The sequence below is a fragment of the Rutidosis leptorrhynchoides genome, chromosome 8 (genome assembly GCF_046630445.1).
Source record: "Rutidosis leptorrhynchoides isolate AG116_Rl617_1_P2 chromosome 8, CSIRO_AGI_Rlap_v1, whole genome shotgun sequence".
Classification (NCBI taxonomy): domain Eukaryota; kingdom Viridiplantae; phylum Streptophyta; class Magnoliopsida; order Asterales; family Asteraceae; genus Rutidosis; species Rutidosis leptorrhynchoides.
Genome location: NC_092340.1, coordinates 66,182,983 through 66,255,071, shown reverse-complemented (window position 1 = coordinate 66,255,071; position 72,089 = coordinate 66,182,983). Strand labels below are relative to the sequence as shown.

The following is a 72,089-nucleotide window of genomic DNA, read 5'->3' as shown; positions in this document are numbered from 1 at the left end:
ACAATCAAAATCCGAATTATAACCGAAATGTTCCATACAACAATCAACAAGGTCCTAGCAATCAACAAGTATCCAATAATACTTACAATCAGCAAAGACCTATTTTTCAAAATAAACCACCACCAACCGATGATAAAAAGCCAAATTTAGAAGACATGATGTCGAAGCTAGTTGAATCTCAAACTCAATTTTTCACATCTCAGAAACAAACCAATGAACAAAATGCTCAAGCCTTTAGAAATCAACAAGCTTCTATTCAAAATCTAGAACAAGAAGTAAGCAACCTAGCAAGGTTGATAGGTAAAAGAAAACCGGGAAGTCTACCTAGCGACACAAATGCTAACCCCCGGAATAAAATAGCTAAAGCCATTACCACAAGAAGTGGTATTACACTTAAACCACCTGAAATACCTGTAATTTCTGATGACTCTATTCCTACTCCACAAGAACCACAATCTGAGCAAGAAAAGGAAAAAGAACCGGTAGTTAACAAGGTTAATGAAGATAACACAGTTAAGGTTAAACCTTATGTTAAACCATACCAACCACCACTTCCTTACCTAAGTAAAATGAGAAAAGAAAGACTTGAAGCCGAGCAATCCAAATTCTTGGATATGTTTAAACAGATAAATGTAAATCTTCCTTTCATTGATGTGATTTTAGGAATGCCAAGATATGCTAAATTCTTGAAAGATCTAATCACAAATAGAAAGAAAATGGAAGAACTCTCGGCTGTTACTATGAATGCTAATTGTTCTGCAGTGCTGTTGAATAAGATACCAGAAAAATTATCAGATCCAGGAAGTTTCACAATTCCATGTTTTCTGGGTAGTCTTAGTTCAATAGAAGCATTGGCAGACTTAGGTGCTAGTATAAATTTAATGCCGTATTCACTATACGCTAAACTAGACCTTGGAGAATTGAAACCAACACGAATAAGCATACAACTAGCCGATCGATCAGTAAAATATCCTAGAGGGATAATGGAGAACATGCTAGTTAAAGTTGGTACTTTAGTATTTCCAGTAGATTTTGTTATTCTGGACATGGAAGAAGATTCTCGAGTTCCTCTTATATTAGGAAGACCATTTTTCAACAAGGCTATAGCAATAATATATATGTTTGGTAAGAAACTGACCCTAAGTATAGAGGACGAGAGTGTTACCTTTTCTGTTGATGAGCCATGCAACAACCGCAATCTGCAGATGATACATGTTATTATATTCAAACCATAGATTCACATGCAGAATTATTAGAAGAATTTCCAGAATTATAAGGAACAGGAGAATATTCTTTAGGAGAAGGAACTGAACCAATTAATGAAGCTGAAATGTTAGCTACACTCATGGCTAATGGATATGAACCAACAACAGAAGAAATTCAAATGCTAAAAGAAGAAGACAGATATCGATACAAGTCATCGATAGAAGAACCACCGATATTAGAGTTAAAGCCACTTTCAACCCATTTGGAATACGCTTATTTACATGGTGAATCTGAATTACCTGTAATCGTCTTCTCTTATGAAAAATGAAAAATCTCAACTCATTTCTGTGTTAAAAGCTCATAAACCAGCTATTGCATGGAAGATTCATGACATTAAAGGCATAAGTCCTTCGTATTGCACACATAAAATCCTTATGGAAGAAGGTCATAAAACGTATGTGCAACGCCAACGAAGACTAAATCCTAATATGCAAGATGTTGTTAAGAAAGAAATTATTAAACTGCTTGATGCAGGTTTAATTTATCCAATCTCTGATAGTCCATGGGTAAGCCCAGTTCAATGCGTACCTAAGAAGGGTGACATGACTGTCATCACAAATGAAAAAAATGAGCTTATTCCTACTAGGACTGTAACAGGATGGCGTGTGTGTATTGATTATAGAAAATTAAATGATGCCACCAGAAAAGATCACTTTCCCTTACCTTTTATTGATCAAATGTTGGAAAGATTAGCCGGAAACAGTTACTATTGTTTTCTTGATGGTTTTTCCGGATATTTTCAAATTCCAATAGCACCCGAAGATCAAGAGAAAACCACGTTCACGTGCCCTTATGGTACTTTTGCTTACAAACGCATGCCATTTGGACTATGCGACGCCCCTGCAACCTTACAAAGGTGCATGATGGCAATTTTTCACGACATGATAGAAGAATGCATGGAAGTTTTCATGGATGACTTTTCAGTCTTCGGTGATACTTTTGAATCATGTCTAGTTAATCTTGAACGAATGCTTATTAGATGCGAGTAATCAAATCTAGTACTTAATTGGGAGAAATTTCATTTCATGGTTAAAGAAGGCATCGTTCTTGGTCATAAAATTTCAAAGGAAGGAATTGAAGTGGATAGAGCTAAAGTAGATGTAATTGCTAAACTTCCACATCCCACCAATGTTAGAGGAGTTAGGAGTTTTCTAGGGCATGCCGGTTTTTACCGACGTTTCATAAAAGATTTTTCTAAAATTGCCACTCCTATGAATAAACTCCTAGAAAAGGATGCTCCATTCATCTTTTCGGATGAATGCATCAAATCTTTTAATATTCTTAAAGAAAAACTTACTAATGCGCCGATCATGATAACTCCAAATTGGAATCTACCATTTGAACTTATGAGCGATGCAAGTGATTTTGCAATGGTTGCCGTTTTAGGACAAAGGATTGAAAAACGATTTCAACCTATTTATTACGCTAGTAAGACGTTACAAGGAGCATAAACGAATTACACAACTACTAAAAAAGAACTCCTTGCTATTGTCTTTGCTTTTGACAAATTTCGTTCATATCTCATTCTAGCTAAAACGGTGGTCTATACCGACCATTCTGCTCTTAGATACCTATTTTCGAAACAAGATGCCAAACCACGATTAATTCGTTAGATCTTACTCTTACAAGAGTTCGATATTGAGATTCTAGACAAAAAGGGAGCAGAAAATCTCGCAGCTGATCATCTTTCTCGTCTTGAAAATCCTGAATTAGAAGTTCTAAATGAATCGGCCATACAAGATAACTTTCCTGATGAATATCTATTGAAGATAGATTATAATGAAATTTCATGGTTTGCAGACTATGAAAACTACTTAGTATGTGGATTCCTTGAAAAAGGGTTGTCGTACCAAAAACGAAAGAAATTCTTTAGTGATATAAAACACTATTTCTGGGAAGATCCACATTTGTTTAAAAGTTGTCCCGATGGAATAATACGCCGATGTGTATTCGGAGATGAAGCCAGTCAAATCTTAAACCATTGTTACACAGGACCAACAGGAGGGCATTATGGGCCTCAACTTACAGCAAGAAAAGTTTACGATGCTGGATTCTATTGGCCTACAATTTTCAAAGACGCACACCTTCTTTGTAAATCCTGTGATGCATGTCAAAGGGCCGAAAAAATAAGTCAACGTGATAAAATGCCAAAAAATGTCATTCAAGTATGTGAAGTATTTGACGTTTGGGGTATTGACTTTATGGGTCCATTTCCAAAATCTCATAATAATCTCTATATTCTCGTTGCCATTGATTATGTATCTAAATTGGCGGAAGCACAAGCTCTCCCAACTAACGTTGCACGAGTTGTAGTCAACTTCTTAAAACGTCATTTTTCTAGGTTCGGAACACCGAAAGCTTTAATAAGTGATCGGGGTACTCATTTTTGTAATAATCAACTTGAGAAAGTTCTCAAAAGATATGGAGTAACTCATAAAATCTCAACCGCTTATCATCCACAAACAAGTGGACAAGTTGAAAATACCAACCAAACTTTAAAACGTATTCTAGAGTAAACCGTAGGATCAAATCCGAAGGAATGGTCCATGAAATTGGAGGATGCACTCTGGGCTTTTAGAACAGCCTACAAAACTCCAATTGGAACCACACCTTTTAAACTCGTTTACGAAAAAGCATGTCACCTTCCAGTAGAAATTGAGCACAAAGCATTTTGGGCTTTGAAGACATGTAATCTTGATTTACATGAAGCTGGACGTCTACGGTTAAGTCAACTAAACGAATTAGAAGAACTAAGACATGAAGCATATGAAAATTCGTTAATCTATAAGGAAAGAACGAAGAAATGGCATGATAAAAGAATCAGAAGTTCAAAAGAATTTAAAGAAGGAGACAAAGTTCTTCTTTTCAATTCACGATTCAAACTATTTCCTGGAAAATTGAAATCAAGATGGTCTGGACCATTCATAGTCAAAAGAGTTTTCCCATACGGAACAGTTGAATTAATAAATTCAAATGGGATTGAATTTAAAGTTAATGGTCACAGAGTTAAACATTACATAGATAATCCAATGGAAGTTGAAGATGAAGTTAATCACAATTTCGACACCACGGCTAACTAAGTATGGGAAGATTTGAATCTTTTTAGGGTAATATGTATTTATGTTAGAGTTAGATATTCTGTTTTCATGTAGTTTCCGAGAATGGAATCCGAATGGTCTTTCCCTAGCAGACCCTAAAGAACTAGTCTTCTCCCTCCATTCTGAATTTTTATTTCTTTTAGGTTTTACGAGATGAAGAATTCCTTTGATCTGAACCATGGTCTAATGCTACACGCTATGATTACTAAACGTAATAATTACACACTTCCGAGTGAACTGGTATCATTCATAAGAAAAATAATGGACGAAGTGAGAAAAGAACTCGGGAAAGATCATCATAAGACACATTTTGGTAAAGGAAAATCAAAATCTGCAACAAAAAGAAGAGCACGACACCTTGAAAGATGTCATAAATGCGGAAAATGGTCACACGAAGGTAAATGTTCAAACAATCAAACATATTCAAATACCGAATTTGTTACTCTATGCAGAGAAAGACCGTTCATATGTTTAGAAGAAAAGTTATTGAAGAATCGAGGTTACGCTTATGTAGCTATGGAAAACCAAATCACACGACTCTCCTATGAGTTGACTAAAGCAGGTCTCTGAGAATTCTTTCTCACAAGTAAGTATGTACAGTTTTATTTTTATTTTTATTTATTGCTTTTAACCTTTTGATAATAAACGCTGAATCGTTCGCTATAAAGTATTAAATTGATATTCAATAAAATTAGGTATGCGAAACCGAAATTATTGATATCATACAAAAATTTATTACATCACTGCGAAATTTACCGTTTATTCTTAAAGTATAAATATCTTTAATCAATCAATCCAAAGTACTTCAGAAATTCGTCAGGAGTAAAACTAGGTAATATAGACTAAATTACTTTACCCAAAAGAGGGACGTATATTTTTGATAATATTTGATTGATTAAAGTGGGATAAAAGACCAAAAAGATTTTTAATTTTAATTTTTACCTTGTTTTTAAAATTAATATATAAATATTAAATTATTAATGTAAATTTTTAAAATCAATATATTTAAGTTTTTAAATATTTTAAAAATTAATATTTTTAATATAAGTTTGTAAAAAAAATATATAAATATTAATGATATTAATATAAATTTTTAATTTTATGCATTTTAAATTTAAGTTTGGTGTGAATTTCAAAACAAAAATTTACTTTATTTCATTAAGTTAAAAATATGATTTCTAAAATTCGTCGTGAGTTGAAGACTAGGTCGTTGAACCAAAATTGCTTTACCCAAGGGAGGGACGAGAAATTTTATTATCATTATTTTTAATCTTATTTATTTAAAGTATGTCAAAAACATTTAAAAACCCAAAAATCTTTGCTTTTAAAACAAATGCTTTAAAATAACAAATTTTAAAATTTTGTTGAGGGACGGACTAGGTAAACGTACCGAAACAACCTCGTCCTAAATAAAAAGGAAAACAAAATTTTAAATTTAATTAATTATTTTATTATTAAAAATTTTATAAAAAAAAGTAAAATAAAAATCCTACCTCGTGGAACTTAAAAGGGACCCACATCCGCACTCGCGGAGAAATCAAAATCTAGATGGGGTTAACTGGTCGAACAGACCAGTCCCCAACACACCACACCTAATTTTCTGCGAAAAACACACACAAAAGGCTCTCAAATTTGAAATTTTTCAACATCAAATTTTTTGCTAAAATCATGTTGAGAAGGATCCTACCAAGAAGTTACTCAAGGAGATCGGTAATTTCTACATCTAAATACTCTTTAATTCGGATTTTTAGTGTTCTTGAATAAATTTATACCTAATTTGATTTTGATGATTTCTAGTTTAATTATGCTTAAATTGTTTGTGTATTATGCTTGTATAACCTAGATTGATGATATTTAACATGATTAGAAGCCTTAAACTTTAAATTTTGAGTAATCTAGGGTTTGTGTTCTTGAGCAAAATTGGGGCTTTTTGATATAAACAGGTTATGGCCGAATTTTGTTGTTAGTTTATACTAAATTGAGTAGTGTAACATGTTTAGGTTGCTAAATGATCAAAACTTTGATCCTAAACATGATTTTTAAGTATTAAAGTGGACTTTTTGAGTCAAAAATGCATGAACTCGATTTAATTGATATGAATGCCATTTGGAACTTGTTTAATTGCTAGTAATGATTATTTTGACATGTTATTTGAGATAAAAGCTAAAGAACATTGTATACATTTTCATATATGTTTATTTGTAAAAGTGTAGAATTGTTAATATTGTGAAAATGCGTATAAAGTTTAATATGGATTAAACATGTCATTATGATTGTTTTGATTTATGATTTTGCTAACACTAATGCATATTTGGATGCACAAAAATTGTGTTTAATGTGTTTTGCAGACTGAAAGGGGTGAACCTTCATCCGCATCTCAGGCTCACAATGCTCCTCCTGAGAATGCAGAAGAACGGGAGATTAACAACCAATATAGACAAAATCTACCGCATCAATTCATTTCATATTCAAATATAGAATTGGCAGATTTACACCCTAATTTAAGGTTTGACAGACATTGGATAGATTATCCAAAATATCAGAGGAACTTGCACACCCTTCAGTCTAATGTTGTTGAAATACCCAGAGTAATAGATTGGGAACCGTTAAAAATAGTGGAATTGGCCGATGCAATCAGAGAATTACTTACACAAAGGTATGGTAACTCTACTTTTAATGATTGGGAACGTTTGTTTAATATACGTAGGCGTGTATATAGAGAATGGTGTGTGGAATTATTATGTAGTGTTGAAATAAATGATCGGGTAGCTACCTTAACCGATTGGAGTTTTATTAGATTTTTATTAGGAGGTGTGATGTGTCATATGTCTCTACTAGACATGGCTTAGGCTTTGTGTATATATACGCCTGAGGAACTAGCATCTACTGATTGTCAAAGGTTGATAGTTAATGGTAGGAGGGTTGATGAAAATTTTGATATGAATGGAATATGGAGTAGAATGACTAGACATAACCGATTTCGTGGGGGGAATACTCTTATACTGATATTGATAGAGCTGAGCTAAGAGTAATCCATAGGTTCTTAGCAAACTCGATTACACAGCGAGGTAGGAACAAAAAGAAGGTAAATGAGAATGATTTATTTTATCTCATGTGTATTCGAGACCCACATAGCGCTGTGAGTATACCTTATTGTGTGGGTTATTATTTATCGGCTATGGTTAGGAGTATACGGCCAAATAGTATAATAGGAGGTGGTATCTTTGTTACTTTAATTGCTGAGTATCTCGGTGTCGATAGAAGTCAGGGGGATTAATAATTGCAGCACCAGAACCCCGTGATACAATTGGTTTGAAAGTATATCTTGGTGCTAAGGTTTTAAAGAAACGACATAACACTGCAGCACCATATGATGGCCATCATCCACAGGTCGAAAGAGATCAGCAGTAAGGTAATGCGGGAGGGGGGAATCAGATGACAGAAATGCAAATTTTTATGACTCAACATGAGTATGAAATGGCTAGACAATGAGCATTTCAAGATTGGCAGTATCATCAAAACCAAATCATAAGTCATTGTGCACACATAAATGCAAACTACATTCCTACTCCAATGCCCGTATTTCCTCCCTGGACTATACAGACCCGACCACCGTACCCTACATATGACCCAGCTCAAGCATTCTATAGCACATACGGCTATGAATGGAATTCCTACTGGCACCAACCTCATCAACCCTAATTTTATTTTTTGCCTATTTTTATTTATTTGGTAACTTGTAATTTTATACTTTTAATATTTCTTTTGATACTATAATAGTTTTTATAATTTTCTAACTTTTATTATTAGATTTTTAATAATTTTTGAATGTGGGGTGATATACCCAACTTCAAAAATATGTATGTAGTTTATCTCATGTACAAAATAGGGTAAAACATCGCACTTTCAAAGACTAGCATTAAGTTCAGCAAAAGCTATTAATTTTGACGACAAAATGAAAAACAAGTGTGATGTAACAACGGACGGAATGAACAAATGATGTGCACCATTTATCATTCAACACAAACAACAATATGTTTGGAAACTTTGGTAAAATTTAATCATTTTTCTACGCTAATCAACCTCAATAATTTAAATTGTTATTGATTTCTTGCAAATGAGGGCATTGCAAGATCTTAAGTGTGGGAAGGGGTTAAATTCTTTCGGATTTTTAAAATTTTAATTTAAACACTTGGTTACAATAAAAAAATACTAGTAACGCAGTAGTTGTATTAGAATCTAGTGCTCTCTGATAATAAAGAACAGCCCTAGTCTTATATACTGACTACCCAATTCTAGTAAAAATTTTCAAAATTTTCAACTAAATGAACTCAAAATCATGTTTATACATATTTATGAACGATAAAACTAGGTGTTAACACCGAAATTATTGTTACCTCAGAAAGGACATAAATTGAGAAACGACCCAAAACGCTTGAATTCATTTAAAATGGAATAGAGGAGAATAAAAAGGCAAAGAAAGGAAAATAAAAGCCAAGTGTGGGAAAAATTTACCAAGTTATTTAGAATATATGTCACATATTTTTGTACACATAATTGAAGATACTTTTGTTTTGGACGATATTAATCAGTTTTACCCAGTTTATTGTAATATAAATGAAATTTAAAAGGAAGTAAAGTCTTCCGAGAAAAAAAAACGCACTTCTTGATTTAGGTCAGGAAGTTGTCGTCCAGACCAGTTGTAGAGTCTACGAAAAACCTTGAAAAGTTTTCTCAAAAATCAGCTGAAAATCCACGGACCTCAGCATCAAACAGGGTCGCCAAGTGGTCAGACTTATCCTAACCATGAGAGGATCTGTCTCATACAATAGGGGGGCACCGTGCAAATTAGCTTATAAGACTAATGAATCAGATCCCCAGAAAGGTTAATCTCCTTAAAGATCAAAAATCAGCTTTTAAGACTGATATTACTCAATCCTTGAGATTGACCTTAAAGATTGAGAATTCAAACTCATGAAATTCAATGATATCTAAACTCGAGCTTGAACGAGAAAATATTTTGATCAAATTACAAACCGATTTGTTTTCTGAAAACCCATTTTTAATACGTTCATTACCGTTGAACGTAAAATCCTAGGAGTTCACCTGGAATTCATTAGGTCACCTGAACCAAATCAGATGTCAACCGTAAGAACGGTGGTTGCATAACATGGTCGAAGACAAGACCTTGTGCCAAACCGAAAAACTATAGGGTGATCTTTACTATTGCTCCTACAAAGGATAGTAATTGCATCCGACACGATATAGACCATAATCAAAAGCATGTCACAGGACATTGCCTTAACAGTTGCTTGTTCAACGCTATCCTTTACAACAGGACGGTAGTTTACCAAAAGGTAATATACGGAGCAAGTATACTGGACGTGTTGCTTTCCTAATACAAGGTTAGCAAGTGGGTGACACAAAACCATAAGTTTTAAGCTAAAATTTTAAAATCTGAAACCCATAAAACCCACAAACGATTTGTAAACACCGGTGAAGGGTTATTCCGGAAAACTTATCTAGGGTAAAAGCTAGATTGAATTTTCAAAAGATCAAATATTTTCATAAAGATCCAATTTCCTTAAAGGATCTAAATTTTTATAAGTCATGTGGGACTGTAAACCACATCGTTACCATCATTGTTTATACCACCGTATTAAAATCACTGTTGTACAAAGTGTGAGAATAAAAAAAAGTGATTCGAGTGAAGTGTGATTTAATTTCAAGTTCTATATTGCTTGAGGACAAGCAACGCTCAAGTGTGGGAATATTTGATAATGCTAAAAATGAACATATATTTCATAGCATTATCCCTCAAGAAAGACAAGCTTTTAGTTGCAATTGTTCTATTTACAAGTGATATTCGTTTAAATAATAAAAGGTGACAAAGACAAAAGACAGATTCGATGAATTGAAGACGTAAATGACCAAAAAGCTAAAAAGTACAAAGTATAATCCAAGTGGTTCAAATTATTGATGAGAAACGTCTAAAAATTACAAGAGTACAAGTCGTGAAACACAAAGTACAAGATATTAAATTGTACGAAAAGGCGTTCGAAAATCCGGAACCGAGACATGAACCAACTTTCAGTGTGCGACGCAACGGACCAAAAATTACGAGTCAACTATGCACAAGAATATAATATAATATATAATTAATTATATATATTATTATGTATTATAATTATACGTAGCCCTCGTTTTGAATTTGATCTATGAGCTGGATTCCAGACCCCCGCACTCACGGAGCTTTGATGAAGAAAACCTCCGCACTCGCGGAGCTTTGATGAAGAAAACCTCTGCACTCGCGGAGCTCAACAGTGAAACGTGGGCATATAAAAGGCCGCGCATTCTGATCGATTCATTACACCTTTTCTTTCTTTTCTATATACGTAAAAATATATATATAATTTTAATTTTAATTTTAATTTAAGTTTAATAATAATAAGGTTATAGTGGCGAATGTTGTAAGTGTGTAAGTCGAAATTCTGTCCATGTAGCGCTACGTTATTAATACTCATTGTAATTTATGTTCAACCTTTTTAAATTAATGTCTCGTAGCTAAGTTATTATTATGCTTATTTAAATCGAAGTAATCATGATGTTGGACTAAATATTAAAGACGGGGTTATTGGGCTTTGTACCATAATTGGGGTTTGGACAAAAGACCGACATTTGTGGAAATTGGACTATGGACTATTAATGGGCTTTATATTTATTTAACTGAATGATAGTTCGTTAATTTAATATAGAGATTTACAATTTGACGTATCTATAAATAACCAGATACACTCGATCGGACACGATGGGCGGGATATTTATAAATACTAATAATCGTTCATTTAACCAGACACGGGAATGGATTAATAGTCAATCAATGGACTCATTAAAACATGGGTGAATTATGTACAAGGACACTTGACGTAATTATTAACAAAGTATTAATACCTTGTTACAGTTTAAGTCCCCAATTAGTTGGAATATTTGACTTTGGATATAAGGATAATTTGACGAGGACACTCGCACTTTATATTTATGCCTGATGGACTGTTATGGACAAAAACCAGATGGACATATCGAATAATCCAGGACAAAGGACAATTAACCCATAGTAATAAATTAAAATCAACACGTCAAACATCATGATTACGGAAGTTTAAATAAGCATAATTCCTTTATTTTATATCTTATTGCATTTTCAATTATCGTACTTTTTAATTATCGTAATTTTATTTATCGTCATTTTATTTAACGCACTTTAATTTATCACACTTTTATTATCGTCATTCTCTTTACGCCTTAAATTAAGTTTTTTTTATATTTTACATTAGGTTTTAATTGTGAGTTAAGACATAAAATCGACAAACCGGTCATTAAACGGTAAAACCCCCTTTTTATAATAATAATAATACTACTTATATATATATATATATATATATATATATATATATATATATATATATATATATATATATATATATATATATATATGTATGTATATCTTCAAATATAGTTTAAAAATATAGCGTTAAACTTGGCTAGCTCCCTGTGGAACGAACCGGACTTACTAAAAACTACACTACTGTACGATTAGGTACACTGCCTATAAGTGTTGTAGCAAGGTTTAGGTATATCCACTCTATAAATAAATAAATAACTTGTGTAAAATTGTATCGTATTTAATAGTATTTCGCAATAAAAATATAACTATTTCGTATACACCTCGCATAACATCATATTCTCAGTTCCAAAAATATATATTGCAAAAGCATTTAAAAAGTGAGTAATGAAACTCACAATACTGTATTTTGTAGTAAAAAAACATATGACGACATTGAACATGTGTAGGGTTGGCCTCGGATTCACAAACCTATATCAGTTATATATATATTAACACATATAATTGAAGTCGAATAAATTTATGTATTATTATTAATATAACTGTTATTTTAGTAATTCATGTGTTTCATTATTAACTCAAATATATTTATTTTATATACTTTAAATAAATACTTATAAAAATATTGGTATAGTTTTATTAAATATATTTAATGTACAAAATCTTTGTTTGTTGTAATTTAATGATAATAATAATAATGATAATGATAATTTTATATACATAAATTAATAATTTTAACAATAATGATACTACTAATAATGTTCTTAATGATAATACTAATACTAATGTCAATAATAATAATAATAATAATAAAAATTTTAAAAATCATGTTAATACCTATACCTATAATAATAATAATAATAATACTAATAATAACTATAATAATAATAATAATAATAATAATAATAATAATACCTAATAGTGATACTAGTAATAATAATAATGATAATACTATTAATTATACTAATAATTATGTTACTAATATTAATGATAATAATAATTAACTTAATAATAACAACAGTTAATAATAATAATAATAATAACAATAAAATTAATATTAATAATAATAAATATAATAAGAATGGCTTCCTCATAAAATAGGCCTAAAAAATGATAATGACCCTGCACGTGCTCGAACTCAAGACCTCCCGCACACTCGCAAACCTCCTTAACCATTCTGCCGCTTGTGTTCTTCTTTTTTTATACCCCGTATTAAATGATTATAACCTATTTCTAATCGTTTCCTTTTTAACAAAACCCATTTACTTCCTAAACGGCCCTAAAACTTCAAGTCCATTTCCATTTACATGGTCCAATATCTGTCTGATTCAACAGGGTGCCTATGACCCATTATCAAAGTGTTCAATTAGAACTGTAAACATGAAAGAAAAAGAAAAACGGTATGTTTGATGATTTCAGGGATCCTATACTCCATTGCAGTAACAGGTTCGTTGATTACATGGTTTCGATTTATCATCATCCCACCTTATTATCGGATCAACATCATCAAACATTATATTTCATCATCATCGTCTCGTTCATCATTACAACATAAACATGACACCATCATTAAAACATTATCACCTTTATTCCGTCATCATTAACTCTAATCATAGTCGGCCAAATGAAAGATAACAACTCAGTTCGTAACATTTAAATGGAAGGGTAGTTGTCGAATAAATTCAAGGATTAAAATATTAACAAGTGAGGAAAACATCTAGGGTCCATTCGGGTAAAAAAAAAAACATCACCATTCACTGATCATTATACGATTACCATTATCATCTATTATCATCATTAACCTGTAACTTCTTCCTTGGTCGAATCCAAATAGAAAACAGAAGTAATACCCTGAAGCAGTACAGGGACAGTGGTGTTTGGGTTTGGTTTATGGGTCAACAGGTTAGTGGAACAGAAGCCTCGATCAGCAGCCCAACAGATTGGATCATGGCCCATGTTGTAAACAAAAGCTCAACAAAGTTGATACTTTATGATTTGAATCGGTAAAAGAATATATAACTGGAACCCACTCATTCCTTGGATACCCATCTATTGTTATAATATGTTACACCTTTTTGAAAAGCAAAAAGGAGAAAGCACCACAGCCACGTTGATCTATATTGTCCATTCTTTAGTATCCATATTCATTATTATCTTAGTTATCATAGGAACCAAAAAAAAATCAATATTGTTGTAGCATTAGCAGAGGTTGAGTGAAACAGAAATTTCGGGTAGCAGTGGCAGTAACAAAAAAGAAACATGAAGAAGAATAAATACAACAAGAGGTAGTTTGCGTTGGTATTGATTGTTGTCGAGCAAAGGAAAAAATATATATATATAAAATCACAAAGGTGGCAGTTATGGTGAAGTGGTGGTGATATGATGAATTGATGGTAATGGTGACGGGTTTGAAAGATGCTTGAAAGATAGAAACAAGAGAAAAGAATAGGGTTGTAATGGTGAAGACGATCAAGAAAACGTTAGTGTTGCATTGGTGATTTTGGTCGAGAGTTTTCAAAGAATGAAAGGTGGTAGTTGTTCGTGATGTTTAATTAGACTTGGAAGCAGAAACAGTGAAATAGTAGTAAAAACATAACCATGGTGTTTGAGTCTCGGTTGCAAAGATAGAAAAACACAAGGTGGTTTAATGGTTTGGCGACGTTTGATCGAAACAAATGTATGACAGATGAATATCGTGGTGATGACTTTAGATGGTTGGAGATGGTGATTATCATGGTGGTCGTGTAAAGTCGGGTTGTTGTAGTGCTCGATGGTTAGCACAGGAAAAACAAAGATGGTTGTTTCAACGGTGAGGGTATTAAGGTGGTGATGCAGAAGATGGTATGAATGTTATATATCATTGAAGGAGTTGACAACAATATTCGAGTCAAGGAGAAACAAACAAAAAGAAGAAAAGCAGATAGGGATTGGAAACGGATTCGTACACTTATTTGATATTGATTTCCCCATATTTTGTTTTGTATCTGTGAATGGATATCGACGTTTTTCACTTGAGCAGACAAGAAGGACGAGTAAAATAAAATATCAGGAAAATTGATGTCGATGCCTAACTGAATTCAATTCTTTCTTTGATTAATATCTAAAAATCTTTGTATCTTTCTGAACTATTATATCAGATTTTGATTCTAGCAGATTTTGTTGTGTATCAGTGATTCAATTTGATTCCTAACCAATTCAGAGACAGAAAACAAAAGTCCATACAGTTTGATGGTACCTGAAACTTATTCGTACATATTTTTCTTTTTCTTTTCTATTTTTATAAATTATAAATAATAAAAATGTATTAGTAATAATAATACTAATTAATAATAATTATTTTAATAATAATAATCATATTATTATTTATAAGCTAATAAATATGCATTAAAAAATACTAATAATAATATAATGATATTACTAATAACAATAATAATAATTTCAATAAGTTTACTAATAATTAATTATAATGAAAATGATAATAATAATAATAATAATAATAATATTACTAATAATAATACTATTTATAATAATATTAATACTACTATTGATATTAATATTAGTAGTAATAATGAAAGTAATATTTGTTATAACATTTATATTTTAATTTGCATTTTATATTATTCGTTATTTAATATTTAATAATTATATAATATATTATATAATAACATTTATTAAATATTTAATATCTGTACTTTATATATATATATATATATATATATACACGCAAATGTTCGTGAATCGTCGAGAGTAGTCAAAGGTTAAATGAATGCCAGAAAATAATTCAAAAATTTTGAGACTCCACATTATAGACTTTGCTTATCGTGTCGATTTCATATTAAGATTATGTTTAAATTTGATCGGAAATTTCCGGGTTGTCACAGTACCTACCCGTTAAAGAAATTTCATCCCAAAATTTGATTGGTATGGTCATGGCTGACAATACGTATGTTTTCATGACTCATATGAGCTGATAAATAGAGTTTTATTACCATTGAGTAATATGAATAAAATAATTGGATTACTCGAAGAGTATGAGTGAAGTTATCGTAAAAGAGTGAAATGGGTAAAGTAAAGTTTCATCATATCTGTTGACGTAGACAGGGTTGATTTCTGAAATTCATGGGATTTAAAAATAATCTTCGAATCTATATAAGATTTGATTCTTCGGTAAATCAAAAAATTAGGATCTCTCTAATTAAATGCGGAGATCTGCCTTGATTTCTTTATCAGATATTTCACTATAAATTAACTTCTTCAGTTCCATTACTTTTACCATTCCTATACTCAATTCCTAAATTTAAAAGATTGTGAAAATGCTTAATCCAGTTCTGATCCTTGTCCTTATCCTTACTATCGCAACAATCATTCTCCTTTTCCAACTTCCACCAGAGGAATCTGTTTACTTCTACTTCGCCCTTGGGGTTATAGTATTTTTAATTCTCTCGTGTCTTTATGTTGCGATAAACATTGATCTACACGGTTTGTAATTTATGTGTTGTTATCGGGCTTTATATTCTCCCTTATATTTCAGAGTTTCATAATTTTGTTTTCTCTTCTCGACTTTAAGTCAAGTGAATAATGGTCCAGAATTTGTAGGTATGGTGTTTCGAGTGAACATGGCTAATGTTCTAAGAGAGAGATGGTAATAGCACGATCTTGATTGGTTAAATTACCAGAATTCAAGAGAAAAATAGAACTATCAATAAATTATATTCTTGATATGTTTATATATCAGATAGAATGTAAGAGTCGTGTAACATGACACGTGATGATGTTATGATCTGTGAATCACCACGTTCCATTAGAAACTCAGCATGCCTTACTGTAATATAATCACGTTGATCAAGTGTCATTATATTATACTAACTCATGCTTCAGTTCCCAACACTACTTCAATAACATTCATAATTTAAACTCGAAGGTTTCAGAATTTAGAAACTAAAATAGTTTCCTTTATGATGTAACACAGATAACGTGAAGCGATAAATAATATTGGACAAGAATATTTATGAAGATATCTTCAGAAATATCGAAGATATTTATGATGATATTTTGGAATTTCTAAGATCAAAGGTTGATGAAGAAAGATTTTCCACAAGATTTAACATGACTTCGGAGCAAGATATTTGCTGAAGATTTCATTGGATCCAGAATTACCTGGATTCGTTGAATATAGAGTTTGGTCCTTGTATTTGTCCTCGGTCTCCTTCAGGGTTAGCTCAATCCGTTTTTCAGTACTAAATCTTTCTATCAAGCGTTCCCAACCTTTCATTCTTTATTATTACACTTTTGGCCATTTAGACCATCTACAATTTTGATGTTTCCTCTGCATTTAATGCTACCGTATCTGAATCATCGGTTATCAATCCGAGGTGGTTTCAAGAGAATTGTGTTTTTAGATGATTAAACGCTGATGGTAATATGGTGGAATATAAAAGGTTCTCTGGTAACAATAAAAGTGCACGCGTATATATCAAGGTTATAATAAGGTTGTTTCGAATGAAAAGTCGAAGTTGACTTGCTGGAGCTGTGACAAAACTGGCTAATTTGAAAAAGAATTGAAATGTTATTTTCGATAATAACAATGCCAAAGGAGCTAGAACATATACGTGTTAAACGTTTACTCAGGTTCTGAATGTATTCAGGTGCATAACTATATGTATCAATCTTTTCTCCCGTAGATGAAGTGCGGTTGGTTCATCCTCTCGATTGAGGTGTTTTCAAGAATCATGAAAGGTTTGAACGCAGATTGTAATCGTCAATATATAAATGAGGTTTAAGAGGAAATCAAGTGGCAAACTTGAAGAATTGTTTAGTTTCATATGTTATAATCAATATTTTAATTCATTTTAATTGTCCAATCTTGGTATTCCACAGTTAGCAGTCCACAGTTACTAACTCAATAATTCATATATAGTTTATAATATTCAAATTAATTAATACGTATCGTGACCCGTGTACATGTCTCAGACTCGATCACAACTCAAAGTATATATATTATTGTAGAATCAACCTCAACCCTGTATAGCTAACTCAAGCATTACTGCATATAGAGTGTCTATGGTTATTCCAAATAATATATATAGATGCGTCGATATGATATGTCAAAACCTTGTATACGTGTCCCGATATTTAAAGTTCGTAAAATAAATAACAGAAATTAAATGACGATAAATAAAATTGCGAGAATATAAATTGAGATAATTAAAATAAAATGTAATCAGTTAGCTAGGAACAGTTAGCGTGGATTCTTAACAAAATTTCTCATAGTTAATTTGTTTGTTTCTAACAAATTTTATTTTTGTACAATGTTTTCTTCATTATGCCACTTGTTGGATTCTGATAGGTCAAAATCCAAATATGAAATTGAATGAAAATGGTTATTCTGCGGTGAACGGATTCGTATCTCTGTAGATGTAAGTAGGATAGTAAATGAATGTTGAATTAGATTTGAAGAATGTACAGTGTAACTTATTAATGTGAAATCTAAATATTTCTCGGGTATTACCTACCCGTTAAAATATTCTCATCATTACCAGTTTGTACAATAGAGTTTTCAATTACAATCTTTATGAAAATATACTTTCATATATATTTTCTTCAGATGTAATCATGGATTTAATGAGTTAATATAATATTAATCTCATTTGATTTACCGTTAGAACTAGAATACATAATCTCTAAAATATTAGAGATTACATAGTCGCCATGTCGAACGAAGATAATATAGATAGAACGATACGTAGAACTATGATTATGCTCATGGTACAGAATGAGATGTTGAGACATGGATTGTTAATGGTACTGGTGCTGTTACTGATGGTACTGTTGGCGCCGGTGGTGTTGCTGAATCTGGTACGTTTTGCACCATATTTTCTAAGGCTACAATTCGGGCGCGAAGCTCGTTAACTTATTACTCCGGAATGATTGTCGGTAGGAATGAGCGATTGAATAAGGTTTGGGATTATGGATAGAATATAATCGTGAAAGCTACCCTAGAAATGAGGCTGAAAATGGTGTTTCGGATAGGTTCGCCAGTAAGTGCTTCAGGTTCTTCGCCAAAAGGGAAATTCGATGGGCGGAAAGGATCACCTTCTTCTTATCTCCAATGATTAAGTAGATCATGAACCCATCTCCAATTCATCCAGAATTGAAGATGACTAATCGGGTGATCTATTCCAGTTACATTGCTTTCGGAGCTCAGTTGGGTCTCCATATCGGAATAGCTGTCGGAATCCGAGGAATTCGAACTGGTTGAGGGATCCATCTCATACGATCAGATGGAGAATTTTTGATATGAATTAGATTATAAGATGTAGATTAGTATCCTGCAATACATAATGTACATATGCATATATATTACTAAAATCCCATAAGTTACGGAGGAATCTACGGAAGCTGTCAGGCAAAATCTACAGTAGCAGATACGCTAAGATATGAATTATCAGATACGCTAAGATATGAATTTTGTCTATACACTATTCATGCAGTCATTACAGTAAAACGTATCTAGACTAAGAATGATAAGTAGGTAATTTCCGACAAGAAATGATAAGCAAAACTTTTGACATGCAGACACGGTCGAAGTCCAGACTCACTAATGCATCTAAACAACTATCCATTAGACACACTAACGCAAGACCTGGTTCGCTAAAACCACCGCTCTGATACTAACTAAAAGGACCCGTCCTAATCCATCTGGACGAATACATTACATGTGGTTACATCGCGAGGTACTTGACCTCTATATGATACATTTTACAAACATTGCATTCATTTTTAAAAGACAAACTTTCATTACATCGAAAGTTGATGGCATGCATACCATTTCATAATATATCCAACTATAATTGACTTAGTAATAATCTTGATGAACTCGACGACTCGAATGCAACGTCTTTTGAAATATGTCATGAATGACTCCAAGTAATATCTCTAATATGAACAAATGCACAGCGGAAGATTTCTTTCATACCTGAGAATAAACATGCTTTAAAGTGTCAACCAAAAGGTTGGTGAGTTCATTAGTTTACATAATCGATCATTTTCATCATTTTAATAGACCACAAGATTTTCATTTTCATTTCTCATAAATATACGTCCCATGCATTGAGACAAAAATTATTCATATGGATTGAACACCTGGTAATCGACATTAACAAGATGCATATAAGAATATCCCCTATCATTCTGGGAAATCCTTCGGACATGATAAAACAACATCGAAGAACTAAAGCATCCGGTACTTTGGATGGGGTTCGTTAGGCCCAATAGATCTATCTTTAGGATTCGCGTCAATTAGGCGTGCACTAATTCTCAAAATTAGTGATGTTCCCTAATTCTTAGGCTACCAAGCAAAAAGGGGCATATTCGGCTTCGATCATTCAACCATATAATGTAGTTTCGATTACTTGTGTCTATTTCATAAAACATTTATAAAAGCGCATGTATTCTCAGTTCCAAAAATATATATTGCAAAAGCATTTAAAAATGGAGTAATGAAACTCACAATACTGTATTTTGTAGTAAAAATACATATGACGACATTGAACATGTGTAGGGTTGGCCTCGGATTCACGAACCTATATCAGTTATATATATATTAACACATATAATTGAAGTCGAATAAATTTATGTATTATTATTAATATAACTGTTATTTTAGTAATTCATGTGTTTCATTATTAACTCAAATATATTTATTTTATATACTTTAAATAAATACTTATAAAAATATTGGTATAGTTTTATTAAATATATTTTATGTACAAAATCTTTGTTTGTTGTAATTTAATGATGATAATAATAATAATAATGATAATGATAATTTTATATACATAAATTAATAATTTTAACAATAATGATACTACTAATAATGTTCTTAATGATAATACTAATACTAATGTCGATAATAATAATAATAATAATAAAAATTTTAAAAATCATGTTAATACCTATACCTATAATAATAATAATAATAATAATAATAATAATACTAATAATAACTATAATAATAATAATAATAATACCTAATAGTGATACTAGTAATAATAATAATGATAATACTATTAATTATACTAATATAATTATATTACTAATATTAATGATAATAATAATTAACTTAATAATAACAACAGTTAATAATAAAAATAAAAATAAAATTAATATTAATAATAATAAATATAATAAGAATGGCTACCTCATAAAATAGGCCTAAAAATGATAATGACCCTGCACGGGCTCGAACTCAAGACCTCCCGCACACTCGCAAACCTCCTTAACCATTCTGCCGCTTGTGTTCTTCTTTTTTATACCCCGTATTAAATGATTATAACCTATTTCTAATTGTTTCCTTTTTAACAAAACCCATTTACTTCCTAAACGGCCCTAAAACTTCAAGTCCATTTCCATTTACATGGTCCAATATCTGTCTGATTCAACAAGGCTGGTATAACAAAAAGGAGAAATCTCCTAAATGGCCCTAAAACTTCAAGTCCATTTCCCGATACTTGGTACTAATACACACTAAGTAGAATTACTTTGATACTCAAGTCCATTTCCATTTACATGGTTTTGGTTTATCATCATCCCACCTTATTATCGGATCAACATCATCAAACATTGTATTTCATCATCATCGTCTCGTTCATCATTACAACATAAACATGACACCATCATTAAAACATTATCTCCTTTATTCCGTCATCATTAACTCTAATCATAGCCGGCCAAAGGAAAGATAACAACTAATTTCGTAACATTTAAATGGAAGGGTAGTTGTCGAATAAATTCAAGGATTAAAATATTAACAAGTGAGGAAAACATCTGGGGTCCATTCGGGTAAAAAAAAAATCACCATTCACTGATCATTAAACGATTACCATTATCATCTATTATCATCATTAACCTGTAACTTCTTCCTTGCTCGAATCCGAATAGAAAACAGAAGTAATACCCTGAAGCAATACAGGGACGGTGGTGTTTGGGTTTGGGTTGGGGGTCAACAGGTTAGTGGAACAGAAGCCTCGATCAGCAGCCTAACAGATTGGATCATGGCCCATGTTGTAAACAAAAGCTCAACAAAGTTGATACTTTATGATTTTATTCGGTAAAAGAATATATAACTGGAACCCACTCGTTTCTTGGATACCCATCTATTGTTATAATATGTTACACCTTTTTGAAAAGCAAAAAAGAGAAAGCACCACAGCCACGTTGATCTATATTGTCCATTATTTAGTATACATATTCATTATTATCTTAGTTATCATAGGAACCAAAAAAAAATCAATATTGCTATAGCATTAGCGGAGGTTGAGTGAAACAGAAATTTCGGGTAGCAGTGGCAGTAACAAAAAAGAAACACAAAGAAGAATAAATTCAACAAGAGGTAGTTTGCGTTGGTATTGATTGTTGTCGAGCAAAGGAAATATATATATATATATATATATATATATATATATATATATATATATATATATATATATATATATATATATAATCACAAAGGTGGCGGTTATGGTGAAGTGGTGGTGATATGATGAATCGATGGTAATGGTGACGAGTTTGCAAGATGCTTGAAAGATAGAAACAAGAGAAAAGAAGAGGGTTGTAATGGTGAAGACGATCAAGAAAACGTTAGTGTTGCATTGGTGATTTTGGTCGAGAGTTTTCAAAGAATGAAAGGTGGTAGTTGTTTGTGATGTTTAATTAGACTTGGAAGTAGAAACAATGAAGTAGTAGTAAAAACATAACTGTGGTGTTTGAGTCTCGGTTGCAAAGATAGAAAAACACAAGGTGGTTTAGTGGTTTGGCGATGTTTGATCGAAACAAATGTATGACAGATGAATATCGTGGTGATGACTTTAGATGGTTGGAGATGGTGATTATCATGGTGGCCGTGTAAAGTCGGGTTGTTGTAGTGCTCGTGTAATGTCCCGTTCTTATTGATTAAAAACGTTCCATATTAATTGATTTCGTTGCGAGGTTTTGACCTCTATATGAGACGTTTTTTAAAGACTGCATTCATTTTAAAACAAACCATAACCTTTATTTCATAAATAAAGGTTTAAAAAGCTTTACGTAGATTATCAAATAATGATAATCTAAAATATCCTGTTTACACACGACCATTACATAATGGTTTACAATACAAATATGTTACATCGAAATCAGTTTCTTGAATGCAGTTTTTACACAATATCATACAAACATGGACTCCAAATCTTGTCCTTATTTTAGTATGCAACAGCGGAAGCTCTTAGTATTCACCTGAGAATAAACATGCTTTAAACATCAACAAAAATGTTGGTGAGTTATAGGTTTAACCTATATATATCAAATCGTAACAATAGACCACAAGATTTCATATTTCAATACACATCCCATACTTAGAGATAAAAATCATTCATATGGTGAACACCTGGTAACCGACATTAACAAGATGCATATATAAGAATATCCCCATCATTCCGGGACACCCTTCGGATATGATATAAATTTCGAAGTACTAAAGCATCCGGTACTTTGGATGGGGTTTGTTAGGCCCAATAGATCTATGTTTAGGATTCGCGTCAATTAGGGTGTCTGTTCCCTAATTCTTAGATTACCAGACTTCATAAAAAGGGGCATATTCGATTTCAATAATTCAACCATAGAATGTAGTTTCACGTACTTGTGTCTATTTTGTAAATCATTTAAAAAACCTGCATGTATTCTCATCCCAAAAATATTAGATTTTAAAAGTGGGACTATAACTCACTTTCACAGATTTTTACTTCGTCGGGAAGTAAGACTTGGCCACTGGTTGATTCACGAACCTATAACAATATATACATATATATCAAAGTATGTTCAAAATATATTTACAACACTTTTAATATATTTTGATGTTTTAAGTTTATTAAGTCAGCTGTCCTCGTTAGTAACCTACAACTAGTTGTCCACAGTTAGATGTACAGAAATAAATTGATAAATATTATCTTGAATCAATCCATGACCCAGTGTATACGTATCTCAGTATTGATCACAACTTAAACTATATATATTTTGGAATCAACCTCAACCCTGTATAGCTAACTCCAACATTCACATATAGAGTGTCTATGGTTGTTCTGAAATATATATAGATGTGTCGACATGATAGGTTGAAACATTGTATATGTGTCTATGGTATCTCAAGATTACATAATATACAATACAAGTTGATTAAGTTATGGTTGGAATAGATTTGTTACCAATTTTCACGTAGCTAAAATGAGAAAAATTATCCAATCTTGTTTTACCCATAACTTCTTCATTTTAAATCCGTTTTGAGTGAATCAAATTGCTATGGTTTCATATTGAACTCTATTTTATGAATCTAAACAGAAAAATTATAGGTTTATAGTCGGAAAAATAAGTTACAAGTCGTTTTTGTAAAGGTAGTCATTTCAGTCGAAAGAACGACGTCTAGATGACCATTTTAGAAAACATACTTCCACTTTGAGTTTAACCATAATTTTTGGATATAGTTTCATGTTCATAATAAAAATCATTTTCTCAGAATAACAAATTTTAAATCAAATTTTATCATAGTTTTTAATTAACTAACCCAAAACAGCCCGCGGTGTTACTACGACGGCGTAAATCCGGTTTTACGGTGTTTTTCGTGTTTCCAGGTTTTAAATCATTAAGTTAGCATATCATATAGATATAGAACATGTGTTTAGTTGATTTTAAAAGTCAAGTTAGAAGGATTAACTTTTATTTGCGAACAAGTTTAGAATTAACTAAACTATGTTCTAGTGATTACAAGTTTAAACCTTCGAATAAGATAGCTTTATATGTATGAATCGAATGAAGTTATGAACATCATTACTACCTCAAGTTCCTTGGATAAACCTACTGGAAATGAGAAAAATAGATCTAGCTTCAAAGGATCCTTGGATGGCTTGAAAGTTCTTGAAGCAGAATCATGACACGAAAACAATTTCAAGTAAGATTTCCACTCGAAATAAGATTGTTATAGTTATAGAAATTGAATTAAAGTTTGAATATGATTATTACCTTGTATTAAAAAGATAACCTACTGTAAGTAACAAATGTTTCTTGATCTTGGATGATTACTTGGAATGGATTTAGAAAACTTGGAATTAAACTTGCAATCTTGGAAGTATTCTTGATTTTATGAAACTCGAACTTTTGGAATTTATGAAGAACACTTAGAACTTGAAGATAGAACTTGAGAGAGATCAATTAGATGAAGAAAATTGAAGAATGAAAGTGTTTGTAGGTGTTTTTGTTCATTGGTGTATGGATTAGATATAAAGGATATGTAATTTTGTTTTCATGTAAATAAATCATGAATGATTACTCATATTTTTGTAATTTTATGAGATATTTCATGCTAGTTGCCAAATGATGGTTTCCACATGTGTTAGGTGACTCACATGGGCTTCTAAGAGCTGATCATTGGAGTGTATATACCAATAGTACATATATCTAAAAGCTGTGTATTGTACGAGTACGAATACGGGTGCATACGAGTAGAATTGTTGATGAAACTGAACGAGGATGTAATTGTAAGCATTTTTGTTAAGTATAAGTATTTTGATAAGTGTCTTGAAGTATTTCAAAAGTGTATGAATAAATATTAAAACACTACATGTATCTACATTTTAACTGAGTCGTTAAGTCATCGTTAGTCGTTACATGTAAATGTTGTTTTGAAACCTTTAAGTTAACGATCTTGTTGAATGTTGTTAACCCATTGTTTATTATAACAAATGAGATGTTAAATTGTTATATTATCATGATATTATGATATATAATATATCTTAGTATGATGTATATACAGTTAAATGTCATTACAACGATAATCGTTACATATATGTCTCGTTTCGAAATCATTAAGTTAGTAGTCTTATTTTTTACATATGTATTTCATTGTTAATACACTTAATAATATATTTAATTATCATTTAAAATAATTAACCAAGTGTATCAATATCTTAATATGATTCATATGTACCTAGTAAGACGTTGTTATAACGATAATCGTTATATATATCGTTTTCGAGTTTCTTAAATTAATAGTCTCATTTTTATGTATATAACTCATTGTTAAAATACCTAATGAGATACATACTTATAATAAAATCATGTTAACTATATATATAACCATATATATGTCATCGTATAGTTTTTACAAGTTTTAACATTCGTGAATCACCGGTCAACTTGGGTGGTCAATTGTCTATATGAAACCTATTTTAATTAATCAAGTCTTAACAAGTTTGATTGCTTAACATGTTGGAAACACTTAATCATGTAAATAACAATTTCATTTAATATATATATAAACATGGAAAAGTTCGGGTCACTACAGTACCTACCCGTTAAATAAATTTCGTCCCGAAATTTTAAGCAGTTGGAGGTGTTGACGTATCTTGTAACAACCCGACATCGTTTTACCAAAAACACGCCTTAAAAAAAAAATTGTCAGACAGCGTATCTGGACGGCGTCCCATAATCTGGACGGCGTCCAGAGATAAAGACCAGGACGGCGTCCCATGATTCTGGACGGCGTCCAAATGAACTAAAGTGGACTGATCAGTTTTTTATTTACACGCGAGCGAAAAACTCGCTCCCCGACACTTTTCAACGAAACCATTTTCACAATATGACATATTAAGTAAAACTAAGATATTGCCACCATAAAAACAATTTTTACAACCCCGGGCTCACAATGACCCGTTTTACAAATAAAGTAGCAGTTTCGACCCATTTATCTCTTTAGACGGATTAGAACTCTACAACCCAACCCGATACCAAGAGCATAATCCCGGGGACTACCAAAACCCCCATCCACGTCCAATTATCCAAAAGCTACCCCATCAAGCCCAACCGCTCCTGCACGTCTAGTCTAACAACTAGCTAGCATCAATAACACAATACCTGTAAAAAGGTAAACAACGAGAGGGGTAAGCCGAGGCTTAGTGAATGCAATAATTATACACATACATATATAATATACCTACTTGCAAACACTTACTCACATACCGCATACATGCTAGCAACACAATTAGCTTATCATCACAATTACAAGCTATAACCTCCAATAATCAAGCTAGCATAACAAAAGCATATATAATATGAACATATATAATATGCTTACGCTACAACACAAATAACCATGGTTAACCAATAGTACAAGGGAACGGCGCTCGCGAAAACGCCATCGGTGTTCACAACATCCGTTAGGGCACTTAACACCTCGCACCACTAACCCCTAGGGTGGCACCTTAACGCCTCGGCACATCACCCCGAGTGGCATCTTAACACCTCGATGCAACACTCACTATGTTACGGAGTGGTGTCTTAACACCTCGACACTACACTCCTAGGTGGCATCTTAACACCTCGATGCTACACCCTAGTGGCATCTTAACACCTCGATGCTACACTCTTCACGTGAAACATGGTGTCTTAGCACCTCGACACTACACATTTCACGCTACAACAAATAGATACATTATATACCTACACATATAATTATTCCACTCACCTCGAATTGCCCGCACAAGTTATAAACGTAAATCGCCTCCAAAAGCAACCGAGCAAACCTTTTACCTATAATACGCATATAGATATACAAACAATCAACATACATTCTCTACGAGAGAATTCGACTTCAACACCCTTAACCAAGGGTTTACACCTATCACCACAAACCGCCCATTTAGACACATAAAGTGGACTTCACCAATTACCACTACGGGTGGTAATTCCGACCCATCCAACAAGTACAATTTAACCAAAATTATATTTAACACCATTTAAACCAATCTAGGTCTTAACCAAAATTGCTTATCATCCAATTAATCCAAAATTAAAGTCATTACCAAATTTGACCCATCTAAGTCAACCCATTTTGACATAAGTCCCAAAAACATCTTTAATCACTAACGGCTGGTGACTAACTTTTCAAAATACCATTTAACACTTGAATCAAACATTTATATACTTGGTTCATCAAATCTTGACCCATAACTTAGTTTGACACCGAATCAAGCTCACTTGACCCAAAATACCCATTCGACCCATTTTGACCTAGATTAGGGTTTACACCCAAAAATCAAGTCAATACAAGTGTTCTAAGGTTTAACTAACACATGCAAGGTCCAAACTAACAATTCCATCAATTGAAACCCTAAGTCACCAATTCGAGTTTACATACATGAATCTTCCCCAAAAACCCCCAAACTTCACAATAAATGGGTTATAACTCTAACTAGCACAAACTTTAACTCAAACAATAATCTTAACAAAGAAATTCGGATTTAGAGCTTACCAACACTACCACCACGTAGCAGTGAACGAGGTGAACAACTTTAACTCTTGAGACCCGACCGGAATCACACTTCTTCTTCTCCAAATCCCCAACTCTCTCTTGCTAGAACCTCTCTCTCTCACTAGGGTTTGATGAGAGTGTTTGAGATGGTGAAATGGAGATAAGAATGAGAGTGAATCAGTTTTAATGGCTCAAAATCGACCCCCAAGTGAAAAGACTCAAATACCCTCTTTTAATTTGAGTAAAATAGAGTTGCTGGCCCGTCAGGCCTCCTGGACGGCGTCCAAAAAGCTTGGACGGCATCCTAACCTTAATTGTTGGACGGCATCCCAAAAAGCTTGGACGGCGTCCTAACCTTCATTGTTGGACGGCGTCCCAAAGTCTGGACGGAGTCCCAATGAACTGAGTCTGAAACTGAACTTGTTTTGGTCGTAACTTTCAAACCATAACTCCGTTTTCGACGAATCAAATATCGTTGGAAACGTAATGAGATTTACTATCCAATGGTAAGGTTTTAGAACATTAACTCTAATTTTATTTGGGATCCAAATATAAGCTTACATGCCTCGTATTTCGAATGTCGTTCGAAATAACTCGTAACTGAAAAACGGGTGTTACATATCTTCTGGAAATAAATGCGGGTATTTCTTCTTCATCTGATCTTTTCGTTCCCAGGTGAACTCGGGTCCTCTACGAGTATTCCATCGAACCTTAACAATTGGTATCTTGTTTTTCTTAAGTCTTTTAACCTCACGATCCATTATTTTGACGGGTTCTTCAATAAATTGAAGTTTTTCGTTGATTTGGATTTCATCTAACGGAATAGTGAGATCTTCTTTAGCAAAACATTTCTTCAAATTCGAGACGTGGAAAGTGTTATGTACAGCCGCGAGTTGTTGAGGTAACTCAAGTCGGTAAGCTACGGGTCCGACACGATCAATAATCTTGAATGGTCCAATATACCTTGGATTTAATTTCCCTCGTTTACTAAATCGAACAACGCCTTTCCAAGGTGCAACTTTAAGCATGACCATCTCTCCAATTTCAAATTCTATATCTTTTCTTTTAATGTCAGCGTAGCTCTTTTGTCGACTTTGGGCGGTTTTCAACCGTTGTTGAATTTGGATGATCTTCTCGGTAGTTTCTTGTATTATCTCCGGACCCGTAATCTGTCTATCCCCCACTTCACTCCAACAAATCGGAGACCTGCACTTTCTACCATAAAGTGCTTCAAACGGCGCCATCTCAATGCATGAGTGGTAGCTGTTGTTGTAGGAAAATTCTGCTAACGGTAGATGTCGATCCCAACTGTTTCCGAAATCAATAACACATGCTCGTAGCATGTCTTCAAGTGTTTGTATTGTCCTTTCACTCTGCCCATCAGTTTGTGGATGATAGGCAGTACTCATGTCTAGACGAGTTCCTAATGCTTGCTGTAATGTCTGCCAGAATCTTGAAATAAATCTGCCATCCCTATCAGAGATAATAGAGATTGGTATTCCATGTCTGGAGACGACTTCCTTCAAATACAGTCGTGCTAACTTCTCCATCTTGTCATCTTCTCTTATTGGCAGGAAGTGTGCTGATTTGGTGAGACGATCAACTATTACCCAAATAGTATCAAAACCACTTGCAGTCCTTGGCAATTTAGTGATGAAATCCATGGTAATGTTTTCCCATTTCTATTCAGGGATTTCGGGTTGTTGAAGTAGACCTGATGGTTTTTGATGCTCAGCTTTGACCTTAGAACACGTGAAACATTCTCCTACGTATTTAGCAACATCGGCTTTCATACCCAGCCACCAAAAATGTTTCTTAAGATCCTTGTACATCTTCCCCGTTCCAGGATGTATTGAGTATCTGGTTTTATGAGCTTCTCTAAGTACCATTTCTCTCATATCTCCAAATTTTGGTACCCAAATCCTTTCAGCCCTATACTTGGTTTCGTCTTCCCGAATATTAAGATGCTTCTCCGATCCTTTGGGTATTTCATCCTTTAAATTTCTCTCTTTTAAAACTCCTTGTTGCGCCTCCTTTATTTGAGTAGTAAGGTTATTGTGAATCATTATATTCATAGATTTTACTCGAATGGGTTCTCTGTCCTTCCTTCTCAAGGCGTCGGCTACCACATTTGCCTTCCCCGGGTGGTAACGAATCTCAAAGTCGTAATCATTCAACAATTCAATCCACCTACGCTGCCTCATATTCAGTTGTTTCTGATTAAATATATGTTGAAGACTTTTGTGGTCGGTATATATAATACTTTTGACCCCATATAAGTAGTTCCTCCAAGTCTTTAATGCAAAAACAACCGCGCCTAATTCCAAATCATGCGTCGTATAATTTTGCTCGTGAATCTTCAATTGTCTAGACGCATAAGCAATCACCTTCGTTCGTTGCATTAATACACAACCGAGACCTTACTTTGATGCATCACAATAAATCACAAAATCATCATTCCCTTCAGGCAATGACAATATAGGTGCCGTAGTTAGCTTTTTCTTCAATAACTGAAACGCTTTCTCTTGTTCATCCTTCCATTCAAATTTCTTCCCTTTATGCGTTAATGCAGTCAAGGGATTTGCTATTCAGGAAAAGTCTTGGATGAACCTTCTGTAGTAACCAGCTAGTCCTAAAAACTGGCGTATGTGTTTCGGAGTTTTCGGGGTTTTCCACTTTTCAACAGTTTCTTTCTTTGCCGGATCCACCTTAATACCTTTTTTGTTCACTATGTGACCGAGAAATTGAACTTCTTCCAACCAAAATGCACACTTTGAAAATTTAGCGTACAATTCTTCCTTCCTCAATACTTCTAACACCTTTCTCAAATGTTCACCGTGTTCTTGGTCATTCTTTGAGTAAATAAGTATGTCATCAATGAAAACCATGACAAACTTGTCAAGGTATGGTCCACACACTCGGTTCATAAGGTCCATGAACACAGCTGGTGCATTAGTTAAACCAAACGGCATGACCATAAACTCGTAATGACCGTAACGTGTTCTGAAAGCAGTCTTTGGAATATCATCTTCTTTCACCCGCATTTGATGATACCCGGAACATAAGTCAATCTTTGAATAAACAGATGAGCCTTGTAGTTGATTAAATAAGTCATCGATTCTCGGTATGGGTAGCGGTTCTTGATGGTAAGTTTGTTCAACTCTCGGTAGTCGATACACAACCTGAATGTACCATCTTTCTTCTTGACAAACAAAACAGGAGCTCCCCACGGTGATGTGCTTGGTCGAATGAAACCACGCTCTAAAAGTTCTTGTAATTGGCTTTGCAGTTCTTTCATCTCTCTGGGTGCGAGTCTGTAAGGAGCACGAGCTATTGGTGCAGCTCCTGGTACAAGATCTATTTGAAATTCAACGGATCGATGTGGGGGTAATCCCGGTAATTCTTTCGGAAATACATCGGAAAATTCTTTTGCGACGGGAACATCATTGATGCTCTTTTCTTCAGTTTGTACTTTCTCGACGTGTGCTAGAACAGCATAGCAACCTTTTCTTATTAGTTTTTGTGCCTTCAAATTACTAATAAGATGTAGCTTTGTGTTGCACTTTTCTCCGTACACCATTAAGGGTTTTCTTTTTTCTCGTATAATGCGAATTGCATTTTTGTAACAAACGATCTCTGCTTTCACTTCTTTCAACCAGTCCATACCGATTATCACATCAAAACTACCTAACTCTACTGGTATCAAGTCAATCTTAAATGTTTCGCTAACCAGTTTAATTTCTCGATTCCGACATATATTATCTGCTAAAATTAATTTACCATTTGCTAATTCGAGTAAAAATTTACTATCCAACGGCGTCAATGAACAACTTAATTTAGCACAAAAATCTCTGCTCATATAGCTTCTATCCGCACCCGAATCAAATAAAACGTAAGCAGATTTATTGTCAATAAGAAACATACCCGTAACAAGCTCCGGGTCTTCCTGTGACTCTGCCGCATTAATATTGAAAACTCTTCCGCGGCCTTGTCCATTCGTGTTCTCCTGGTTCGGGCAATTTCTAATAATGTGGCCCGGTTTTCCACATTTATAACAAACTACATTGGCATAACTTGCTCCGACACTACTTGCTCCGCCATTACTCGTTCCGACACCATTTGTTCCTTTCGTTCTGTTAACCCCTGGTCCGTAGACCTCACACTTCGTTGCGCTATGACCATTTCTTTTACACTTGTTGCAAAATTTGTTGCAGAACCGATAGTGATACTTTTCACACCTTTGGCATAGCTGCTTCTGATTGTTGTTGTTGTTGCGGTTGTTATTGTTGTTGGGACGATTGTTGTAGTTGCTGTTGTTGTTGTTGTTGTTATTGTTGTTGTTGTTGTTGGGCCGTTTGTTGTAGTTGCGATTGATGTTGCGATTGTTGGGATAATTGTTGCGATTATTATTGTAATTGCTGTTGTTGTTGTATTTGTGATTCTTATCACCGTTTTCCTCCCACTTTCTTTTGACTTGCTTCACATTGGCCTCTTCAGCCGTCTGTTCTTTAATTCTTTCCTCAATCTGGTTCACTAGTTTGTGAGCCATTCTACATACCTGTTGTATGGAGGCGGGCTCATGTGAACTTATATCTTCTTGGATTCTTTTCGGTAATCCTTTCATAAACGCGTCGATCTTCTCTTCCTCATCTTCGAACGCTCTCGGACACAATAGGCACAATTCTGTGAATCGTCTTTCGTACGTGGTAATATCAAATCCTTGGGTTCGTAACCCTCTAAGTTCTGTCTTGAGCTTATTGACCTCGGTTCTGGGACGATACTTCTCGTTCATCAAGTGCTTGAATGCTGACCACGGTAGTGCGTACGCATCATCTTATCCCACTTGCTCTAGATAGGTATTCCACCATGTTAACGCAGAACCTGTGAAGGTATGCGTAGCGTACTTCACTTTGTCCTCTTCAGTACACTTACTTATGGCAAACACCGATTCGACCTTCTCGGTCCACCGTTTCAATCCGATCGGTCCTTCGGTTCCATCAAATTCCAAAGGTTTGCAGGCAGTGAATTCTTTGTAGGTGCATCCTACACGATTTCCTGTACTGCTAGATCCAAGGTTATTGTTGGTATGTAGCGCAGCCTGTACTGCGGCTATGTTTGAAGCTAGAAAAGTACGGAATTCCTCTTCATTCATATTCACGGTGTGTCGAGTAGTCGGTGCCATTTCCTTCAAAATAGTCAAATGGAACAAGTTAATCATACAGAATATTAAGAGTAGTTAATAGTATTTCGTAGCATAATATGAACTCATTTATAAAAGATTTTTCTTCATATTAGCGTTTTATAAGTTTAAATTTGGGTAGTACCTACCCGTTAAGTTCATACTTAGTAGCTAATATACAATTCAACTACTACAATTCTATATGAAAAACTGATTATAATAATATTTCGCGTTCAAACTTTTATACAATATTTTACAAACTTACAATACCGCTTATTTTACATAAAGCATGAAATATAGCACACAATAACTTTGATACAAGATAGTTGTGAAGATAATTCTAGCTAGTACACAAGTCGTTCAGCAAAGGCAATAAAGACACGTAATTCATACGTCCAGAAACAAGTCATGCATTCTGGTTTTACTAGGACTACTTCCCATCCTTGGTCCTGTGTTACATAACCATTATGGCCATTGATAAGACAGCGTGTTGTAACGTCGTCAAAGGGACGAGGGTTACGTAATGACCAACAGTCTCGTAATAACCTAAAAACCTCATTTCTTACCCCAATTACCGACTCCGTCACTTGTGGGAACGTTTTGTTTAATAGCTGTAGCCCGATGTTTGAGAAGCAAACATTACTAACCCGTAAGCATAGCATGCTTCTTTATGTTGCATGTTAGCCGCTTTTTCTAAATCATGAAGTCCTATGTTCGGATACATTGAGTCAAAATAATTTCTTAACCCGTTGCATAAAATAGCATTTGGGTTCCCCGCAATATATGCGTCAAAGTAAACACATCGTAACTTATGGGTATCCCAAAGTGATATCCCCCATCTTTCAAACGAAAGTCTTTTATAAACCAAGACATTCTTGGAACGTTCTTCGAATGTCTTACAAACTGATCTCGCCTTAAATAGTTGTGCCGAGGAATTCTGACCGACTCTAGACAAGATTTCATCAATCATGTCTCCGGGTAGGTCTCTTAAAATATTGGGTTGTCTATACATTTTGTGTTTTTAAACTGTAAAATAGACAAGAGTTAGATTCATAAAAAATACTTATTAATACAAGCAATTTTTACATATATCATAAAGCATAAGCACACTATATTACATATATTACACCACACGAATACAACTATCTTATTCCGACTCGCTCGTTTCTTCTTCTTCGGTTTTGGTTCGTTTTGCCAAGTTTCTAGGGATATATGATGTTCCCCTAATACTAGCTGTCGTTTTCCACAACGATTTAGAAAAACCTGGTGGTTTAGAGGTTCCCGGGTCATTGTTACAACTTAAGGACTTCGGGGGTTGACGATACATATAAAGTTCATCGGGGTTGGAATTACATTTCTCTATTTTTATGCCCTTTCCCTTATTATTTTCTTTTGCTTTTTTAAAATTCAGTTGGGGTAATTTCTATAACATCATCGGAATTCTCGTCGGAATCCGATTCATCGGAGAATTGATAATCCTCCCAATATTTTGCTTCCTTGGCGGAAACACCATTGACCATTATTAACCTTGGTCGGTTGGTTGAGGATTTTCTTTTACTTAACCGTTTTATTATTTCCCCCACCGGTTCTATTTCCTCCTCCGGTTCCTCCTCTTCCGGTTCTGATTCTTCTTCCGGTTCTGATTCTTCTTCCGGTTCCTCTTCGGGAACTTGTGAATCAGTCCAATACATATTCGACTCTTCGTTATTATTAGGTGAGTCAATGGGATTTGTGCTAGAGGTAGACATCTATCACACAATATCAAACATGTTAAGAGATTAATATATCACATAATATATACATGTTAATAATATATAGTTTCCAACAAAAATGTTAAGCAATCATTTTTAAAGAAAACACGGTCGAAGTCCAGACTCACTAATGCATCCTAACAAACTCGATAAGACACACTAATGCAAATTTTCTGGTTCTCTAAGACCAACGCTCGGATACCAACTGAAATGTCCCGTTCTTATTGATTAAAAATGTTCCATATTAATTGATTTCGTTGCGAGGTTTTGACCTCTATATGAGACGTTTTTCAAAGACTGCATTCATTTTAAAACAAACCATAACCTTTATTTCATAAATAAAGGTTTAAAAAACTTTACGTAGATTATCAAATAATGATAATCTAAAATATCCTGTTTACACACGACCATTACATAATGGTTTACAATACAAATATGTTACATCGAAATCAGTTTCTTGAATGCAGTTTTTACACAATATCATACAAACATGGACTCCAAATCTTGTCCTTATTTTAGTATGCAACAGCGGAAGCTCTTAGTATTCACCTGAGAATAAACATGCTTTAAACGTCAACAAAAATGTTGGTGAGTTATAGGTTTAACCTATATATATCAAATCGTAACAATAGACCACAAGATTTCATATTTCAATACACATCCCATACATAGAGATAAAAATCATTCATATGGTGAACACCTGGTAACCGACATTAACAAGATGCATATATAAGAATATCCCCATCATTCCGGGACACCCTTCGGATATGATATAAATTTCGAAGTACTAAAGCATACGGTACTTTGGATGGGGTTTGTTAGGCCCAATAGATCTATCTTTAGGATTCGCGTCAATTAGGGTGTCTGTTCCCTAATTCTTAGATTACCAGACTTCATAAAAAGGGGCATATTCGATTTCAATAATTCAACCATAGAATGTAGTTTCACGTACTTGTGTCTATTTTGTAAATCATTTAAAAAACATGCATGTATTCTCATCCCAAAAATATTAGATTTTAAAAGTGGGACTATAACTCACTTTCACAGATTTTTACTTCGTCGGGAAGTAAGACTTGGCCACTGGTTGATTCACGAACCTATAACAATATATACATATATATCAAAGTATGTTCAAAATATATTTACAACACTTTTAATATATTTTGATGTTTTAAGTTTATTAAGTCAGCTGTCCTCGTTAGTAACCTACAACTAGTTGTCCACAGTTAGATGTACAGAAATAAATTGATAAATATTATCTTGAATCAATCCATGACCCAGTGTATACGTATCTCAGTATTGATCACAACTCAAACTATATATATTTTGGAATCAACCTCAACCCTGTATAGCTAACTCCAACATTCGCATATAGAGTGTCTATGGTTGTTCCGAAATATATATAGATGTGTCGACATGATAGGTCGAAACATTGTATACGTGTCTATGGTATCTCAAGATTACATAATATACAATACAAGTTGATTAAGTTATGGTTGGAATAGATTTGTTACCAATTTTCACGTAGCTAAAATGAGAAAAATTATCCAATCTTGTTTTACCCATAACTTCTTCATTTTAAATCCGTTTTGAGTGAATCAAATTGCTATGATTTCATATTGAACTCTATTTTATGAATTTAAACAGAAAAAGTATTGTTTTATAGTCGGAAAAATAAGTTACAAGTCATTTTTGTAAAGGTAGTCATTTCAGTCGAAAGAACGACGTCTAGATGACCATTTTAGAAAACATACTTTCACTTTGAGTTTAACCATAATTTTTGGATATAGTTTCATGTTCATAATAAAAATCATTTTCTCAGAATAACAACTTTTAAATCAAAGTTTATCATAGTTTTTAATTAACTAACCCAAAACAGCCCGCGGTTTTACTACGACGGCGTAAATCCGGTTTTACGGTGTTTTTCGTGTTTTCAGGTTTTAAATCATTAAGTTAGCATATCATATAGATATAGAACATGTGTTTAGTTGATTTTAAAAGTCAAGTTAGAAGGATTAACTTTTATTTGCGAACAAGTTTAGAATTAACTAAACTATGTTCTAGTGATTACAAGTTTAAACCTTCGAATAAGATAGCTTTATATGTATGAATCGAATGATGTTATGAACATCATTACTACCTCAAGTTCCTTGGATAAACCTACTGGAAATGAGAAAAATAGATCTAGCTTCAAAGGATCCTTGGATGGCTTGAAAGTTCTTGAAGCAGAATCATGACACGAAAACAATTTCAAGTAAGATTTTCACTCGAAATAAGATTGTTATAGTTGCAATCTTGGAAGTATTCTTGATTTTATGAAACTAGAACTTTTGAAATTTATGAAGAACACTTAGAACTTGAAGATAGAACTTGAGAGAGATCAATTAGATGAAGAAAATTGAAGAATGAAAGTGTTTGTAGGTGTTTTTGGTCGTTGGTGTATGGATTAGATATAAAGGATATGTAATTTTGTTTTCATGTAAATAAGTCATGAATGATTACTCATATTTTTGTAATTTTATGAGATATTTCATGCTAGTTGCCAAATGATGGTTGCCACATGTGTTAGGTGACTCACATGGGCTGCTAAGAGCTGATCATTGGAGTGTATATACCAATAGTACATACATCTAAAAGCTGTGTATTGTACGAGTACGAATACGGATGCATACGAGTAGAATTGTTGATGAAACTGAACGAGGATGTAATTGTAAGCATTTTTGTTAAGTAGAAGTATTTTGATAAGTGTCTTGAAGTCTTTAAAAGTGTATGAATAAATATTAAAACACTACATGTATATACATTTTAACTGAGTCGTTAAGTCATCGTTAGTCGTTACATGTAAATGTTGTTTTGAAACCTTTAGGTTAACGATCTTGTTGAATGTTGTTAACCCATTGTTTATTATAACAAATGAGATGTTAAATTGTTATATTATCATGATATTATGATATATAATATATCTTAGTATGATGTATATACAGTTAAATGTCGTTACAACGATAATCGTTACATATATGTCTCGTTTCGAAATCATTAAGTTAGTAGTCTTATTTTTTACATATGTATTTCATTGTTAATACACTTAATAATATATTTACTTATCATTTAACATAATTAACCAAGTGTATCAATATCTTAATATGATTGATATGTACCTAGTAAGACGTTGTTATAACGATAATCGTTATATATATCGTTTTCGAGTTTCTTAAATTAATAGTCTCATTTTTATGTATATAACTCATTGTTAAAATACCTAATGAGATACATACTTATAATAAAATCATGTTAACTATATATATATAACCATATATATGTCATCGTATAGTTTTTACAAGTTTTAACGTTCGTGAATCACCGGTCAACTTGGGTGGTCAATTGTCTATATGAAACCTATTTCAATTAATCAAGTCTTAACAAGTTTGATTGCTTAACATGTTGGAAACACTTAATCATGTAAATAACAATTTCATTTAATATATATATAAACATGGAAAAGTTCGGGTCACTACAGCTCGATGGTTAGCACAGGAAAAACAAAGATGGTTGTTTCAACGGTGAGGGTATTAAGGTGGTGATGCAGAAGATGGTATGAATGTAATATATCATTGAAGGAGTTGACAATAATATTCGAGTCAGGGAGAAACAAACAAAAAGAAGAAAAGCAGATAGGGATTGGAAACGGATTCGTACACTTATTTGATATTGATTTCCCCATATTTTGTTTTGTATCTGTGAATGGAGATCGACGTTTTTCACTTGAGCAGACAAGAAGGACGAGTAAAATAAAATATCAGGAAAATTGATGTCGATGCCTAACTGAATTCAATTCTTTCTTTGATTAATATCTAAAAATCTTTGTATCTTTCTGAATTATTATATCAGATTGTGATTCTAGCAGATTTTGTTGTGTATCAGTGATTCAATTTGATTCCTAACCAATTCAGAGACAGAAAACAAAAGTCCATACAGTTTGATGGTACCTGAAACTGATTCGTACATATTTCTTTTTCTTTTCTGTTTTTATAAATTATAAATAATATAAATGTATTAGTAATAATAATACTAATTAATAATAATTATTTTAATAATAATAATCATGCATTAAAAAATACTAATAACAATAATAATAATTTCAATAAGTTTACTAATAATTAATTATAATGATAATGATAATAATAATAATAATATTACTAATAATAATACTATTTATAATAATATTAATACTACTATTGATATTAATATTAGTAGTAATAATGAAAGTATTAATAATAATATTTGTTATAACATTTATATATTTTAATTTGCATCTTATATTATTAGTTATTTAATATTTAATAATTATATAATATATTATATAATAACATTTATTAAATATTTAATATCTGTACTTTATAATATATATATATATATATATATATATATATATATATATATATATATATATATATATATACACACACACACGCAAATGTTCGTGAATCGTCGAGAGTAGTCAAAGGTTAAATGAATGCCAGAAAATAATTCAAAAATTTTGAGACTCCACATTACAGACTTTGCTTATCGTGTCGATTTCATATTAAGATTAAGTTTAAATTTGATCGGAAATTTCCGGGTCGTCATAATGGACTCGGTAGTTGAGGTGAGAAATAAGGTTTTTATATTGTTACGGGGCTGTTGGGCATTACGAAACCCTCGTTCTTTTGACGACATTATAACATGCTGCCTAGCTAACGGTCACAATGGTTATCTACCACATAATCAAGGATGGGAAATAATATTAGTACAACCAGAATGCATGACTTGTTTCTGGACTTATGAATTAAGTGTCTTTATTTCTTTTACTGAACGACTTGCGTATTAACTAGAATTGCCTTTATAGCTGCCGAGTAGCAAGTTATTATGTGCTATATTTCATCCTATATGTATAATAGTGGTATTGTATGTTTGTAAAATATTGTATAAAAGTTTGAACGCGAAATATTATTGTAATAAGTTTTTCATATAGAAGCGTAGTAGTTGAGTTGTATAGTAGCTATTAAGTATGAACTTAACGGGTAGGTACTACCCGAATTAAAAACTATAAAATACTAATATGAAGAAAAAGCTTTTATAAATAAGTTCATATTATGCTACGAAATACTATTGACTACTCTTAAATTCTATATGATTAACTCAATTCTTTTGGCTATTTTTGAAGGAAATGGCACCGACGACTCGTCAGAACTTGAACATGAGTGAGGAAGACTTCCGTGTTTTCCTTCCTGCAAACATAGCCGCAGTACAAGCTGCAATGCAAAATAACAACAATAACTCTGGTTCTAGCAGTGGAACTAATTCCACAAGAAATCGTGTAGGATGCTCCTACAAAGAATTCACTGCCTGTAAACCTTTGGAATTTGATGGAACCGAGGGTCCAATCGGATTGAAACGGTGGACCGAGAAGGTTGAATCGGTGTTTGCCATAAGTAAATGTACTGAAGAAGACAAAGTAAAGTACGCTACGCATACCTTTACAGGTACTGTGTTAACATGGTGGAATACCTATCTCGAACAGGTAGGACAAGATGCAGCTTACGCACTACCATGGTCAGCATTCAAGCAATTGATGAACGAGCAGTATCGTCCTAGAAACGAGGTAAATAAGCTCAAGGTAGAGCTTAGAGGATTACGAACGCAAGGTTTTGATATCACCACATACGAACGACGATGCACAGAGTTGTGCCTATTGTGTCCAAGAACGTTCGAAGACGAAGAAGAGAAGATCGATGCATTTGTAAAAGGGTTACCGGAAAGGATTCAAGAAGATGTGAGTTCACACGAGCCCGCCTCCATACAAAAGGCAAGTCGAATGGCTCACAAAATAGTGAATCAGATCGAAGGAAGGATTAAAGAGCAGGCGGCCGAAGAGACTAACATGAAACAAGTGAATAGAAAATGGGAAGAAACCAATGACAAGGGTCACCAATACAACAACAACAATCACAACCACAATCGCAATAACTACCCCAACAACCACAACATCAATCGCAACAACAACTTCAACAAACGTCCCAACAACAACTACAATAACCGTCCCAACAACAATAACAACAACAATAACAACAATAACAATCCCAACAACAATCTCAATAACAACAATGGCAACAAAAACCAAAAACAGCCATGCCAAAGGTGTGAAGAGCATCACCAGGGGTTCTGCACGACATTTTGCACCAAGTGTAAAATAAATGGTCATAGTGCGACAAAGTGCGAGATCTACGGACCAATGCATAACAGAACTAAAAGAACAAATAATGTCGGAACAAATAACACCGCCATAGTTTGTTTTGGATGTGGAAAACTGGGCCACTTTAGTAGAAATTACCCGAATCAGGGGCATACAAATGGGCAGGGCCGCGGAAGAGTTTTAAATATTAATACGGCAGAAGCACAGGAAGACCCGGAGCTTGTTACGGGTACGTTTCTTATTGACAATAAATCTGCTTATGTTTTATTTGATTCGGGTGCGGATAGAAGCTATATGAGTAGAGATTTTTGTGCTAAACTAAGTTGCTCACCGACGCCCTTGGATAATAAATTTTACTCGAATTAGCAAACGGTAAATTAATTACAGCAGATAATATATGTCGGAATCGAGAAATTAAACTGGTTAGCAAAACATTTAAGATTGACTTGATACCAGTAGAGTTAGGAAATTTTGATGTGATAATCGGTATGGACTGGTTGAAAGAAGTGAAAGTAGAGATCGTTTGTTACAAAAATGCAATTCGCATTATACGAGAAAAAGGAAAACCCTTAATGGTGTACGGAGAAAAGAGCAACGCGAAGTTAAATCTTATTAGTAACCTGAAGGCGCAAAAACTAATAAGAAAAGGTTGCTATGCTGTGCTAGCACACGTCAAAAAAGTTAATTCCGAAGAAAAGAACATCAATGATGTTCCTGTCGCAAAAGAATTTCTCGATGTATTTCCAAAAGAATTACCGGGACTACCTCCACACCGATCCGTTGAATTTCAAATAGACCTTGTATCGGGAGTTGCACCAATAGCTCGTGCTCTATACAGACTCGTACCCAGTGAAATGAAGGAACTTTAGAGCCAATTACAAGAACTTTTAGAGCGTGGTTTCATTCGACCAAGCACATCACCGTGGGGAGCTCCTGTTTTGTTTGTCAAAAAGAAAGATGGTACATTTAGATTATGTATCGACTATAGAGAGTTGAACAAACTTACCATCAAGAACCGTTATCCACTACCGAGAATCGACAATTTATTTGATCAGCTGCAAGGTTCGTCAGTGTACTCGAAGATTGATTTACGTTCTGGATATCATCAAATGCGGGTGAAGGAGGATGATATTCCAAAAATTGCTTTTAGGACGCGTTACGGTCATTACGAGTTTATGGTTATGCCGTTTGGGTTGACTAACGCAACAGCTGTGTTCATGGACCTTATGAACCGAGTGTGTAGACCATACCTTGACAAGTTTGTCATTGTTTTTATCGATGACATACTTAATTACTCAAAGAATGATCAAGAACACGAAGAACATTTGAGAAAAGTGCTAGATTTGTTGAGGAAAGAAAAACTGTACGCTAAGTTTTCAAAGTGTGCATTTTTGTTGGAAGAAGTTCAATTCCTCGGACACATAGTGAACAAAGAAGATATTCAGGTGGATCCAGCAAAGATTGAAACCGTTGAAAAGTGGGAAACCTCTAAAACTCCGAAGCATATACGCCAATTTTTAGGACTGGCTGGTTACTACAGAAGGTTCATCTAAGATTTTTCCAAAATAGCAAAACCTTTGAATGGGAAGAAATTTGAATGGAAGGATGAGCAGGAGAAAGCGTTTCAATTGTTGAAGAAAAAGTTAACTACGGCACCTATATTGTCATTGCCTGAAGGAAATGATGATTTTGTGATATATTATGACGCCTTAAAGCAAGGCCTCGGCTGTGTATTAATGCAACGAACGAAGGTAATTGCTTATGCGTCCAGACAATTGAAGATTCACGAACAAAATTATACGACTCACGATTTGGAATTGGGCGCTGTTGTTTTGCATTAAAGACTTGGAGGCACTACTTATATGGGGTCAAAAGTATTATATATACCGATCACAAAAGTCTCCAACATATATTTAATCAGAAACAACTGAACATGAGACAGCGTAGGTGGATTGAACTGTTGAATGATTACGACTTTGAGATTCGTTACCACCCGGGGAAGGCAAATGTGGTAGCCGACGCCTTGAGCAGAAAGGATAGAGAACCTATACGAGTAAAAGCTATGAATATAATTATTCATACTAACCTTACTACTCAAATAAAGGAGGCGCAATAGGGAGTTTTAAAAGAGGGAAGTTTGAAGAATGAAATACCCAAAGGATCGGAGAAACATCTTAATATTCGGGAAGACGGAACCCAGTTGTCACACCCCCAAATAGGGCATGGGGTATTTGTGACTAATTATATCAAATCATAGATTGTATAAACAAGATCGACTCTATATAAGACGTTTTATTGAGTTTTGCAGCGGAAGATAAATAGATTACATTGTATTTAAAGCATTAAATGTTCTTTAATTGATATGATATGTAATGAAGACTCCAAGCATAGCAAGCAATCATCATCAAGGCAGCAGATATACAGCGGAAGCAATATTTAAGTACCTGAGAATAAACATACTTAAAAAGTCAACACGAGGTTGAGTGAGTTCATAGGTTTATTATAAATCAATAGTTTAGTATAGTGTTAGACCACAAGATTTAAGTTTAAAGTTGATTGATACCCATCATATCAATCTAAAGAGTTGTTGTAGTTTGTAATATCGCGACTAAATAGAATTTTACCCCGAGACACCTTGAACAGTCAGTGTCAGTTTGAATCATTATTATGTAACCAAAGACCAGAGGTCAAATGATTAGAGACGTTACTCTCAATAGTGCTATTCATAATAACTAAGTTTGCGTTCACCAAGCAATTAACGATATTACGTCAGGGATTTAGCATGACAAAGCACGTATTCAGCATATAAGTTTGAGTACTTGTGTCTAACGTGCAAAACAGTTATAAAAGTTGCGCATGTATTCTCAGCCCAAAAATATAGATAAAAAGGGAGCTATGAAAACTCACGATACGATAGTTTGTATGATATGCGTATGATAGCATTGAACAAGTACAGAGTTGTCCTCGGATTCACGAACCTATATCAATTATTTATATATTAACACGTGTAATGGTAATTGAATAAGTTTATATATAAATGTATTTAGTTATGTCATTTTTATATTAATAACATGTAAGTTATTTATTTTATACATTCTAAATATAAATTTTAGTATGTTATGTGTAAATATATTTATATATATATATCATTTGTTTGTTAAAATAGTAATTTTAATAATACTAAAATAATATTAGTAATGATAATAATAATAATAATGATAATATTAATATCAATAAAAATGATAATAATATTAATGATTCTATTGATGATAATTAAAATGATAGTTTTTAATAGTAATGGCAATCTTTATTAAAAATGATAATTTAATACAATGACAATTTTAATACCTTTAATAATAAGAATTATAATAATTATAGTAATAATAATAATTTCAATAAAGATGGTAATTTTGATAAAAAATGATAAGTTAAAATGATACTTTTAATTATAACCATGTTTTTTTTTAATATTAATGTTAATAATAACTTTAATAATAATAATAATAATAATAATAATAATAATAATAATATTGATAATTAATAATACTAATAATAATAATATTAGTGATGATAGTACTAATAAGCTTTTAAATGATAATAATACTACTTTAACATTAAAGATAGTAGTACTTCTTTAACATTAAAGATAATAATGTTAATAATTTTATTAGTGATAAAAATAATGATATTAATAATAATAATTGTAAAAATATTAATTTTACTCTTAATGTTAATCATGATAATGATTTTAGTAATTACATAATAATAATACTCATTAAAATATGAATAATAATACTTATAATGATAATAATAATAATAATGATTATGATACTTGTAATAATAACAATAATTATTAATTATTAATAATAATAATAACAACAACAACAACAACAACAACAACAACAATAATAATAATAATAATAATAATAATAATAATAATAATAATAATAATAATAATAATAATAATAATAATAATAATAATAATAATAATAATAAAAATTATAAGATAGCTACCTCAAAGAATAAGCCTTTAAAAAAAATAAATGCCCACGCCTGGACTCGAACCCGTAACCTCTCGCTAAACCGTAAACAACTCAAACCATCTCTCTACTACTTACTTTTCTGAATTAATTTGTAAGATAAATTTATTTAACCTATACCTGACTTTCTTCTTCTTCTTCCTTTTCAGTATTCAAACGAACAGGAACCATATTAATCTAATAACTAGTCTATTTGATCGATAGAAACGTTCCAGGTGGGTGTTTGAATTAATTAATAAGCGAAAAAAATAAAAAAAATACTGCTACTGCAGTTCGCAAGTTTTTTAAAAAAATTAAAGTTTGATTTTGAATTCAAGAACGTTTTAGATCAAAATTATAACATGAAAAAGGTTGCAAATCACCATTAGAAACTATAGGAATCCTTAACTTCAAACATGATTCGAATTTTAGGATGAACACATCGGTTGACTTTTAAAATTGAGACTTTGACTCGCAAATTCGTGATCGATACAACGAATTGGAACTTCAAATTTTGGAGAAAGATCGTTTAGAGGATTCCTAACAAGACTACATTAACAGATTTTGGAATTTGATTCGAAATCGAAGCTTTTGAAAAATGACCCAATAACAGAGTTTACGAGCTTTTTATCTGATTTCTGTTTTTATTTTTCTGATTTGCAGCAATCAAACATCATTATATAAAGGATATTGAAAATGTTAATGCAGTAATGGAAGTCTATTGAGAATCATGATCAAGAAAAAAAAAATAGATACGATCACATAAACAAATAAAAAAGCAGATTTAAAAATTATAATATAAATATAAAAGTAGATCACGATATAAAAAAATATATATAAAATTTTAAATGCTATAACCTAATTTAGGTATCTGTCACTTTCTTTTTCTTTTTCTTTTTATTTTATTTAATATTAATAATTAATAAATATATTATTAATAATAACACTAATAATAATAATAATAATAATAATAATAATAATAATAATAATAATAATAATAATAATGATATTACTAATACTAAAATAATGATAATAATATTAGTAATGATAATACTCTTAATAATAATAATGATAATAATATAAGTTTTGTTAATGATATTAATAATAGTAATAATAATAAATAATAGATAATAATAATATTACTAAATATCAAAATAATATTAATATTAAGAAAAATGGTAATAATTATAATAGTTTTATTATTAATACAACAAACTGTCTTTATTAAATCTGATGTTAACATTATTATTAATGTTAATAATAATGATGAAAGTCATATATAAAAAAAATATTAATATAATGAATTGATACCAATGCATAATTATTTATGAATAATGGTTCGTGAATCGTCGGAATGAGTCGAAGTTAGGTTTAAATTTAGTCAGAAATTTCCGGGTTGTTATACCGGTATAGGGCTGAAAGAATTTGGGTACCAAAGTTTGGAGATGTGAGAGAAATGGTACTTAAGGAAGCACATAAAACCAGATACTCAATACATCCCGGAGCGGGAAAGATGTACAAAGATCTCAAGAAGCACTTTTGGTGGCCGGGTATGAAAGCCGATATTGCTAGATATGTTGGAGAATGTTTGACGTGTTCTAAGGTCAAAGCTGAACATCAAAAACCATCAGGTCTACTTCAACAACCTGAAATCCCGGAATGGAAATGGGAAAACATTACCATAGATTTCATTACTAAATTGCCAAGGACTGCAAGTGGTTATGATACTATTTGGGTAATAGTCGATCGTCTCACCAAGTCAGCACACTTTCTGCCAATGAGAGAAGATGATAAAATGGAGAAGTTGGCGAGATTATACTTGAAGGAAGTTGTCTCTAGACATGGAATACCAATCTCTATTATCTCTGATAGAGATGGCAGATTTGTTTCAAGGATTTGGCGGACATTACAACAAGCATTGGGAACTCGTCTAGACATGAGTACTACCTATCATCCACAAACCGATGGGCAGAGCGAAAGGACGATACAGACTCTTGAAGACATGTTACGAGCATGTGTTATTTATTTTGGAAACGGTTGGGATCGACATCTACCATTAGCAGAATTTTCCTACAACAACAGTTACCACTCGAGTATCGAAATGGCACCGTTCGAAGCACTTTATGGTAGAAAGTGCAGATCTCCAATTTGTTGGAATGAATTGGGCGATAGACAGATTACGGGTCAGGAGATAATCCAAGAAACTACAGAGAAAATCATCCAAATTCAACAACGGTTGAAAACCGCTCAGAGTCGACAAAAGAGCTACGCGGACCTTAAAAGGAAAGATATACAATTTGAAATTGGAGAGATGGTCATGCTTAAGGTTTCGCCTTGGAAAGGCGTTGTTCGATTTGGTAAACGGGGAAAACTAAATCCAAGATACATTGGACCATTCAAGATTTTAGATCGTGTCGGACCAGTAGCCTACCGACTTGAATTACCTCAACAACTCGCTAATGTACATAATACCTTTCACATCTCGAATATGAAGAAGTGCTTAGCTAAAGAAGATCTCACTATTCCTTTAGACGAAATTAAAATTAATGAAAAACTACAATTCATTGAAGAACCCGTCGAGATAATGGATCGTGAGGTTAAAAGGATCAAGAAAAATAAGATACCGATCATCAAGGTTCGATGGAATGCTCGTAGGGGACCCGAGTTCACCTGGGAGCGTGAAAATCAAATGAAGCTAAAATACCCGTACCTATTTCCAGAAGATTCGTCAACACCTTCAACAGCTTAAAATTTCGGGACGAAATTTATTTAACGGGTAGGTACTGTAGTGACCCGAACTTTTTCATGTATATATATATATATATATATATATATATATATATATATATATATATATATATATTATATATATATATATATATATATATATATAATGAAGTTGGTATATTTACATGATTAAATGTTTTCAACATGTTAAGCAATCAAACTTGTTAAGACTTGATTATTTGAAATGAGTTTCATGTAGACAATTGACCACCCAAGTTGACCGGCGATTCACGAACGTTAAAACTTGTAAAAATTATATGATGTTATATATATATGGATATATATATATATATATATATATATATATATATATATATATATATATAGTTAACATGATATTATGATAAGAAAGTATCTCACTAGGTATATTAATAATGAGTTATATACATAAAATGAGACTATTGAATTAAGAAACTCGAAACGATTTATATAACGATTATCGTTATAACAACGTCTTACTAAATACATATGAATCATATTAAGATATTGATACACTATGTTTAAATATGATAAATGATAAGTAAACATATCATTAAGTGTATTAACAATGAACTACATATGTAAAAACAAGACTACTAACTTAAGGATTTCGAAACAAGACATATATGTAACGATTATCGTTGTAACGATTATCGTTGTATATATATCATATTAAGATATATTAATACATCATAATATCATGATAATGTAATAATTTAACATCTCATTGGATATAATAAACAATGGGTTAACAACATTTAACAGGATCGTTAACTTAAAAGTTTCAAAACAACACTTACATGTAACGACTAACGATGACTTAACGACTCAGTTAAAAATGTATATACATGTAGTATTTTAATATGTATCCATACACTTTTGAAAGACTTCAAGACACTTATCAAAATACTTCTACTTAACAAAAATGCTTACAATTACATCCTCATTCATTTTCATCAACAATTCTACTCGTATGCACTCGTATTTGTACTCGTACAATACACAACTTCTAAATGTATTTACTATTGGTATATACACTTCAATGATCAGCTCTTAGCAGCCCTTGTGAGTCACCTAACCATGTGGGAACCATTATTTGGCAACTAGCATGAAATATCTAACAAAATTACAAACTAATGGAGCCTAGATGAAGACCTTATATTCACGTGAACTAGCAAGAGCACAAACACATTTTCATTTCAACTTTCATGCATCAAACCACTCTCTCTCAAGTGTTCTTCCATTGTTCTAAGTATTCTTCATCATCTTCAACAAAATCTAGCTCAATCTAGTTCATAAATCCATACATAAACCAAGTTACAAAACAACTACTCAAGAACACACCAACAACACTTCCAAGTTTGCTAACTTACTTCCAATCTTGCAAATCCATTTTGAGTGATCATCCAACCTCAAGAAATCTTTCTTATTTACAGTAAGATATCTTTCTAATACAAGGTATTACTCATATTCAAACTTTAATTCAATTTCTATAACTATAACAATCTTATTTCGAGTGAAAATCTTACTTGAACTTGTTTTCATGTCATGATTCTGCTTCATAAACTTTCAAGCCATCTAAGGATCCTTTGAAGCTAGATATATTTTTTCTCATTTTCAGTAGGTTTATCCACAAAACTTGAGGTAGTAATAATGTTCATAACATCATTCGAATCATATATATAAAACTATCTTATTCGAAGGTTTAAACTTGTAATCACTAGAACATAGTTTAGTTAATTCTAAACTTGTTCGCAAACAAAAGTTAATCCTTCTAACTTGACTTTTAAAATAAAATAGACACATGTTCTATATCTATATGATATGCTAACTTAATGATTTAAAACCTGGAAACACGAAAAATACCGTAAAACCGGACATACGCCGTTGTAGTAACACCGCGGGCTGTTTTGAGTTTGATAATTAAAAACTATGATAAACTTTGATTTAAAAGTTGTTCTTCTGGAAAAATGATTTTTCTTATGAACATGAAACTATATCCAAAAATCATGGTTAAACTCAAAGTGGAAGTATGTTTTCCAAAATGGTCATCTAGACGTCGTTCTTTCGACTGAAATGACTACCTTTACAAAAATAACTTGTAATCTGTATTTCCGACTATAAACTTACACTTTTTCTGTTTAGATTCATAAACTTAAGTTCAATTTGAAACCATAGCAACTTGAAACACTCAAAACGAATTTAAAACGAAGAAATTATGGGTAAAATAAGATTGGATAATTTTGCTTGTTGTAGCTACGTGAAATTTGTAACAAATCTATACAAATCCTAACTTAACTAACTTATATTGTATTATACATGTATTCTAACATATATTATGTAATCTTGGGATACCATAGACACGAATACAACGTTTTGACATATCATATCGACCCATCTATATATATATTTCGGAACAACCATAGACACTCTATATGCAGTAATGCTGGAGTTAGCTATACATGGTTGAGGTTGATTCTAAAATACTATATATACTTTAAGTTGTGATCTAGCCTGAGACTTGTATATACTGGGTCGTGGATTGATTCGAGATATTATATATTGATTTATTTCTGTACATCTAACTGTGGACAATTAGTTGTAGGTTACTAACGAGGACTGCTGACTTAACAAACTCAAATCGTTAAAACGTAATAAAAATGGTGTAAATATATTTTGATCATACTTTGATATATATGTACATATTTGTTATAGGTTTGTGAATCAACCCGTGGCCAAGTCTTACTTCCCGACTAAGTAAAAATCTGTGAAAGTGAGTTATAGTCCAAATTTTAAAAATCTAATATTTTTGGAATGAAAATACATGCAATTTTATAAATGTTATACAAAATAGACACAAGTACGTGAAACTACTTTCTATGGTTGAATGATCGAAGCCGAATATGCCCCTTTTGCTTGGTAACCTAAGAATTAGTAAACCAGTCTACTAATTGACGCGAATCCTAAAGATAGATCTATTGGGCCCAACAAACCCCTTCCGTTGTAGCGGATGCTTTAGTACTTCTAGTTTTTATATCATGTCCGATGGATGTCCCGGAATGATGGGGATATTCGTATATGCATCTTGTTAATGTCGGTTATCAGATGTTCACCATATGAATGATTTTTATCTCTATGTATGGGATGATGTTTATGAAAAATGAAAATAAGAAATCTTGTGGTCTATTATTACGATTGATAAATATATAGGTTAAACTTATAACTCACCAACATTTTTGTTGACGTTTTAAGCATGTTTATTCTCAGGTAATTGTTAAGAGCTTCCGCTGTTGCATACTAAATTAAGGACGAGATTTGGAGTCCATGCTTGTATAATATTGTTTGAAAACTGCATTCGAAGACATATATTATTGTGTAATATTATTGTAAACCATTATGTAATGGTCGTGTGAAAACGCTATATTTTTTATTATCATTTTTAAACCTTTATCGATAAAATAAAGGTTATGGTTTGTTTTTTAAATTGCATGTTTTTTTATCAATGAACAATAAAATTGACATGAAGAAACTATATCATTAAGTATTAAGATTAATTAACATCTATTGGCAATTTAAAAACTCCAAATCTACTTGACTTAACTCGATTCGATTACATAACTAGTATATATACTTTAACTAAACTTAGCTTGCATCCCTATCAATAAAAGTAGAGCTTAATTTTTTCTCTTTTTTTTTTTTTTTTAAGAAAAGAAAACGAAAATACCTAGTGGAAAAGGGAGAGGGTGTTTTCAGGAGAGAATAAAAGAAAAAGATAGGAGATCCAACTCTGATAGACTGTAACGTGGACACCTCAGCATAAAAAAGATGAATGTGAATATCAAGTGTGGTAGCATGTTAATTGTTCTCTTTTCATCTTATTTTTTTTTTAATTAAATTTTAATTTAATTCAGAGTACTCCGTAATAAATAAAATTTAAATAAATAATCGGCCGAAATAAAAATCTCTTTCTCCGAGAATTCATACCGATGTCTCAGGAAATACAAAAACGGCGTTTCTCTCTCCCTCCCATCGTCATCTAAAACTGTAAGTATCTGTAAACCCTAATTTATCCCTAAATTCAGATATATATATTGCTAATTCTCACCGACTTATTTTTAATTAAGTTTGATCATATCTTCTTCCTGCAAATTTCGTATAGTATGATCGATGTTTATAACATCGAATGTGCCTAGGGTTTATTATAGCTGTAATCATGTTTGCAGTTACGATTTACTAGTTTGATTCATTTCGCATGATATTTCCTGGTTTCGGCAAGTTCGGATCACTGTGATTTGAATTTAGATCTTAAATGATTACTGTTCATGTTTCATTTTTTGATGTGGATGCTAGTGAGGTAATTATGAATGCGGATCAATAGTTAAGTAGCATAATCGGTATTTAATTTTATTTAATTTGGAAGAAATGATGTTAAATCCAGCGATTTCGGATGTCACGCGTTAGAAATGATCACATTAATAATAAATTTGTCTTTGAAAGTTTGTTGTCAAATATTAAAATTGAGATGTTGATTTAAGTTCTTTTGGTATAGTCACCGTTTATTTCTTTTTGAATCTTTCTAATTTGGACTGATTATCACCAACTTTTTATAATAGGATAGTCTACAAGAATGCAAAGGGATCTTTTAAAACTATAAATGTATAAAATACTCAAATTGTAGATGATATATTGTCTATTGTAAGAGTTAAAGGGGAGTTAGAAATTGGAATGACTGATATTTTATTTTACTTTTGAGATCAAGTCAATATCTAAATACATGAACAAATCCTAATTGTTGGCTAAAGACCAAGTTTGAAATTTTTGTGAACTTTTTTACGGTCAACAATAACGTATCTAAATTCAATTGGAATTACGAAATCTATTAATTTATAAATAAATTTATGATTAAAATAAATTCTTTCACAGCCATTACAAAATGTATCAGATTTCGATGTATCAATACTTACTTTTAATTCAGGAATGTTCTAGTATTTCGTTTGCCAATACTTAAACGTATTAAACAGATTTTAGTAGCTTTCAATCTAGCTTGATTTATTAAGTATCACTGACGTAAGTAGAATGCAATATATTTCATAACTTTTAAACCATTTGAACTATATCTATAATTATTAATTATAATCATGAATAATTAGTATGAAATATGAAATATTTAATAACTGCACTCCTTTTTGTAACTTTGGTTTTCAGGTGTTCTAGCGCTGGTCAAAAAATTTGTACGATAGTATTTTGGAGGGATTCCGTAAATTTATAAGATATTGTTTACATTATTGAATAGATATTGACTTTAAGCATTGGGTGCTAATAACACAATGAAGGGCATGCATCGCAGGTTAGTCGAGTTTTTTTGCCGATCATTGAATTATACTTGTTGATAGTCTACATATTGACCCGTCTTTCAATAGTGACTTTTGTTTGCTTGAGTCGTACTGATAAATTAAGTATTTTACTTTTTATCCAGTGGTGTTTTCAAGAAATCAAATGGTAGCGCGAAACTTATTATAACTACAATTATGGGAATTGTTGTTGGATATTTCATTGGTGTTTCTTTTCCATCTGTTTCTCTTACCAAGGTAACTACATGATTTCGGATATACTTCTACCGCAAAAACCATCTATATGATTTATTGTGATCTCTTGCAGGTTATCTTACCTTCAAGTATATATTCACCGTTTGATGTAACAGTGCGTGAGGAACGAAGTTTCCCTGAAAATCTTGGTTCCGGTAATACACCTGAAACACCCAAGGTATATATTAACTGGATATTGGTGTTAACTTAATTGCTTGTAGCCTTGTAGAAACTGGATAATTTTATATATTGTTGTTACAGTATCATCTTAAATTGTAGCAAATCTTGAAATAATCATCCTTTATACTATATAAGTGATTAAGATGTATAAGAAAACTATATTTCGGAAAATTGTGAATTCTAAGCTGTACGGTCAGTGGCTCACAAATTATGTTCTTTCGTCTTTTACCTGTATGTTAATCTGAGCCATTTGTTTAATAGTTGAACACTTTAGTTGAATTGGGTGTTTTCGAGCAACTACCTCATTGCTCTTTTGTTCCAGATTTTTGTTCCGTCAAATCCTCGTGGTGCAGAGTCATTACCTCCTGGAATTGTGGTCCCAGAAACTGACTTATTTTTGAGAAGATTATGGGGCGACCCTAGTGAGGTGTGTATTTTGTTTTGCTCATGTATTCGCTTATATTTTGTTGTTGAACTTTATTTCACTCTCTATAGTTCAAGGAAATAGTGGACATGAAATTTGTTTTTACTAGTGTAACACTTTGTTGATTCGTCATCTCATTCTCATCTATCTAGTTAAGTAACTGCAGGTGTCTCATAATATTTTGGAATTTTCAGGATCTAAAGAAGAAGGCGAAGTACTTGGTAACTTTTACTGTCGGTTGGGGTCAGAGGGATAATATTGATGCTTCAATAAAAAAGGTTTCGCAAAATTAGCTATTCTTTTGTGATTATTAGATCTAATGCTTCTAGGAGGATACTGAAGTCTGATCATTTTTATTTGTAGTTTTCTAAGGATTTCCAAATCTTGCTTTTTCACTACGATGGCATAGTTACGGAGTGGGATCAATATGAGTGGTCAAAGCAAGCAGTACATATCAGCGTAAAGAAACAAACCAAATGGTATGTTTGATCTTTTGAAGTTATGTGTCACTGCAAACACATTAGGTTTTCGTGCTTGCCACACTAAGGTGGTAAAAGTCTCTAGTCGGGCGGACTAGTCTGTAGGGACCTTGTAGGGACTAATCGGCCAAGTCGGGGGCTAGTCGGATGTTGACCAACTTTGACTTTAATTGTAAATGACCGACTAAGACCTTGAACTAAGAAATTCCAACTTAGGCCGAGTAAATTTGACTTTTAACAACTTTGACCAAATAAACCGGCCAAGTTGGGGACGAGTCGGACTATTTCGAAATCCCGACTAGTCGAGGGACTTTTAAAACCATGCTTACCACATTGTTCGCTTCTCATGGTTATTGTTTTTAACTATCTTAATAGGTGGTATGCAAAGAGGTTTCTACATCCAGATATTGTAGCAGCTTATGAGTATATATTTATTTGGGACGAAGATCTTGGTGTTGAACACTTCAATGCAGACAAGTATTTTCTTTTTCTATGATCATGAATTATTCCTTACAGTAAGTTCTATTTAATTGACGTGTATACGAGTCATATTAATTATTACATTCATTCTATTCCAGATATATCAATTTGGTTAAGAAACATGGTTTGGAGATTTCTCAGCCCGGTCTTGAACCCAATAATGGATTAACGTGGCAGATGACTAAGAGGAGAGGTGATAAAGAAGTTCACAAGTACGTAATTATCTTTTAAATTAGTAATATTGGTATTGGTATAACATTTAATGACGTTGCTTCTTGATGTGGATGTGGGCTACACTTAAAGCTTTATGTCTTAATTGGTCCACAGGGATACAGAAGAGAAACCAGGATGGTGCAGTGATCCTCATTTGCCTCCATGTGCAGCGTAATCTCTCTCTCTCTCGCTCTCTCTCTCTCTCTCTCTCTCTCTCTCTCTCTCTCACTCACTCACACACACACACACAAACACTTACGTACACATACTAAGGTTCAGAGCTGTGCGTGGATGAAACTGTAACTTCAGTAGGCGTCACATGTTTTTTTGTACTTAATCAGTTACAATGCATGTCACTTCTGGTTTTAATCATAAAGTTTGCTGTTTTGATCCAGATTTGTAGAGATTATGGCTCCTGTGTTCTCTAAGGCAGCTTGGCGATGTGTATGGCATATGATTCAGGTAAAAATATATTTGAAGGGTCTGGACTATATATTCAACTGATGCTTTTGCACATTATACAATTGTACATCAGATTTTTTCAAAGTTCATGTGTCTTCTGTTTGATACGAAGTATTCTGCCTTCATACCTTTTCGTGTAATAATAATAATGCTGATTCTAGCTTTACTATGTTCTTGCAGAATGATTTGGTGCATGGATGGGGTTTAGATTTTGCTCTTAGAAGATGTGTACATGTTAGTTCTTTTTTTTTTTCTTTCTCAATCATGTATCTTATTTTCAATATATCAGAGCTTTTAACGCATTGTAGATTTGTTTTTCCGTAATTTGCTTGGTCTACAACCTTCTGCATATATATGATAAATGCTCATCAAACATGTTTTTTTTACAGCCTGCACACGAGAAAATTGGTGTTGTAGACTCACAGTGGATCATTCATCAAGTCGTTCCTTCACTCGGGAGCCAAGTGAGTTACCATTTTTTGATAAAGTTTACATGGTTATCTTTTTTTATTACTGTTTTTATGATTATTTTTCTATCAATTCAGGGTCAATCCGAGAATGGTGAAGCACCATGGAAAGGGGTACGTGAATTATCTACATGTTTAAGTGATGTCTCTGATTGTAAAGACATTATACATATAAGTTTTTTACGTCCGTTTCATAACAGGTAAGAGATAGGTGCAAAAGTGAGTGGGCCATGTTCCAAGATCGACTCGCAAATGCAGATAAAGCTTACTTTCAGCAGATTAGTAAGGAGGACTGAAGTTTTACATACATGCTGGCAAATGTGTACATTGTTTTGTTTCTTGACCCGTTGTGCCTTTTCACACGTCTTGAAAGGTGGTGATCTGAGCCCAATATGTCCTTTGAAAGGGCTTCTGTGTTCACCATAGGGATCCATAGCCGGACATACATTGTACTGTAGCCTATAGATGTTATATTATTATATATCAGGCTAGAAAATGTCAGTTCTTGTGCATAGTTTATGTTACGCCATCACATTTTCGGTTCAGCTGAGTGGTTTCCTTTTTGTGCCCAGTGTTAACCTTGTATTCGTTATGTTTTTTGTTGTATGTAATGATGATGCCTTTTCACGTTTGCTGATACTTGTCGATTTGTAGAACGATACGTTAAGATGCAATAAATTCTTTGAATTTGTTGTAAAATCATAGGTTCTTTTATTTTTGTTTTACAAATAAAACTGCTTGTGCACTCTCACCTGTTGCGCTAAGAACTTGAGACCATTACTAATGGTGCTTGTGATATCACAAGCAGTTTATGCATTTTTTGATCAAAAAGTGCAATCTGCCTGTGATTAGGCAATGTCAGTTTATGACATTTTTAATCGTTATGTTAGTTTTTTGTGTCAAATGTTGGGTAGAGTGATGTGGTAAAATCTAATTGAAAATTTGGTGGGAAAAAATAAATTAAATAATAGATGTAAAATATCTCTTGAATCTGATTGGTTGGGAGCATAACTTACGGCTAATCTCCATTCCGTCAAAATACCGACTGCCACTTTTTTTTGTCACCAACTAACGCCTCATTAGTTTCCGTTAGTTTAGCCACATAAACCGACGGATGGATTCTGACGCGCCTTTAGGTGTGGTCTAACAGAGTAACAATTGGTACATTTGGAGCAAAAGTTATCGAATATGATATTGTTACAATTACATTTCATCCGAAAATGATGTCAGTATTCGTATTAAAAGCTGATCACATTTAGCATGTTTCTACCTTTGTTATTACCCTTTACATACAGGAACAACAAAGTGTTATATAATGATATTTAACAATATAAGAAAAACTTCTACTATTGGGTAGAAAATACAAAAACTATCAATACAGTACACCCTAAAAGACCCATAATTGTGTTCTATGAAAATAAGTTGGAGGGTTTAGTGAGAATGTGTGTTAAGAGGGGTACATCAATGTCGAAATTAAGTTGAATATATTATATTATATTGGTAAACATAAAGTTGTTGAGTCACAACCCAAGCTGTTTGGAGTATTATTCGTTCCACCTAACAAATAAATGCAATCTTATGTTTTATCAACATAATATATGCAGTTGAAATATTTTTGAGGTTTTTGTGGGAAGCTGCTTATATTAGTGGGGTGTATTACCGTATTATAAGCAAGTATGTATTATCTTATCTTAAGTTGGAAGAAATCAAGGAACAATCTAAATACTAATTCGATATAAGGACACTTAAACAGTTTCTAGAACATGCAATTTAACGTTAAATTAAATTAATTAAATGTATCAATATAAAAGGGATATAAAACATATAACTTCGTTCAAAGTAATTGTCATCAGACAAAAATTACAAAATCCAGAAAATATAATCACTAAACTCGAAAATAAAATCACTAAAGGTATTGAACTTTAACAAAATATATAACTATCTATAGTTAATTTAATAAAGTTAATGTTTTGATACAGTATCGTTTTTACTTTATGTTTCTTAACTTTTGACATATCGTCGGGATTAATAATAATAACGTGATAACAAAAATAAAATAAAATTGCAACTTAATAGCAACAAAAAAGAAAATTGTTGTTGAAAAGGATACGGGTAAGTATAAGTAGTAAAGTTAAAGATTATAGTTGGACTTGGATTTACTCATAAAAATGATAACTAACGATTACTCGTGTGTAAAATGCATAAAAAACGTTTATATATTGTTTGCGTACTAGTTTTGCCGTCAAATTAAAGCAAACAATTTTTATTTTTAATTATTAATTTTTTTATATATATTTTTCAATTTCAATTTTAGGTACCAACCGTCTTCGATGCAGATGGCAGACCACATAATATAAACCCCCTCAATGATCCAGTTCATTCCTCATTACATTCAATTTCTCACACAAATCATATAGATATAGATAGATATATAGATGCGGTGTATATAAGCGTATATATCATCATCAACTGCAATATTGAGTTCCATTCCAACTGCCGGAACGTACATAATCAACGATCACCTGCTGCAACCGCCTTTTTATATCTTATATTCAACCGCCGTTACGTACGTAAGGTGTTTGTTAAAATGTTAACTAGTTGTTTTACTTCATTTTGACTGATGAATTTGAACTTGTTCTAACTTTATTCTGGTTCAGCTTTTTTGTAGGTGCTTCCATTTCTTGCTAATTTCGACGTCAATAAGGTAAACTAGTTTGCAAGTTGTTTCTACAGAGATTTTTTTTTTCTTTCTTAATTTAATGTTGATTACTCGTATTTTTATGTTAATTATGTGCATGCATGTATGATGTATGTATAAATTAATAACTGTATGTGCGCATGTACGTATGAGTGACTTGTTTAATTAATTTGCATAATTCTATGTACTCCTATTTATATCTTTAATTATGGAGTTTATATTTTTAATTATGGAGGTATGGAAATTATACTTATTAAAGTTTGATTAATTCATTGTCAGGCGTAAGAAATTAGTATTTTTTAAACAACAAAGCTTAGTGTATTTTTTTACCTATATATACTACTTCTGTATGTATTATGCTTCAATTTTTGTTCATGGCAGGGGAAAAATGGGAGAATTGACAGGGTACCAGTTGGGGGTTATCGGAGCTTTGTTTCTATCTGTGGCATCATCAGTATCAATTGTGATATGTAACAAAGCCTTGATGAGCAATCTTGGTTTTCCTTTTGGTAATATCTCGTTTTCTCTGTTTACTTGCATCTCAAGTTATTGATTCCAATATTATATACAAAATCTTCCCAATTTTAAATGGTCAGGGTGGCCCAAAATATCATGAATCCTCTTACTTAATGAATAATGACCAGTGGTTCGGCTATCATTGTCATTGAATAACTTAATCAAAGCTTGTATTGTCTAATTCTTTGCTTAATTATTGTACAAGTAAGAAGTAAGATATTTGTACCATCTTATTGGACTTTAATGATGGTAGTACCCATTTGATTAATAAACAAGATATGATCCTGTGTAATTAAGCAAGTTGGGAAGTACAGTAATTAGTTGATTAATTCCTAAGGATGTTAAAAGTACACCTTATTACCCTAATGTTACAGACATGACTATGAAAGATAACGGTGTAAATGAGGCTTGATGTAATATAGTTATATCATGTTTTAGGTTTTAGGGGTTGTTTACTTTTACTCTATTAAGTCCCGTTTCCATTTGCCCTTGTTCGAGAAGGGGTGTCTGACTATGTCAAACAGACCAATTATCTGATTAAGTGACAAAGAAATAACAATTTTACCTACTGAATTAAGTGTTATACACAAACTAATCATTAATCATTAAGTGGAAAGTAAATAGGCCCTTAGTCACTTATTGCATGCTAAAGTAAGGTTCTATTTTTTTTCTTTCTTTGTAGCTACAACATTGACTAGTTGGCATCTGGTGGTAACATACGGCACACTTCATGTCGCGCATCGTTTGCATTTCTTTGAAAACAAAAGCATTGATATGAAGACTGTGATCCTTTTCGGTATCCTAAATGGTGTTTCAATTGGTTTTCTAAACTTGAGCCTTGGCTTTAACTCCATTGGCTTTTATCAGGTCTGTTTTTCTCAACTCAAATATTAAAACTTTGCATTAACACCCTTTAATACTCCATTTGTAGTAATTATATTTCTTACTTATATTATCAGATGACCAAACTTGCAATCATACCTTTCACCGTCCTGTTAGAAACTCTTTTCTTGAAAAAACAGTTCAGGTAAATGACTATGCATACCTTTTTAACTTGCATAAAAATTTCAAGTTCACAAGTTAACAAATTTATTTACCGTCAATGAAAAAATTGCAGCCAGAAAATAAAGTTCTCTCTTTTCGTCCTACTTTTTGGAGTTGGCATCGCATCAGTAACGGATCTTCAGCTCAATTTCGTTGGCACAGTTCTTTCGCTTCTAGCCATTGCCACGACTTGTGTTGGTCAAATTGTATCCTCCACTTTAGTCAACCTTTTCTGCTTTTATTTTGTTTTATACTGTTATGTACTTATGTTTATATCAAGAAAATTGAACTAAACATGATGTCAAAGTCATTCTTAACTACTTGGTGAAAATTCAGCTGACAAACACAATTCAAAAGAGATTAAATGTGACATCAACTCAACTGCTGTATCAATCAGCCCCGTATCAAGCAGCTATTTTGTTTGTCTCGGGCCCTTTGGTGGATCAGTACCTCACTAAGCAAAATGTTTTTGCTTTCAAATACTCGCCTCTAATTTTGGTATTCTTTCATATCCTCCTCCTCTGTTTTATTCTCAAAGGGTAGATTCAGATGTAGCAATTTCAACCTATTTACTTATAAAGGAGTGGAGTTTGGGTTTGTTTTGACTTTTTTCTACGGGTCAAATGGGTAACTGTAAAAAAAGGAAATTTGGTCAAATGGGTCAAAATCATTTAAAGTGTAATTTTAATACATAAAATTTCATGATCATATTATTACATTACATTATTATATTATTATTAAACCAATACATGTTTTTGTAATCACATTTGACTTGCTAACTATATATAAAAAGAATTCAATGTTTTAACCGAAACTGTTTTAGGTCAACTTGACCCGACCCAGCCCAACCTGTACCAAAATAACCTACATTGAAATATTACCCAACCCACCCATTTAGCCACATCTAGATAAATTTGTAACATCACTCCCACTTTTCAGAACATGAAGAAATGAGGATTTATGTGGTAACTTACGTAGCTAACATAAATTTATCCCGATCTAAATTATTGTTTTCTACCTATCATGAGATGTGATGATACTTTTGTCTGCAGGGATTCATTACACTATCATGTGTAATTGCGGTTTCTGTAAATTTTAGTACATTTTTGGTGATTGGTAAAACTTCACCAGTTACATACCAAGTGCTAGGCCATTTAAAGACATGTCTTGTTCTTGGATTCGGATATACATTGCTACATGATCCTTTTACAGAGAGGAACATCATCGGAATACTTGTTGCCATTGTTGGAATGGGATTGTATTCATACTTTTGTACTTACGAAAACAAAAAGAAACAAGAAGACCTTTCTCCTGGTTCACAGGTACCCCTTTTTTTTATACCAATTTTGCATGATCTAGGCAAATTTAAATAACACAGAACGTGTATGAAGTCTAAAAATCGGACCCATGTACTATAACGTTCAATTATTTTGTTCTATCTTCTTTTGTCTGTTTTACAGATTAAAGATAAAGATAGTAATACACCTCTTTTGGGACATCAAGATAAAGAAAATCATTTTGAGGTGAAGAAAGCAACCAAAGACTCCCTAGTTTAAACTTAAGTGACTGCTAGGGATTTTAAATGTGATTACTTACTTCCTTTTTATCATGCATGTAATGTAATGTAATTCAAATTGAGTATAATGAAATTTTGATTCTTTTAAATAATTTCAAACATACCACAATGATTTGATTTGGTCTTTCTTTATTGATTTTGTATTTAGACTCGAACTACATACAAAAGAGAGATGAACTATACTACTGATTTGTAAATGATAAATCATCATTATCATATTCTATATTCTATGATTACTAGTATATAGATATAGATAGATAACAACAAATTGATGGTTTAACTATGTTTGGAAAGATACTGGGTTAAATATATGTATGTATTATCCATTATTAGTATTATCTATTATTATTCTTAGAAAGGCAGTTCTGTAACTATATTATCTATTATTAGTATTATCTATTATTCTTAGAAAGGCAGTTCTGTAACTAACACATATAATATATGTATGTATTACATATATACACACATGTCTCTCACAACTCACAAGACTTGAACTCACAGTCTCATGGCTCCTTACATCATGCTAGATCATAGGCCTTTTGGTATGGTGCGTTTCATTTATTTTTTAAATTCTGTTTACTTTTGTCTAACATCTTAAATTTGTACTTCGTATATGTAGAGTGTAGACGTTGTTATTATGGATCTTAGGACGCATGTAACTGATCAATAGTCACAATATCAAATATTATCACATGACTGAATGTATTTAAACGATAAATTATGAACCAGGAATTACATGCACCAACAATATCTTTTTTGTTTTGTTATTATTTTGGCCATTAAAAACTTTGAATCATGATGATTGATCAATCCTATATTAAGAAGTTACTTAATTAAGGATTGAGTGCAATGATAAAGATGTAGGATAGAATGTTTGATGATTATTTTGAGCCCTGATGATCGTCTTTCACTTTTCAATCAAGTGATCCACCACCCCGACCCGGTCTTGATTGTTAATTAACATGATTCATCTTAACTCGATGTAAATCTTCCTTGGGCAAAGCCACAAGTGAAAACTACAAAGGTCCAGACAAATGGCAGAGAATCAACAACCTATAAATGAGAGGCCAAACTCTCTATTTATAGTTTTCAGAATATTCGCGGTGTGCGGATTTAACTGCTGTCCGCGATAACTTAGCGAAAATAATCCGCAGTCTTTTATTAATGCGCTATAATCCGCAGTCTTAACTTTTAGCGGATATGTCAAGTCTCTTTAAATACACTTCGCGCAATTCTGTTTTTAACCTTTAGCAAATAAAATTTACATATATAATGCTATGTATATGATCAAGTTCCCCCAGTTTATTATGGTATACATCGCGTAGCAAATGTATCATGATAAACTCTAAAAAATAGAAAATGTTATTTAAAATATGCTTATAACAATTTGTTAATAATTTTTCAACGTTAATTTATTACCGTTGATCTTCGCAATGATACGCGTAATAACAACAGTAATTCTGAAAAGTTGTCAAATCAGAAAACACTGTAACGGCTATTTAATTACCGTTGCAACGTTGCGGTAATTTTAGCCTTTAAAAATTAATCATTGCCTTTACGACTTCCTCGCCTAGATTTTAATTATAAATAGCCAATCGACTCGCATTAACAGCTTTACTCTTTCACCTTCAATTTCTTAATCGATCAAAATTTACCAAAATCCACACGTATCACTTGCAATTTAGCGATTCACCCTTTTCAATTTGCTATCTTCAAATCCATTACCAGATCTATTTACATTATCATAAATGGCATCTTCGTCATCTGCGAACACACCTAGTGCCTTTGTTTCATACATGACGGAGGCAAAAATCGAAACCCTAAAACAGCATTATCCACTCCTTGCACAATTCTCTCCCACCGCACCATCGGCGGAGGATAGGGTGAATACCCATCCTAAAAATATGATTACTATTTACGAGGCCGCAATTTCTCATGGTAATTTACGACTGCCACTCACCGCTTTCTTTCGCAGCGTATGCGAGTATTACAAGGTTGCAGTTGCTCAACTGCATTCGAACGCCGTCAACAAGATTGTGCTCTTTGAGATGTACTGCAGAGCTCTCAATAAGCAACCATTACTTAACGCCTTTCGCGCTTTCAACAGTCTTACGCCACATGATGCGGGGTGATATTCATTCCGCGACCGCCTTAGCGTCATGACTACTCCCAAAGATTCAATTGGGAACTGGCGCAGTTCTTTTTTCTTTATCAACAACACCGCCCATGCCAACAGCAACATTGTAAAAGCCTGGTGTACTGAGATGGACGCCCATGTAAACGATAAGGTTACCCCAGATGACCTTGAACAAATTATCCTTAAAACAATCAAGAATGCTGGCTTGATTATGCGAGCATACTCCAATGTGCCGCTTTATATCGGTGGAGTTTCCATTTATTGGCTATGGGGTGATTACGACGCCCTTTTGATTGATGAGGCGAACAATGGTATATCGCGTATACTTTTTCTTTTTTCTTAAATATGCATTTTATCTTATACTGTATTTGCAAAAACTAATGCACTCAAGTTTTTTGCAGAAATTACTTTAGACCAACTGATGACCACAGCCGACGTTCGAGCAATCAAACCAGCGCGCCGCCCAAAAGAAGGCGACGACGAAATCATCGTTATTGACGAATCTGTTCTCAATACGTTTTCTATTCTCGGTGGTGAAGATCGCGGGAAACGTAAAGCAACAGCGGAGGGAGCTACTACTCCTCGCAGAAAACGCCTTCGCTCTCTAGCTGAACAAGAAGCAAGTAAATAAATTTCATTCCACATCACTGCTTTCTAATAATAATGCCACATTAATTTGTTTTATTTTCCTATTTCATTTTAGTTGTGCTTTCAGACTCTGCAGGGGAGTCAGAACAACTGTATAACATTACTGGGGACATCCCCGAAGGTATTTTCGAAGAACCAGGCGATGAAGACTTAAACATCCCCTCTGACGCCGAAGCATCAAACCGCGAAGAAAATGCGGAAGATGCTGAAGAGGAGGAACAAGCTAACAAACTCTACCACAAACTTTGCAAGTTTATGCCTAGAAACATTCAACGACAATATCGCGAACTTACATTCGCTCAAGCTGAAAGACAGAGGATAAACAACTGCTTCAACGCTATCTGTTTGACCGTTGATAATGTTGAACGTTTCAACTAAATGTCTGAGCATTATGAGAAGCAGGTCAAAATTATTGGCTCTCAGCGCCAAAAAATGCAAAGGCTGGAGGCGCAACTGAAGAAGGCTGCAGATGAGAATGCCTCGCTCAAAAAGAGAACGGAATACGCAGAGAAGCAATTTTCTCAGCTTGTTAAGTATTTGCCTGAGTTTGGCGACAAGGTAATGGATTCAGCGACGGTGACCGAAAAATTCAAGGCATACGCACAAGCCTCAATGAAATGTCCCGTTCTTATTGATTAAAAACGTTCCATATTAATTGATTTCGTTGCGAGGTTTTGACCTCTATATGAGACGTTTTTCAAAGACTGCATTCATTTTAAAACAAACCATAACCTTTATTTCATCAATAAAGGTTTAAAAATCTTTACGTAGATTATCAAATAATGATAATCTAAAATATCCTATTTACACACGACTATTACATAATGGTTTACAATACAACGAAATAAGTTTCTTGAATGCAGTTTTTACACAATATCATACAAGCATGGACTCCAAATCTTGTTCTTATTTAAGTATGCAACAGCGGAAGCTCTTAATAATCACCTGAGAATAAACATGCTTAAAACGTCAACAAAAATGTTGGTGAGTTATAGGTTTAACCTATATATATCAAATCGTAACAATAGACCACAAGATTTCATATTTCAATATACATCCCATACATAGAGATAGAAATCATTCATATGGTGAACACCTGGTAATCGACATTAACAAGATGCATATATAAGAATATCCCCATCATTCCGGGACACCCTTCGGATATGATATAAATTTCGAAGTACTAAAGCATCCGGTACTTTGGATGGGGTTTGTTAGGCCCAATAGATCTATCTTTAGGATTTGCGTCAATTAGGGTGTCTGTTCCCTAATTCTTAGATTACCAGACTTAATAAAAAGGGGCATATTCGATTTCGATAATTCAACCATAGAATGTAGTTTCACGTACTTGTGTCTATTTTGTAAATAATTTATAAAACCTGCATGTATTCTCATCCCAAAAATATTAGATTTTAAAAGTGGGACTGTAACTCACTTTCACAGATTTTTACTTCGTCGGGAAGTAAGACTTGGCCACTGGTCGATTCACGAACCTATAACAAATATGTACATATATATCAAAGTATGTTCAAAATATATTTACAACACTTTTAATACATTTTGATGTTTTAAGTTCATTAAGTCAGCTGTCCTCGTTAGTAACCTACAACTAGTTGTCCAAAGTTAGATGTACAGAAAAAAATTGATATATATTATCTTGAATCAATCCACGACCCAGTGTATACACGTCTCAGGCTAGATCACAACTCAAAGTATATATATTTTTGGAATCAACCTCAACCCTGTATAGCTAACTCCCACATTACTGCATATAGAGTGTCTATGGTTGTTCCAACTAATATATACACATGGGTCGATATGATATGTCAAAACATTTGCATACGTGTCTATGGTATCCCAAGATTACATAATATATTAGAATACATGTATAATACAATATAAGTGTGATGACCCGGAAATTTTTGACCAAATTTAAACTTAATCTTTGTATGAGTAACATTTTCGACACGATAAACAAAGTCTGTAAAACTGAATCTCAAAATTTTTGAACTATTTTCATATATTCAAATACCTTTCGGTTGTTCTCGACGATTCGAGAACAATTATATGTATATAGATACATATATATACTATAACTTGAAAACGTAACAATGTATTAATTTTTTTGATACCGTACATTAAACTTATTGGTTTAAATATTTATTTGAATATATATGATAAGTTGGAATATTAATTGTATGAATAACTTACGACGTGTATTTAAAACATGTTTATGAATGTTGAAAATATATATTAACTTGGTCATAAAATGATTTGTTATTATATATATATATATATATATATATATATATATATATATATATATATATATATATATATACATATATAAACAAATAGCGAGACAATGATTTATAGAAGTAAATGACCAAAACACTCGAAAGTTTAAGATACACTTTGAATGATATAGTTTATTGATAATTTAAGACTATATTTGACAAAAGTACGAGTCACAAAACGTAAATTGTGAGTTTTCTAAGCGTACGAAAATGCGTTCGAGAAACCGGAACTGGGACATAAGTCGAGTGACAACGTACGAGTCATCGGAACGAAAATTTCAAGTCAACTATGCACATGAATTTAATATAATATATAATTAATTATTTAAATTATATATATATTATATATTATATTTAATTATGTCGACAAACAAGAAAACAAAAAATATGTGAGCTGGATCTGACGGCCATGCGATCGTATGGGCATCAGAATCAGGAATTATGGCTATAAATGCCAGGTTTCTTGCGCATGTTTTTTTACACATATTACTCCTAAGTATTTATTTATTTATTTATTTATTATTATTATTATTATTATTATTATTATTATTATTATTATTATTATTATTATTATTATTATTATATTATTAAGATTATTATTATTATTAATCTTAATATTTTTAGTAATATTATACATAAAATATTACGACGAGGTCATGAGTGTGTCACTTTCAAAACAAGCTTCAAACGGGATAGAACTAAGGAAATTATGGGTTATAGCTATGGAGGTTATGGGTAATGTTCATGGATATTGTTCGCAAGTCAAACCTGGTATTTATCATCTCTGTTGCGTCTACGTACTTTCCTGCAATATTGAATCTCAATATTGATACGTGAGCATTCATATCTTATCTTTTATATATTAATAGTGTATACATGTCTAGTGCTCGAGTATATATTTATACATGTTTGTATGCTAAATTTCGTCGTTAAACAGTTTATAATGAATCACGAATTAAATACATATATTACTGGTAAAAGGTATATGATATACATGTTTTCGGAAAGCTGGCGAAAAATCAATAACTTTTCATTTAGAAATCGCGTAATTTCGATGAACGAATCAAAAGATATGGTCAACTGAATTATAATTGACGTTAATTGGAATTGCTTTTGAATCTACAATTAATATTTAAACAACCTGTTTATGAGATTGATAAAATACTACTAGCCAAGTAAATGAATCCTTATATAAGGCACGTCTCGTTTTGTTGAACAATTGTCAAAATTGACTTTTTGAAATGACTTTTGATAACTTTTGTATGTCGATCTCGAGCATTAGGATTGTGATACACTATAACCCAACCTAGTTTATTAGACATGTATTGACCAACATATGTTCTCTAGGTTGAGATCTACGGTTAATTTTTGCATTCCGAGTTACGGTCACTTTTTGATGAATGACCTTATGTGCTGCTAAGGTGAGTTTCATTTGCTCCCTTTTTAATTGCTTTTGCAATATATATTTTTGGGCTGAGAATACATGCGCTTTACTTTAAACGCAATGGATACAAGTACATACTAAATTCTACACTGAGTTTGAACCGAAAATCCCTTAGCTTTGGCAACTAGTAACTGCCAGTTATAAGAACTGGTGGGCACGAGTAGTAGTATATGGATCCATAGGGCTTGATATCCCCGTCCGAGCTAGAGCGCTAGCCTTTTAACGGACGTATGCTATTTGAGAAGCGTACACGTTGGTTTGCGTGTATTATTAAGATGATTATACAAAGGGTATAAAATATATATACGTTAAGTTTAGTTACCAGGGTGCTCAATTTCGTAGAATATTTTGATAAACGTTTCTGGATGAAACAACTGAAAACTTGTGATTCACCTTTATATACAGATTATGCGCAACATTAAAACTATGAACTCACCAACCTTTGTGTTGACACTTTTAAGCATGTTTATTCTCAGGTTTCTAGAAGTCTTCTGCTGTTTGCTTATATGTGATACAAGCTATGTGCATGGAGTCATACATGCTTTATTCAAGAAAACTTTGCATTCACAAGATCATCACCGTGTATCTTATTTTGACTTCATTGTCAACGGATATATTATGGTAAACTATTATTTATGGTGATTGTCTATATGTAGAAATCATCAAACGTTGAAAACCTTAGAAATTGATATTCATTTATTGTGTACCTTTTGAAAAGAATGCAATGTTTACAAAACGTATCATATAGAGGTCAAATACCTCGCAATGAAATCAATGAATGACGTGTTCGTCCATATGGATTTGGAACAATTGTCACAGTTGGTATCAGAGCTGGTTTAATGCCGTTTATTAGCGGGTTAATCATAGAGGGGGTTCTCACAGTGTTACCTGTGACGAAGCATTGGCTCTTACTAATTGCGGTCCCTATTAGGGTTGGCTGTATGTTGCCGAGAGGCTGGCCGTAAAATCAGTGTCTGAGGTACACTCAGTGGTCACCAGGCGGTTAGCTGGGAAGGCACTGAGTGGGATGCATCCCCACTATTATCATAGTTGGTATCAGAGCATTGGTCCTAGTGAACCAGGTCTTGCATAAGTGTGTCTAACTGATAGTTGTTAGGATGCATTAGTAAGTCTGGACTTCGACTGTGTCTGTATATCAAAAGTTTTGCTTATCATTTCTTGTTAGAAATTACCTGTCTATCATCTTAAGTCTAAATGCATCTTATTGCATTGATTGCATAGATAGTGTATAGACAAAATTCATATCTTGACATATCTATTACAGTAAACTTTGACTGCCATCTTCCGAAAATTTCTTCGTAATTTACGGGATTTTTGTAGTGACCCGAACTTTTCCATGTTTATATATATTAATTGAGATTGATATTTACATGATTAAATGTTTCCAACATGTTAAGCAATCAAACTTGTTAATACTTGATTAATTGAAATATGTTTCATATAGACAATTGACCACCCAAGTTGACCGGTGATTCACGAACGTTAAAACTTGTAAAAACTATATGATGACATATATATGGATATATGTATAGTTAACATGATATTATAATAAGTAAACATATCATTAAGTATATTAACAATGAACTACATATGTAAAAACAAGACTACTAACTTAATGATTTTTAATCGAGACATATATGTAACGATTATCGTTGTAAAGACATTTAATGTATATATATCATATTAAGAGATATTCATACATGATAATATCATGATAATATAATAATTTAAAATCTCATTTGATATTATAAACATTGGGTTAACAACATTTAACAAGATCGTTAACCTAAAGGTTTCAAAACAACACTTACATGTAACGACTAACGATGACTTAACGACTCAGTTAAAATGTATATACATGTAGTATTTTAATATGTATTTATACACTTTTGAAAGACTTCAATACACTTATCAAAATACTTCTACTTAACAAAAATTCTTACAATTACATCCTCGTTCAGTTTCATCAACAATTCTACTCGTATGCACCCGTATTCGTACTCGTACAATACACAGCTTTTAGATGTATGTACTATTGGTATATACACTCCAATGATCAGCTCTTAGCATCCCATGTGAGTCACCTAACACATGTGGGAACCATCATTTGGCAACTAGCATGAAATATCTCATAAAATTACAAAAATATGAGTAATCATTCATGACTTGTTTACATGAAAACAAAATTACGTATCCTTTATATCTAATCCATACACCAACGACCAAAAACACCTACAAACACTTTCATTCTTCAATTTTCTTCATATAATTGATCTCTCTCAAGTTCTATCTTCAAGTTCTAAGTGTTCTTCATATATTCTACAAGTTCTAGTTACATAAAATCAAGAATACTTTCAAGTTTGCTAGCTCACTTCCAATCTTGTAAGGTGATCATCCAACCTCAAGAAATATTTTTTTCTTACAGTAGGTTATCATTCTAATACAAGGTAATAATCATATTCAAACTTTGGTTTAATTTCTATAACTATAACAATCTTATTTCAAATGATGATCTTACTTGAACTTGTTTTCGTGTCATGATTCTGCTTCAAGAACTTCGAGCCATCCAAGGATCCGTTGAAGCTAGATCCATTTTTCTCTTTTCCAGTAGGTTTATCCAAGGAACTTAAGGTAGCAATGATGTTCATAACATCATTCGATTCATACATATAAAGCTATCTTATTCGAAGGTTTAAACTTGTAATCACTAGAACATAGTTTAGTTAATTCTAAACTTGTTGGCAAACAAAAGTTAATCCTTCTAACTTGACTTTTAAAATCAACTAAACACATGTTCTATATCTATATGATATGCTAACTTAATGATTTAAAACCTGGAGACACGAAAAACACCGTAAAACCGGATTTACGCCGTCGTAGTAACACCGCGGGCTGTTTTGGGTTAGTTAATTAAAAACTATGATAAACTTTGATTTAAAAGTTGTTATGTTGAGAAAATTTTTTATTATGAACATGAAACTATATCCAAAAATTATGGTTAAACTCAAAGTGGAAGTATGTTTTCTAAAATGGTCATCTAGACGTCGTTCTTTCGACTGAAATGAATACCTTTACAAAAACGACTTGTAACTTATTTCTCCGACTATAAACCTATACTTTTTCTGTTTATATTCATAAAATAGAGTTCAATATGAAACCATAGCAATTTGATTCACTCAAAACGGATTTAAAATGAAGAAGTTATGGGTAAAACAAGATTGGATAATTTTTCTCATTTTAGCTACGTGAAAATTGGTAACAAATCTATTCCAACCATAACTTAATCAACTTGTATTGTATATTATGTAATCTTGAGATACCATAGACACGTATACAATGTTTCAACCTATCATGTCGACACATCTATATGTA

At 32.6% G+C, this 72,089-nt stretch overlaps 2 protein-coding genes across 2 annotated transcripts; both read left to right on the top strand.

The window, feature by feature from the left end:
• Positions 1 to 51,858: 51,858 nt before the first annotated feature.
• LOC139861491 (uncharacterized) lies at positions 51,859 to 57,023 on the top strand. The gene is made up of 15 exons (XM_071849886.1): positions 51,859 to 52,090; positions 53,252 to 53,393; positions 53,523 to 53,634; positions 53,705 to 53,809; positions 54,134 to 54,238; positions 54,430 to 54,513; positions 54,599 to 54,714; positions 55,090 to 55,191; positions 55,293 to 55,406; positions 55,522 to 55,578; positions 55,803 to 55,869; positions 56,050 to 56,103; positions 56,259 to 56,333; positions 56,415 to 56,450; positions 56,537 to 57,023. Exons 2-15 carry the CDS (start codon positions 53,374 to 53,376, stop codon positions 56,630 to 56,632), a joined length of 1,143 nt encoding a protein of 380 aa, XP_071705987.1. The 5' UTR covers positions 51,859 to 52,090; positions 53,252 to 53,373; the 3' UTR covers positions 56,633 to 57,023.
• A 2,399-nt stretch (positions 57,024 to 59,422) lies between these two features.
• Positions 59,423 to 62,200, top strand: LOC139862573 (UDP-xylose transporter 1). Its single transcript, XM_071851190.1, has 7 exons — positions 59,423 to 59,543; positions 60,233 to 60,417; positions 60,510 to 60,577; positions 60,668 to 60,800; positions 60,931 to 61,092; positions 61,647 to 61,916; positions 62,055 to 62,200. The coding sequence occupies exons 1-7, from the start codon at positions 59,423 to 59,425 to the stop codon at positions 62,148 to 62,150; spliced, it is 1,035 nt and encodes a 344-aa protein (XP_071707291.1). The 3' UTR covers positions 62,151 to 62,200.
• Positions 62,201 to 72,089: the final 9,889 nt, after the last annotated feature.

Excerpts from the sequence above, each read along its gene's own strand:
- LOC139861491 (XM_071849886.1), top strand. The coding sequence starts at position 53,374 with ATGAAGGGCATGCATCGCAG. Across the intron at positions 53,810-54,133 it reads ATACACCTGAAACACCCAAG|ATTTTTGTTCCGTCAAATCC; the intron begins GTATATATTAAC and ends CTTTTGTTCCAG. Across the intron at positions 54,239-54,429 it reads TATGGGGCGACCCTAGTGAG|GATCTAAAGAAGAAGGCGAA; the intron begins GTGTGTATTTTG and ends TGGAATTTTCAG.
- LOC139862573 (XM_071851190.1), top strand. The coding sequence starts at position 59,423 with ATGGGAGAATTGACAGGGTACCAGTTGGGGGTTATCGGAGCTTTGTTT. Across the intron at positions 60,418-60,509 it reads ACTCCATTGGCTTTTATCAG|ATGACCAAACTTGCAATCAT; the intron begins GTCTGTTTTTCT and ends TTATATTATCAG. Across the intron at positions 60,578-60,667 it reads TTCTTGAAAAAACAGTTCAG|CCAGAAAATAAAGTTCTCTC; the intron begins GTAAATGACTAT and ends AAAAAATTGCAG.